This window comes from Pipistrellus hanaki, assembly GCF_964339955.1.
Source record: "Pipistrellus hanaki genome assembly, chromosome: 6".
In the NCBI taxonomy this organism is placed as follows: Eukaryota; Metazoa; Chordata; class Mammalia; order Chiroptera; family Vespertilionidae; genus Pipistrellus; species Pipistrellus hanaki.
The window spans coordinates 31349572-31418788 of NC_140508.1; the positions used below are offsets into that span (position 1 = coordinate 31349572).

The 69217-nt window shown below is 49.9% G+C and overlaps 4 protein-coding genes across 7 annotated transcripts in view; 3 read left to right on the top strand and 1 right to left on the bottom strand.

The window, feature by feature from the left end:
- Positions 1-8081: 8081 nt before the first annotated feature.
- Positions 8082-17663, top strand: SLC4A11 (solute carrier family 4 member 11). 4 transcript variants are annotated; one of them, XM_084886868.1, is made up of 19 exons: positions 8082-8239; positions 9864-9902; positions 12292-12444; positions 12582-12628; positions 12862-13093; positions 13176-13257; positions 13476-13599; positions 13954-14166; positions 14237-14330; positions 14423-14548; positions 14627-14740; positions 14828-14960; positions 15183-15256; positions 15621-15968; positions 16063-16231; positions 16327-16500; positions 16678-16873; positions 16964-17133; positions 17259-17663. In XM_084886868.1, the coding sequence occupies exons 2-19, from the start codon at positions 9878-9880 to the stop codon at positions 17320-17322; spliced, it is 2538 nt and encodes an 845-aa protein (XP_084742994.1). In that variant the 5' UTR covers positions 8082-8239; positions 9864-9877; the 3' UTR covers positions 17323-17663. The 4 variants fall into 4 exon arrangements, with proteins under 4 accessions (XP_084742994.1, XP_084742992.1, XP_084742993.1 ...); XM_084886866.1 differs by lacking the exon at positions 8082-8239 and adding an exon at positions 8732-9602; XM_084886867.1 differs by lacking the exons at positions 8082-8239; positions 14627-14740 and adding an exon at positions 8732-9602.
- Positions 17664-19800: 2137 nt separating this feature from the next.
- ITPA (inosine triphosphatase) lies at positions 19801-33817 on the bottom strand. Its single transcript, XM_084886912.1, has 8 exons — positions 32147-33817; positions 30889-30946; positions 30735-30799; positions 29816-29889; positions 28781-28812; positions 27811-27926; positions 21720-21796; positions 19801-20239 (listed from the first exon to the last, which is right to left on the bottom strand). Exons 1-8 carry the CDS (start codon positions 32219-32221, stop codon positions 20101-20103), a joined length of 636 nt encoding a protein of 211 aa, XP_084743038.1. The 5' UTR covers positions 32222-33817; the 3' UTR covers positions 19801-20100.
- Positions 33818-37425: 3608 nt separating this feature from the next.
- On the top strand, positions 37426-49873 carry DDRGK1 (DDRGK domain containing 1). Its single transcript, XM_084886905.1, has 9 exons — positions 37426-37601; positions 38957-39148; positions 40352-40464; positions 40709-40810; positions 44198-44320; positions 44683-44721; positions 48439-48495; positions 49162-49210; positions 49573-49873. The coding sequence occupies exons 1-9, from the start codon at positions 37511-37513 to the stop codon at positions 49737-49739; spliced, it is 933 nt and encodes a 310-aa protein (XP_084743031.1). The 5' UTR covers positions 37426-37510; the 3' UTR covers positions 49740-49873.
- A 15973-nt stretch (positions 49874-65846) lies between these two features.
- LZTS3 (leucine zipper tumor suppressor family member 3) overlaps positions 65847-69217 on the top strand; it is an 8674-nt gene continuing 5303 nt past the window's right edge. Inside the window, exon 1 of the mRNA XM_084886885.1 lies at positions 65847-65870. The gene's annotated coding sequence lies outside the window, so the exon portion shown is untranslated. The remainder of the gene's footprint in view (positions 65871-69217) is intronic.

Consider the following 69217-nt stretch of genomic DNA (forward strand, 5'->3'; position numbering starts at 1 on the left):
CTCTCCCTTCCTCTCTGTACAAAATCAATAAAATATATTTTTTAAAAAATAAAATTAAATTAAAAATAAATAAAATTAAAAATAAAATTAAAAGTACAACGATTGAAATTTCTATTGAGAGCCACATTTTTTAAACTTAAACTTCTTCTAATGCCACTTCTTCAAAATAGATTCATCCAGGCCGTGGTATTTTGTGGAAGAGCCGCACTCAAGGGGCCAAAGAGCCGCATGTGGCTCGTGAGCTGCAGTTTGCTGACCGTGGGCTAGAGCATCATCCTGACAAGCCAAGGTTGCAGCTGTGATCGCTGGTCGGGGCACATACAAGAGTCAACCAATGCCACAGCCATTGTGGCTCAGTGGTTGAGATGACCTATGAACCAGGAGGTCACCCTTCAATTCCTGGGCACATGCCCGGGCTGTAGGGTTGATCCCCAGTGTGGGATGTGCAGGAGGCAGCTGATCAACGATTCTCTCTCATCATTGATGTTTCTCTCTCTCTTTCCCTCTTCCTTCCTCTCTGAAATCAATAAAAATATATATTTTTAAAAATTAACCAATGAATGCATGAATAAGGATAACAACAAATCTATGTTTCTCTTTCTCAAAATCAAATTTTTTTTAAAAATGACAACAGCCAGCACCATAGACTTCCAGTGTGAATGAGTCAAAATTATACCTTTTTGGGGGTCAGATTAGCAAAAAATATATTTTTTTGGTGTGCTGCAGAATTTTAGAAATTAGTTTATGTGTGTCATGAGATGAAAAAGGTTGAAAATCACTGCTCTACAGGAATGAAACCCAAATGCCCAACTTTCCCCTTGCAGGCCCGACCCCCATCTGCCCAGCGGTCTCCTGCCTGTGGCCAGGACAGGCGCTTCCCTCCACAGGTGACCGGCCACACCCCCACCGGGCGGGGAGGAGGGGCCTCTGCCTCTCCCAGAAAAAGCCAACCAGGGTGGGGCATTGCCCTGAGGCTGTGGTCCACAGAGACCCTGCTTCCTGTCCCGCCTTGCACTCTGGGGCCTCGGGACAAGGCAGGTGCCCCAGGGGGAAGGCTGGAAGCCGGCCCACGGGGAAGGGTGCAGCCTCCTCTGGAGGGGAGGGTGGTGGTTTGGGGTTTGGAGGTTCCATGCGATCCATTAGTCAGGTACAACCAAATACAAAACTGCCTGAGGGGAGCTAAGAGAACTGTGGGAGGAAGTTGGCCTCCACAACCCATTCCTCAGAGCCTCCAGCCTCCTACCTACTGGGCCAGGTTTGAACCTTGGAGCGGCTGTGCTTGTGCTTCTCAGAAACCACCAGGGGATGGGAATTGCCACCCCAAAAAATTGCCAGGGAGGTAAGGGGCGACAGTAAATGGGAAATGGCTCCTGGAAACCAGAAAGGGAGCCTGTCTCCACTCTGGAGCCCACGGGCGATTACTGGGCTTGTGGGCAGAGGGAGCCCCTGAGTCCAGGCCTCCAGGTGGGGTAGACATGTGGAAAGTGACATTTGGAGCAGAGAGCCTCAGGTGAAGCTGCTGAAAATCACAGGGCTCTCTGAGGAGCTTGGAGAAACTCCGATGTGTTCATTCCTATCGTACAATCTAGGGAAGGGTCATGCCCGAAGAAAACGGCCCTGCCCCACTTCTGATCCATGACGGAAAGAGAATGGATTGGTCCCTGTAAGAGGAGTCCAGGGTAGTACCAGCTTCAAGTTCAGCTGGGCCCAGGCACTCAGATCCCATCAGAACCCTCACCACCCATGTGCTCCCCTGCAGGAAGCTTCCTCTAACACCCCGAAGGGAAGACCCAACCTTCCTCTCCAGGGGCAGCCCCAAAGTCTGGAGTCGCATTCCCATCCCTGCACCAGTCACAGGGGCCAGAAGTATTCCGATGGCCTGGCATTGGCTCACTGTGCATTTCCAAGACTTTCCTCCCCCCACCTACCCCGACCCCCCCCCACACACACAATTCTCACGGGGAGCCAAGTCCCTCAAAGAAGAGCTTGCTCCCCAAACCAGCATTACACATCATCCTACAGCCTCTGTGCTTTTCTGTTGAAATCAGAATCCTACTTGACTTTTAAAATTTTGCTTTCTGCTAGTTTTTTTTAAGTACAAGTGATAGCAAGCACAAAGTTATTCCATTGTGGTGGTGGTGGTGGTGATCTTTAACCAAGGGGGAAAAACTTTTAATTGGAAACATTCTGTCCACTAAGATCATTTCCCCCTGCAGACCAAGAAACGGCCACCATTATTTGGCTCGGTAGTGCCCCAGCACACCCAGGGACACCAGTGTTCCACAGCAGCTAGTGTAAGAATCCTTTTATTCCTCAACAAGAGGAAAATGTGTGTGTGTTGGGGGGTGGATTGCTGCCCCACATTGGTGGGGGTCAGAAGTGGACCAACTAGAGAATGATTTTGAAGGAACAATTGACAAGACAAAATGACTAATAAGACAAAAGTGAAGAGGGCGACCTTAGGTAGAAGTGGAAAAAGCCAAAGTGGAAAAAACCCCAATACTGAAACAATTCCAGAAGCTTTTTGTCTCATCCTCCAAAAACTTGAAGAAAAATACATTTGTTTATTCACAAATTATTACTGTTTTTCCCAGGCCTCTGCATTGCTAAATTGACCAGCCAAAATAACTTGGGGGGGAGAAGGGGAATTGCATCAGGGTCAGTAAATTTTATGTCAAACTAATAAATGACTATAAATCTGTAAAAAAAAAAAACGCTAATCAAATAAAGTGTGAATTTATTTCCATTTCATCCTACAATTATTACTGCTTTTCCCATACCAATACAGAAGTTTAATTTTTTTTTCCTCTCATGGCTTCAAATACTTAAGAAATTTATATCTTACCCTGAAATTTCATGCCTGGATGAATGTACAAATAATAGCAAAATAAGGACAACAGGAAGAGGAAAGATGGTTAGATAACCAAAAATTCATGGAAATTTCTTGCTAAAACAACTCTACTTCAACCTCATTGTTTTATAGATAAAAATTATCACAGACTCAAAAAGACCTAAGGGTGTTACCCTGTGCCTTCCTGCTGACTTTCCCTACCCAGTGCAATCAGCTTCCTGCAAGGAAAACTTGGTCTGAAGTGGTGCTGAAAGCAGCGTCAGCCCTGAATGGTGGGCTTGGGCAGCCCCTTGACATAGGGGACCAGTGAGAATGAGAGCCAGGGATGTGGAGGACATGGGGTACACAGAATGGCCAAGGAGACCAGGGGGGTAATATTCTGCCCAAACTTTTTTTTTTTAAATATATTTTATTGATTTTGTACAGAGAGGAAGGGAGAGAGATAGTTAGAAACATCGATGGGAGAGAGTCATCGATCAGCTGCCTCTTGCACACCCCCTACTGGGGATATGCCCGCAACCAAGGTACATGCCCTTGACTGGAATCGAACCCTGGACCCTTTAGTCCCCAAGCCGACGCTCTATCCATTGAGCCAAACCGGTTTCGGCAGCCCAAACTCTTATAAGGCTTCAGTTATGGGTGATGGGATTCAAATAAAATAGGGCCTGGGGTCCGATGAGGGTGGGGAGTCAGCCCTGTGGCTTTTATCCTCGGGTTCTCTGCACCCCTCAGCGTGTCCTGAGGGGCTTGTTGTGATGCAGACTTCTTGTGTCTTCAGAGGAGCTATCAATGAAAATCCTGGGCCCACGCTGGGGATCTGAATTTCAGCAAGCTCTTGGTGGGCGGGACTCTGAGGTGACACACCTCTGCTTTGGAGGGTCTTGCTAGGAAAAGCCATGTGGCATCCACACCACAGTGGGGTGGTACGTGGCTATCTCCTGTGGCCGCTGGAGGAGGGCGGGCGAAAGTAGGTCAGTGTTGGGTGGTGTCTGTTCTCTAGGAGGTCCTCGGCTGAGCTGGACCCCAGGTCAGAAGACAGAAGGCAGAGACAGAGACAAGTGAGGACAGTGGAGCGGTCCTGGAACCTCCTGCCCCACAATCTGCTGGCCAAGAGAATCATTGAGCACAGAGCCATTAGACCTCTGTCCAGGGCTAGGTCTGACTGTGAGTATAGATGGGAGGAGGGCATGGGACTCAGAGGATGTTGTCCTGATGGGGCAGGTCCCTGGTGGCTTCTTGCCCTCCTAGCTGCCCTTATGGAGCCTGGTTCTTTCTCTCAAAAGGGGTAGATGGCAACTGGGAGAGGTCGGTACCAAAGGGTCTTTCTCCCACTCGCCAGTAGGGTCTGCAGATGTTCCTCAGGAGAGAGGGGAGGGGAGGGGAGGCCACGTTCCCTCTCCCAACCCCCGCCAGCACCACCAGAGGGACAATGTGGGAACAGCAGGGGCTGCCTGCTCTGGGCAGCAGGAGCCCCAAGAAGCTTGTAAAACTGAGTGGCTCCAGGGAACGCTGATGGCTGCAAGATGTGGGAAGCCACGTTTGACAAGGATCCAAGGAAGGCACAGACAGAGGGAAGGAGCAGGCAGGAAGTGGAAATAAGAGGACTTGAAATGGCTGTGGAGGCCAGGGTGCGAAGAAGGAGGCAGAGGGAATCGGGAGTGTCTGGCTGGAAAACCCAGGCGGGGACGGAGGATGAAGAGGTCATCGGAGGGCTTCACTGGCTCGAAAGCCTCCGAGACGCAGAGAGACGGCGATCTCGCGTCCAGTACGTCACAGGCTTATCGAGCACCTGCTGTCCTAGGAGCTTCTGTGAGAGACGAGCACACAGCCCCGCTCTCAGAGAGCTCCAGTCTGGCCACGGGATGGGCCCGGGCAGTAGAGCAAGAATGAATGAGGCAGTGCTTCAGTGAAGGGCCATGCGGGTCTGTGATAGAGAGCACAGGCACCTGCTTCAGGGGTGTGACCGGGGAGCCTCTCTGAGAGCAGCAGGAGGAAAGGAGCCCCGGTGAGAGCAGTGCGCACGCCTTTCAGGCACCTGACTACCAAGGCCTCCAGGCAAGTGGGCTGGTTGTGTTGAAGGGACACTCCCCTGGGAGCAGGAGGTATAGTGTGAGGTGAAAAATAGGCAAGGGCTTCACCCCACCCTCTACACCCCTAGGCCACAACAGGGAGTTTGGGGTTGTTTTTCTAAGTGCCATGAGAAGCCATTGAAAGTGGAGAATGAACCCTAACCGGTTTGGCTCAGTGGATAGAGTATCCGCCTGCGGATTGAAGGGTCCCAGGTTCGATTCTGGTCAAGGGCATGTACCTCAGTTGTAGGCACAACCCCAGTGGGGATTGGGCAGGAGGCAGCTGAGAGATGCTTCTAACTCTCTATCTCCCTCCCTTCCTCTCTGTTAAAAAAAAAGAAATTTAATAAAATATATATATTTTTTTAAAGTGGAAAATGAATTGTGGGTTGGGGACAAGTTAGAAGGCCAGATGATGGGCCAGGATGGAGGTGCAAGTGGGCAGAACTGTGCTTTATTTCGAAGGTAAACCCAACAAGACTGGCTCCCGGATCAGATGTGGATGAATTGTTGTGACTCCCAGGTCCAGAGCACCTGGGGGAATGGTGGACTAAGAGCTCTATTTTGCATGAATTTTTCTTCCTTCTTCCTTTTATTTTTAAATATATTTTTATTGATTTCAAAGAGGAAGGGAGAGGAAGAGATAGAAACATCAACCCGGAGAAAAAATCAGTGTGATCGGCTGCCTCCCGCACGCCCCCTCTTGGGGATCGAGCCCACAACCCAGACAGGTGCCTTTAACCGGAATTGAACCTGGGATCCTTCAGTCTCATGCCAATGCTCTGTTTGCCAAGCCAAACCAGTCAGGGCTATTTTGCATGAATTTCATTTGAATTGCCTATTAGCCATCCAGGTTGGGGGTGGGGAGTAAATAGACTGTAGCATGTTGAAGTCAGGAGCTCCCTGGTTGTCGGCTGTGGCTGGGTGAGAGCCATGGATTCAGGGAAAGATTGGCATACGCCAACCCCTAGGGCCAGGTCCGAGGAGGCGGGAGGGGCAGTCAGTGTTGCAAGAAAAAGGAGGTCCTGGTGGCGCTGGGTGCTGCTGGAGGGGGGAAGGGCTGGCAAGAAGGCTGAGGCAAGGTGACCTTGACAAGAATTTCAGTGGAGTGCTGAGGACAAAAGACGGGTGTGAGTGGGTCAAAGGGAAGTAGGGAGAGGGTGTGGAGACAGAGGAGTAGAGATAAGGAGAAAAATGCTCTGAAGAGCAGCTGAGGACCTGGGTGGTGTCTGGAGCAAGGAGTTCAAGGAAGTGTTTTGTTTTTTTGTTTTTTAATAAGATACTACAGAGTCACTTCTCACTTCAGACTAAAACCTGCTGCACCTGGGGAAAAGTGAGTGGATCGCCATTACGTGGCTTATGGAAGCCAGCACTCGTGGTTTCTTCCACAACCCACTGAGCTCTGAGAACCCGGGGGAGGGAATGAGAGGAGTGAGTGTGCTTGTGCCTGGGTCCCGGCAGTACCTCTCTGTGGAAGGACCCAGTGGGGCCCCGGAGGGGAGACCTCAGCCTCCGATCCACAGACTGAGGGCTGTGGTGGGGGAGGACTAAAGCAGGCGCAGAGTACCTGAGGCTGCGGTGGGTAAGGGGGTCCGTGCTAGTTCCTCTGAAATTCAGGTCCACAAGCCACTGGGAGAGGCCCTGGCTGTGGGCTCCCGTTTCCCCAGATGAGGGAGGAGGAGGCTACAGTAGGAATGAGGCTGCCCCTCTGACCCAGACTGGCTTCCTGGAACCACTGGGTCGGGAGGTCTAGGTGTTGGACCCCCAGAGAGCTGCTGTTGACACAGGGACACCGATGCAGAACGTAGGCATTGCCCCAGGGGGCAAAACAGGTGACTTTCCAAGGGCCCAGCCCCCGAACACACACATCCCCAATCCAGCCTTGTTCCCTAGGCAGTCAGCCTCTCTGTTCTTCAGTCCCCCTCAACCTCCATCTCTCACCCCTTGACTCCAAAGTCCGAGCCAAGAGCTGTGGGGTCTAGCTAGAGGATGAGGAGAAGGGTACCCAGGATGACTCCGTGTCTCCTCCCAAGTCCTGCTCACCCCAAAGAAAGAAGCAGGCAGCTATCTTCCTCAGCGTCCACTGCAGTAATCAATAGGGAGCAGGATGCTCACGGCCATTCCCACCCTGAAGCCATTCATCTGCCCAGAGGGGCCCCCTCATGTGCTTCCTGTCTTGCTGGGACGTGAACCCGGTCAGTCTCATGCACCTGGTCAGTCTTTGCATGGGGCTCCCCCAGCACTCCAGGAGCCGGGGGGCTGCAGGACAGCCCCTCGCAGAGGTGGCTCACCCTCTGCTGGTGGGGCCAGCCATCCCCCAGGCTGCAGGAGAGCTCAGGACTCCATCCCAGCAGGTGGTGAGGGCAGGAGTCGCTGCTAGTCTTTGGCTCGTGGCAAGGGTGGAGGGGACCTGGGTTAACACTTAGGAGATCCCGGGTCAACCCATGGCCCAACGGTTGTGGAATCATTTGCTGAGAAGGCCAGGTCAGGGTTCGTCCCATGGGCTGGATGGGCCGACGCTGTCGCACATTGTGCCCGCGGGCCCGTGCGCACCACCTCCCTACAGGGGCACGGGCGCACACACACTCACACACACTCACACACACACTCACACACACTCACACACACACACACACTCACTCACACACACACACACACACACACACACACACACACACTCACTCTCTCTCTCTCTCTCAAACTCACTGCCTCCCTCTGCTAATGAATGAGGAGCCCGAGAAGGTGCGTCCAGGGCCGGGGTCCCGCCAGTCCAATAAGGAAAACTGGGCGGGGGGCCATCTCGGGAAGGAAAGAAGCCGCGAGCCAAGAACTTGACCCAAGAGAAAGCCGAGGGCGCGTCGACGCCGGAGGCGAAGCTCCGGGCCGCCCCGCGAGCAGACCCGACGCTGGGAGGGCGGCGGCCCGCGGGCCGGGACGGAGCCGGGTGAAGTCCAGGCGCGCTTCCTGGAGGAGGAGGAGGAGGAGGAGGAGGAGGAGGAGGAGGAGGAGGAGGAGGAGGAGGAGGAAGGTGTACGGCCGAGCAGCTGGGCAGAATGGAGGGGCGGGGCCGGCGGGCCGGGCCCAGCGGAGGCCCCCCGCCGAGGAGAGGGGGCGGCGGCCGGCGGCGCGCTTAAAGCCGGTCGGAGGGAACCCTCCCTCGCCCCGCTGCAGTGGCTGGCCTCCGTGGTCCCTGGGCCCAGCCGGTTTCGTCGGAGAGAGGCCTGGGGGGACGCGCGGGCTCGAAGGAGCCGTGTCTACACGTCCGGCTGAGTCGCCAGGCGCTCCGCGGAGGAGCCGGTCTGGAGCCCCGAGGGCGCGGGTGAGGCCGCGGGGGGTGAGGCAGCGGGGCGGGCGGGGGGACCCCGGCCCGGGCGCGCACGGCCTACCGCGCCGGGGCGGGGCGTCTGAGCGGCATTAGGACCCAGCGCGACGCCCGGGACGCCAAGTTCGGGGTGCCGGAGCCCGGGGGGAAGGAGCCCGGACGGGCGAGCGGGCTTGTGTGCAGCCGCCCGGCAGCCGATCCCCAGCACCGGGCGTGCGCTCCGTTTCCAGCCTCCGGTGGGTGCTGGTGCCGGCGGGCACGACGGCGAGGCCGTCCGCCCTCCGCGGCGAAGGCGCGCTGGGCGGGCGCTCGGAGCCGTCGGGGCTCAGGGGCATCGCGGGCGCCACCCCTGCAAGGGCCCTGGGGCATCGCGGGCGTCAGGGTCGTGAGGGCTCTCCGGCCCGGGGGCGAGTCCGGGGGTGAGTCCGTTTTCGAGGGGGTGAGTGGCCTGGAGGATGGAGAGGTGGTGGAGAGAGGCCCAGGGTAGACGCTGAGCACTGAATTAACGCTCTGCATCGCCGCCTTGAGATTCTTAGCTTTTGGGGTAAATGCCGTGGCCCGCGGAGGGCCGGGGGGCTGGCGGGGCGGAGCCGGGGTCCCGGGCGCCGGGCTCTCCGCTCGCGGCTGCCTCCGAGGGCCCCGCTGGACGTCCTGCGCGGGGCTGCCTCCTGGCGCTGGTCCCGGGCCGCTGGCGGACGTGGCTCGCACACCTGGAGTTTGTACGTTTATTTGCACGTGGGTTCCTGGGGTGGGAGTCGGGTGTGCACCCCGCCACCTTCCAGACTTCTCCCTTCCGCAGCCTAGTTCGCGCCCCGCTTGCCCTGTCCGCATCCTGCCTCGCCCCCACCCCCACCCCGACCCTCAGGGTCTCCGAGCCTAGAGGCGCTTTCACTCGAGCTCGCGATCCTTTCCGTGGCTTCCTTCCTTCCTCGCCCATCCGGGGCCCGGCGTGGGGAGCGCGCACCGCTCCCCCTTCCATCCCCCTGGAGGACCAACGGCTCCGCCCCCCGGAGGCCCGGGGCGTGGGTGGCGGCGCCCGGGGAGAAGGCCGTTGCCCCTTCGGTTTCTGGCGGCCCGGGCGCGTGAAGTTGGGGGCTGCGCGTGTGATGGGTGTTGATGGCCGGGAGGGGGGTGGGGGGCTTCCCAGCCCAGGAGAAACAGCACAAGAAGAGCAGTATGCCCGCATCAGAGCTCGATTCCAAGTATTGGGCTTGGCAGCGAAGGAAAAGCCAAAGAAGTAGGTCGGATAATGCACCGAGGATGGAGGATTCCTCCTCCCACCACCGCAATTCCTCCCAGCCCAGCAGCTGGCTGAGGCGTTCTGTAACCAATGAATCCTTAACTGTCACACAGGCTTCTGGTAATTACTCTTGGAGAAAACGTGCTGAGAACACCTCTGCCTTCTCACCTGGGCAGTCCCTAGCAGATGGGCTACTGGCGTGACTTCCTCGGGCCCCTCCCTCCTCCTGTCCTCTGCCCCTTTTTCTCTGAGGTTGGCCTGGGTTGGGTCCCGGGAAGGTAAGAAATTAGCAGGGTTGGGGTGGGGTGGAGAGCAGATGGGCACTGAGACTGTCCACAGCCGGCTGTTGGAGCTGGTAACAGTTCTTTGCTTTCCTTGCAGAAATCTCTTCCATCATGTCGCAGAACCTTGAGGATGCAGGTGAGGACACTAAGGAATGGGTGTGTGCCTAGAGAGAACTCCTTGATCCAAAGAACCTGGGAGTGCTAGTCCAGCTACCTGGGTGCCATGGCTTTGGCCACCTGTCTGTGGTCCTTTACTGGTGCTGGGATGCCTTTGGATTCTGCCCTGGAGTTTGTGGTGTTTAGAGAAGCAGCTGAAACGGCCTGGACAGGGACAGGTCTCTGGTGGTGCTGTGGTCCTGGGAGGGCAGGCTGCTCTCTCTCTCTCCTTGGCTAGGTTCACTTTTGCAATGATCAGGTTACCTAACCAGCCTTAGGCCAAGGATTTAGATGCTTACATTCCTCAGCCCCCACCCAGCCGGGAAGCCTCTCTAAAGAAATGTGACTCTGCTTCTGTGTTCCCTGCCAGCTCCCGTCTAACTTTCCCGCCCCCGTGTCTCTGGGATGGCTCTGTGCTGCCTCTCCTGTGCCCAGACCATCAGAGCGGTGTCTAGAGGGACAGTGCTTGGACAGACAGTGCTCTTAGGGAGGATCCATAGGGAATGACAGCCTCATGTGCCAGGCAGTTAGGCATGTGGCTGGGCTGAGGACGGAGGAGGGAGCTTTGCAGGACCTGTCCTGTCAGCTGGGGAGGTCCTGGGGAGAAGGGGGCAGTGTGAGGGACAGCACGGGAATAATGGACGCTTTGGGCGACAGGAGAAGCTGGGGGAGGTTGGGGCTGAGAACCAGGTTGTCAAATCAAAGGAAGCTTGGAATTGGGGAGGAATGAGTTTTTCGTGGACATGAGCTCCATAATAAAAACCAGGACACTTTTTTAAAAATATATATTTTATTGATTTATTTACAGAGAGGAAGGGAGAGGGAGCGTTAGAAACATCAATGAGAGAGAAACATCCATCAGCTGCCTCCTGCTCACCCCCCACTGGGGATGTGCCGGCAACCAAGGTACATGCCCTTGACTGGAATCAAATCAGTCTGCAGGCCGACGCTCTAGCCACTGAGCCACACCAGTTTGGGCTTTAGGATACCTTTTGACCTAAGAGCTCTGCTCTGGGATCTAGGTGCAGAGCAGACCTCGGGCTCCGGTTCACCATTCCATGGGGGTCTTGAGAGGGAAGCCTAGCACCTCCTGTGGAGGCTCAGCACAGGACAACTGGGGACAGGGCCTGCGTTGTGCAGAGGAAACCAGCACTGCCTGGCCGGTGTAGGCGTGTTGCTGACCCTGCCCTTTCCCTGCGCAGGTGGTAGGCATTGGCAGGGTCTGAGCCACAGGGTCCTTTTCCTGGGATCACCCACAAGTGGTGAGCCAAAAGGGACCCATAGTCAGAGGTGCCAGCTGGGCCAAGAGTGAGGCAGCGCCCTAGGACTTGCCAGAGGAGGGTTCTGTGAGCCTTGAAGAAGGCTCTCTGGGCCTTCTACTCAGAGGGCAAGAGCTGGCATGGCTGGGGTGCTGGCCAACTGGCCTGAGGCATGAGAGATCGAGGTGGGAAATGGGATTGGATCTGAAGGGCCAGGGGTCAGGACATGGGTATCAGGTCTGTATCAGACGGTGATCCCAGAGGCTGTGGGGCGCCCCAGCAGGGCCTGGGGAAGATGAGGACATTTGCACCTCATCAGGAAACCTTCCCATAGGAGGGAGCCCACGCTATGGGGCCGACCAAGGGTTCTGTGCTCTGGGAGTCCCCAGGTGCCACAGCATGCCCCTCCCCCACCATGGGATGCGGCTGAGATGAGGCCTTTTCTGCAAGTCCCATGCCCTGTCAGTCCGCTGCTCTATTTCTCCGGCTCTCCTGCTTCTGGGTCTTGTATGATGGCTGGACTGTATCTCAGCCTTGATGCTTTGACCCCAGACCCTACCTGGAGGAGGGGCCTTAAGACCCTGTACCAATGACATGGGGAAGGAGGGGTCTGGATACTGCAGTGGCTCTGGCTTCCCCTGGATCCCAACTGGGTAGCCAGCCAGGCAGGTCTGGGTCCGGTAACCTGGAGGTCCTAGGAGGACAGGGGTTAGGGAGTCATAACTGTGTCATTGCACCATGTTCCTGGCTCAAAGTTTGTAGAATGAACACACTTTTTTTTTTTTTCCTGGTTGAAGGATATGGGTCAGAACAGTGCAAGGCCCCAGTTCCTGTAACTGAGAAATGTTGGTTGAAGGTTGTTGGGTGGGGCTGTCAGCCATCTGCCATACTCTGAGGGGGGTGGGGCCAAGACTAGAATATATTCTATCCACTTAGGCCTGAGGCTGCTGTCCTGGCCTACGCGAGGCCTCGCCGACCACTCACTGAGAGTGCACCAAGTGGGGCAGCCCAGGACAACGGCTCCTTGGTCGTGAAGTCCCTTTTGGGGTGTAACGCTGACGGCCAGGCCCTCTTGGGGTGTCTTTTTCTCGGTGGTGGTTGGGTCTCCAGGCTACCTCAAGTGTGACACAGATGATGCCTCTGAAACCCATGAGGAGAGCCTGGCAGAAGAGGCCTTCAACACCGTCAACTCCTCCATTGTGTCTGGCGAGAGCATCCGTTTCTTTGTCAACGTCAACCTGGAGGTGCAGCCCACCCAGGCTGGTATGGTGGTTGTAGCAGGGATAGACCGCGGGGAGGGCAGGGGCCTGGAGACGGGCAGGTAGGCTCCAGTCCGCCAAGAGAGACCCGAAGAGGAGGGTTGGTGCCATGAGCCATTTCCCTTTTTGTTTTTTTTGTAGAGTCTGAGATGCCTGGTGGCTGTGGGCTTCTCCACACCTCTCGCAAGGTGAGTGGCCCATCTGCAGGACAGGAGACATTGGGTCCTGGGCTGGAGGTGGCTGCCCCCCTCTCGCACTACACAGGGAACTCACACTAGCCCAGGGCTCATCTGGGAGGGCCTTCCCTTCTGGAAGGGGATGCTGGTCCTGGTGGGAAGGGGCAGCCGGAAGGGGCCACCATGGAGGAGAGGCCGGGTGGTGCGGCAGGTCTCACTCACGGGCCTGTGTGGGGTCCCCACAGTACCTGAAGCTAAAGGACTTCAAGGAAGAGATCCGAGCACACCGAGACCTAGATGGCTTCCTGGCACGGGCCAGCATCATCCTGAACGAGACAGCCACCTCGCTGGATGAGGTGCTGCGGGCCATGGTGGTCCGCATAGTCTACGACCCCCACACCCGGGAGTCCGACTGCAACTTGGACATGCTCATGGCCTTGCTCTTCACGGATGCTGGGGCCCCCATGGAGGGTAAAGGTAAGGCCCATCTCCCATCCTGGACAGGGAGGTCAGGGAGGTGGGCCAGCTGACCTCCTGTCCCCCTACACCCTGTCCTCAGTTCACCTGCTGTCAGATATCATCCAAGGAGTCACTGCCACAGTCACAGGGGTACAATACCAGCAGTCATGGCTCTGCATCATGTGAGTTGCCAGGCCACCACACAGGGCCTCCCTACATGTCCGTGGAGCCAGGTATCCCATGTCCCTGTAGAGGCCGGGGGAGAGGGTGTGAGCATCCCCATCCCATTTGGCCATCTTTCTTATCCCTGACAGGAGTCACTGGGGGCCCAAGTTAGGTACTCTGGGCGGGATCCCCCGACCAGCAGTGGCAACTGTGTGCCCTCCCCTGTCCCTGCCAGCTGCACCTCCAAGTCCCTACTTAGGCGGCACGTGTGCATCAGCCGCCTGGTTCGCCCGCAGAACTGGGGGGAAAGTTCCTGTGAGGTGCGGTTCGTCATTCTGGTGCTGGCCCCACCCAAGATGGTGAGGAGGGGTCCTGGGTGGATTCCTTCTTTGGGGAGGAAGGTTCCAGGCTACCTGGCTGTCTTCTTGGGGGCATCTCTTCCATGTGCTGGAGTACACCACAGTCCTGGCATCTGAAGGTCTCTTTCCACCCTGCCCCTTCACCACGGCCCTCCTGGGTTTCTCTGTAGCATCTTGCTAGGTCCTCAAGCCCTGACTTCCTCCAGAGGTTTCCCAAAAGGTTGTATTTCCTTCCTGACTGAAAAGAGATATTGTTAAAAATTATTCAAATAGGGGCTGCCCCCACCTTACCCTTCTGGTTGACTGACAATGACTTGCAGATGTGATTCCCCCATTCCCCCCCCTTCCCCCCAGAAAAGCACCAAGACTGCAACGGAGGTGGGGCGCACCTTTGCCACCATGTTCTTGGACATCACTTTCCGCCAGAAGCTCCTGAAGACGCACACAGAGGAAGAATTCAAGGACGCCCTAGTCCATCAGAGACAGCTGCTCACCATGATGGGCCAGGATCCAAGTATCTGCACACTGAGCTACAGCAGACACTCCAGCTTCCAGAAATGCCACCTTGTACGGGGTCCAGGTGGGTGTGGGTGGGGTTGCAGAGCACGGACGCAGAGCTAACCGGCTCCTGCTGTAGCCCCTGCAGCGCAGCGATTTCCTCCGCGTGGGGAAGGGCATCCGGGAGGACCTCGCCCGCAGGTTCGCCGTGTACGCACTGGACTTCACTGACGGTATGTGCTCTGCGGTCCCCTGCGGCTCGGCCTGTGTGGCTCAGACCATCGGACAACACACAGCATCCCCATCACTCTCTGTCCTGTCCTAGGCATTATCGGGAAGAACAGGACTGTGGGCAAGTACATCACCACCACCCTGTTCCTCTACTTCGCCTGCCTCCTGCCCACGATTGCTTTTGGGACCCTCAACGATGAGAACACCAAAGGGGCCATCGGTAAGGGACCGAGGTCAGTGGGGAGCGCGGGGAGGGGGTCCAGGGCGTGGTGCCCGCCTGACAGCTCCACTCCCTCAGGTGTGCAGAAGAGCATAGCTGGGCAGGGCATCGGAGGCCTCCTGTACGCGCTCTTCTCTGGGCAGCCGTTGGTGGTGCTGCTGACAACCGCGCCTCTGGCCCTCTACACGCACGGTGCAGTGAGAGCTGTGGTAGGGAGATGGTGCCCGTGGTCCCTGGCCATGGCCAAGTTCTGACCCCCCACCCTGTCCTGCCCTGCAGTGATCCGTGGCATCTGTGATGACTACAGTCTGGACTTCAACACCTTCTATGCATGGATAGGCCTGTGGAACAGCTTCTTCCTTGCAGTTTATGCCATCTTCAACCTCAGCCTGATCATGAGTCTTTTCAAGAGGTGACAGGGCCTTCCCTGAACTGTTGGGGCCTCTGGACTGGAGGGAGACCAAGGCCAGGGATCTGGTCAGCCAATGCCAGCCTCTGAGGTCCTATAACCCTAGAGGGGATGGAAAAGCCTGGAACTGGTCCTCTTCATGGCAGGGGGGGGGGGCATATTGAGGCTCAGAGAAGCTTTCCCCCACAACTTACCCCCATCTTATGAGGCATATCATCCCGACAGGTCGACAGAAGATATCATTGCCTTGTTTATTTCCATCACATTTGTGCTGGATGCTGTCAAGGGCATGATCAAAAGTGAGTATTTACCTAAAGGCCACTTGCTGCAGAGGGATCTGAGTGAAGTGGGGGATTATGGGCTGTGGCCAGGACAGTCAGCATACACGCTAAGGCTGTTCTCGCTCCAGGGTGCTCGGGAAGCAGCAACCTCATGTGCTAGAGGGTGACCCTGCTCCAGGCAGGGGCAGAGGCACGGGGCAGAGGGACAGCGGCAAAGGGTGGGAGGAGTGAGTGGATGGGCAAGTCCATGGGGCCAGCTGCCCCTCATTCCTCCCAGATGCCCCTTCTCCCTTCAGGGCCCCTCCATCCCACATCTAGGAGGAAGCTGGGCCCCCATCGCCCAGAACCCAGAAGGCTGAGGCCTTTTGGCCTATATCCATAGTTTTCCAGAAGAACTACTCTGGCGGAAGTGGGAATCACAGCGTAGGACACAATTCCCTGCTTAGCCTCCTGGACGTAGGCACCAGCCTCAACACCAGCTTCCACACTGCCCTCAACACCAGCCTCATCCCAGAGGGCAGCCCCTTCCCTGAGCCGGCGCACCGGGACACTGCCGTGCTCAGCCTCCTTATCATGCTGGGCACGCTCTGGCTGGGCTACACCCTCTACCAGCTCAAGAAGAGCCCCTACCTGCACCCCTGCATGCGAGAGATCCTATCAGACTGTGCCCTGCCCATCGCTGTGCTCACCTTCTCCCTCATTGGCTCCTATGTCTTCAAGGAAATTAAGAGTGAGTTGGGACTGACCGGCATGGGGTGGGGTGGGGTGGGGTAGGGTGCCTCCGTGGAGTTGTAGTCTGGAGCAGGGTCTGTATCTTGCTGCAGTGAGCAAGTTCCGCTACAACCCCCACGAGAGCCTGTTTCAGATGGCTGAGATGCACATGCAGTCCCTCGGAACCATCTGCAGTGCCATGGGCCTCGGCTTCCTGCTCTCTATGCTCTTCTTCATCGAGCAGAACCTGGTGGCTGCCTTAGCGAACGCACCAGAGAACAGGTTCAAAGGGCTGGGAAGGGAGGGCTGAGCGGGGTGCCCCCCTCCCAGGAGCCAACGGGGGCTCTATCCCGCACGTTCCTGCCTTTCTGCTGCAGGCTAGTGAAGGGCACCGCTTACCACTGGGACCTCCTGCTCATCGCCATCATCAACACGGGGCTGTCTCTGTTCGGGATGCCCTGGATCCACGCCGCCTACCCCCACTCCCCACTGCACGTGCGGGCACTGGCGCTGGTGGAGCAGCGCGTGGAGGGCGGCCATGTCTATGAGACGTGAGTGTGGCCGTGGCCTCTGGAGGCCTGAGGCGAGAGTCACGTGGGCCCTGAGGGGGACAGGCGTGGGAGGGGTGTGGCCCTGAAGTGCCCTAGCCTGAGAGCCACAGTGACCCAGGGTGGAAACGGCCCCCTTGGACTGGGGCTGGAGGTGATGCGGTGCTTGGGACCACACAGGATCATGAACGTTAAGGAGACGCGGCTGACCAGCCTGGGCGCCAGCATCCTGGTGGGCCTCTCCCTCCTGCTGCTGCCCGTCCCGCTGCAGTGGATCCCCAAGCCCGTGCTCTACGGCCTCTTCCTCTACATCGCCCTCACCTCCATCGACGCCAACCAGCTCTTTGAGCGTTTGGTCCTACTGCTCAAGGACCAGGTGAGCATCTGGCTGCGAGCGAGCGAGGGATGAGGGTGGGAGATACAGCAACATCAGACCTCTCCACACCTGGTTCCCTCCCACCCACAGGCCTCGTACCCACCCACCCATTATATCAGGAAGGTGCCTCAGAGGAAGATACACTACTTCACGGGCCTGCAGGTCCTGCAGCTGCTGCTGCTCTGTGCCTTTGGCATGAGCCCCCTGCCCTACATGAAGATGATCTTCCCCCTCATCATGATTACTATGATCCCCATCCGGTACGGGGGGGTGGGCAGAGGGCAATGGGGTCAGCTGGGTGGAAGAGTGGGGCTGCTAAGATGGGGCCCTCTGCCTTCTCCCTGATTCAATCTTCATCTTTCTACCTACTCCCTCCTCTCCTCAGCTACAAACTGCTGCCCCTAATCATTGAAGCCAAATACTTGGACACCATGGATGCTGAATACTGAGCTGCTGACTGGCAGGCCCTGGCCACACCCTGTTGGTTGGTCCCTCCTGGCCCTCCTGGCCCGGCTGGGACTTTTTGTGGGGAGGTGTGGGTCCCCCTCGCAGCTGTCCTAAAGGCCTCGGGCGTGTGTGCGTTGTGGGGGTTCCACGGAGCGTGCCTGCACTTCCCATTGCCTTTTGCTTTGGGTCAAAACACTGCTCAGGGCAGCTTCTGCCCAGGGTAGGACTAAGTAAGATGGATTTTCTTTTGATAAAAGAGTCAGATGCCTGAAAGAGAAACCATTTCCTTGATTGTATAAGGAATTTGCTGTATGCACATTAGAGAATAAAGCTCCTGTTTCTATGCTGCTATGTGCTGTCTCACCCCTGTAGGCTTGCCCAGCCTCTGAGGGCCTCCTGAGTGCCATAGGGAAGGGGCATAAAAGGGGTCCATATGTGTAGAGTGGCATTTGTGTGCTGTCAGTGAATGTTGGCCCACCAGGGAGATGTGGGAGATCCAGGCGGCCTTTGTGCTGCCAGGAACCTACAGGGGAAGTGAAGTGTCTGGGAAGAGAATGTGTGAGGATCCTGAGGAGAGGGCTTGGGGCCAGTAGAGAGTATGGCTGGCGTGGGGAGATTAGCGGGGCTGACAGCAAAGGGCTCTAACTCTCAGAGACAGTTGCAGAGCAGAGCAGCCTGATTGGAGACTGAAAACAGGTGAGTAGGTCAGATTGGCAGTTTTGAACTACCTGGTCTGCTGGGTAGAGTCTAGAATTTATAAGTAGGGGAGGGAGGGGGAGCATCCTGTACCAGGGCATTGCTGGTGGGGATGAAGGGAAGCAGAAGAAACCATATGGTGTGGATTGGTCTGATGGGGGGAGAAGGTACCATGTTTCTGGCTTAGTCATTTGGTGGTTGGCCAGGACCCATGACAGGGGCAGCAGGCAGGGGAAACGGGGACCACAGGTCTAAGGCTCGGGAGCGCCCCTGTACGTACCTGGGAGCCCCAGCTGTGGTAGGCAGAGCAGTGTCTCACAGACACCCCATCACATCATCTTTCAGGACTGACTTGATAAATATACCATAGACCAAAGGAGCAGATGAGAAGACATTTGCTACATCTAAAACTAAAAAGGAACTAAGGTCTAGATATACAGAGAATTATTGCAAACCAACATAAGATGGTGACTCTGACAAAAGAGGCAAAGGCTGTGGACAGCGAAAGGGCGGCCCAGAATGTTACAGGAGTGAATGGCCATAGATGCTCAAACATCTCGGCAATGTGAGGGGTGCAACCCAGCGGTGAGACGGCACCTTCCGCTTAGGAGGAATCAGATGTCTGGATGATTGAGTGGGAGATGGGACGGGGGCTTGTGCTGAAAGGGGGAATGGAGACTGAGGCACACCATGACACCTCACCCTCTAACCGAGCAATGCTGTTGGCGGGGAATGAGTAGCTCAAGTTAAAAGAAGGGGACAGCCGGGACCGGTTTGGCTCAGTGGATAGAGCGTCGGCCTGGGGACTGAAAGGTCCCGGGTTCGATTCCGGTCAAGGGCATGTACCTTGGTTGTGGGCGCATCCCCAGTAGGGGGTGTGCAAGAGGCAGTTGATCGATGATTCTCTCTCATTGATGTTTCTGGCTCTCTATCCCTCTCTCTTCCTCTCTGTGAAAAATCAATAAAATATTAAAAAAAAATAATAATAATAATAAAATAAATAAATAAATAAAGGGGGACAGAAAGTGTACTGTGCGCTAGGACAGAGCTCTGGGGAAGAGCTGAGTAACAAACAGGGATGCCTTTCCCCAAGCAAGTTGCATACACCTGCCCCGCACAGGAGGTACATAAGCCTTTTGTAGCCCCCTCCCCAGTAGCCTGGGTATCCCCTGAGCTGCGGGGGAGAGGGGAGAGTCATGTCCAGAATCACCAAGTGAGGAGCAGGCAGGCCCCCAGCATCCCACGTCACAAATGTGTGTGTGTGTGTGTGTGTGTGTGTGTGTGTGTGTATTTTTAAAAAATTTTATTCAGAGAGTGAAAGAGATAGAAACATCAATGATCCCCACTGGGGATCGAGCCCACAACCCCAGGCAAGTGCCCTTGACCGGAATCAAACCCAGGACCTTTCAGTCCACAGGCACTCTATCCACTGGGCCAAACCAGCTAGGGCTATATGTATATTTTTTAAATGAGTTTGGAATTATAATCGTAATTTGAGCTGTTCTGATGTATAACCCCACAAAGCAAAAGCACTAGACTCAGCCCACTCCAACCCAGCAAACACCATGGAGATGAGCTGGGCATTGGCTCACTCATGGGTGGGTGAACAGCATGGATCTGGCATGGAAAAGGTCAGCCCTTGATCTGAGACTTAAGAACGAAAGGAAAGATGTAACACTCCAGCTGGCTGCCCTTGTCCCACCAACACCCCTTCCCCCTCCACTTAAGAGGCTTCCTGCTCCTGCCAGAAGGGATTCAGGAGACAGATACCTGCCTGGGGCAGGTTCCAAAGCAGATAAATCCAGTTTATTTTGGGGTGCCTTCCAGAAATTTTACTTGCCGCATTTAAAACACTAAGAATTTCTTCCCCAAACCCTCAATTTTGTCAAGGCCCATTTAATACCTGCGGTCCTTTCGGGTCCTGGAGGCTGTAGGAGAGACCAATGGTGTTCCTTGCCCAAAGCTCCTCCAAACAGAGCCATCTGCTCCTCTAGACTGGTGGGGCTGTCAAATCTCAACACCCCCAGGAAGTGGTAACCCTGAAGGCCTTGCCTGGGGGGTGCCTGCCTGATGGAGGTTTCAGGCTAGCCCTCCCCAGATTCCCGGTGAGCATGCTCATCATCATTCTTAGAAGTCAGGCCGCCAAAGTATTCCTGCAGCTCGCGCAGGGCCCGGTAGCGATGGGAGATGGCATTCTTCTCAGCTTTGGGCATCTCTGCGTACCTAAGGGGCAACAGCAGCAGCTCAGAGAATAGGGAGCCCAGATCAGGGAGGGTATAGATCCAGCCCCCATCCCAGTCAGTTCCAGAGCCCAAAGCTCAAAGATTTCGCAGGAAAGGGTAGCAGCTGCTTTCTTAAAAATTGAAACGTTTGCCGAAACCGGTTTGGCTCAATGGATAGAGCATCAGCCTGCGGACTGAAGGGTCTTGGGTTCGATTCTGGTCAAGGGCATGTACCTTGGTTGCAGGCACGTCCCCAGTGGGGGGTGTGCAAGAGGCAGCTGATCGATGATTCTCTCTCATCGATGTTTCTAACTCTATCCCTCTCTCTTCCTCTCTGTAAAAAATCAATAAAATATATATTTTTTTAAAAATTTGAAACGTTTTATGGGAGTGGGGTAGGGGGGCAATGGGAAGATATGTACACATGTAATACTTTAATAAAAAAAATTTTTTTTTAATCAAAACGTTTTAAATTCCCCTATAGGTAGAAACCCATATTGATGGTTGTGGAAGGATATTAAACTTACTCCAGTGTGTCCAAAAGTCATTAAGGGAAGCTGGGGACAAGGGGATGAGCTGCATGTTTGATCAGCTTTGTCATCTACTGACAGGAAGCAGTGGGGCCTGACAGCAAACACAGCAGCCTCCCCTAGCACACTGAGGGGAGGGCAGGCGAGCCGGCCACTGGCTTGTCCTCCATGCCAGGACTCCAATGAGGTGGTCATCCCACACCCCAATGGTGGGCTTCAGATGTATGCTGTCATAAGTGGCCATTTAAATTTGAACTAATTACAACTAGCCATAAGTGGCCATTTAAATTTGAACTAATTACAACTGAATAAAAAGGATTTCAGTTCCTCAGGCACCCTAGCCACCTTTTAAATGCTCCACGGCCACTTATGACTAACTGCTTCTGGATTGGGCCATGCAGATGTACACTTCTGTCACCAAAGAGCATTCTCAGACAGTGCTCTTACATGTCCTCAGCTCTGTCTGGCCACTGTGAGATCTTGGGCCACTCTCCCTACGAGCCCCTCCAGCCTGGAAAACCTGACTCCAATAATGGCCAATGTGTCCCATGTATATAAAGGAGGAAATTGGTATGAAATATTAAGAACACTCAGCACCAAGGGGGTTTAATGTGATGCCCTATAATAGTGTTAACATTTTCCCAAACTAGATAGAGGGAGTCTGAAGATCACCCCCAAAAGTCATGTATATACATGACAAGCCAAGGTCAGAGAGAGGAAGCCACTGAAGTCACACAGCTGCTCTGCTACGAGCTGGAGCCCGAGCCCAGGTCTCCCCGCTATGCCTGGCTGTCTCCCCCACCGCGGACTGGGCCACCCGGATTCCTTGCATCCACCCCTGCAGAGCTGCCTTCAGCTGGAACGGCAGTCTCAGAGCCTGACTCTGTCCATATCCGCATGCCTGCACACTTGGGTGGAGCACTGACCCCGAGAAAAAACTGGGCTCCTTACGTTTGCTCGTATCCATCAGGTTGAAAGCAGGGGTCCCAGCCAAAGTCCCGGCAGCCTCGAGGTACCACAATCCGGCCCTGCCAGAGGAAAGGGGGACAGGCATGTCAGTGGGTTTGGAGGAGATACAATAGGAGGAAAGCAGTAACAGTCTGAGTTTAGTTAGGAATTTGGTTACTAAAAATATATGGTTTCCATGGGCACACAATGCCTGCAAATGTTTGCTACACACATAAATAAAATGCAGTTCTCCCCTCACATACAGGGAGGAACCATGTTCTTGATATCTCTGGAAACACCCTCACTCTCTACAGCTTTGCCAAATGGTGACCTACTGAAGAGAGTCAACTGTGAAAACCTGACAGAAAACACTTTCTCCTAATAGGAGATTAAGGTCCCTAGAATTTGCAGATAAGCCCTATGCCTGCTACTATTACTGCATTTCTCAAAATGCAAGTCAGGCTCTAACAATTAAGTGAAATAACATGATAGAAATCACTTAGCATGATGTTCAACATAAAAAGAGGTCAATAGCCAAAACCAGTTTGCCTCAGTGGATAGAGCGTCAGCCTGTGGACTGAAAGGTCCCAGGTTTGATTCTGGTCAAGGGCATGTACCTTGGTTGCAGGCACATCCCCAGTAGGGGGTGTGCAGGAGGCAGCTGATCGATGTTTCTAACTCACTCTCTCCCTTCCTCTCAGTAAAAAATAAATAAAATTAAAAAATATATTTTTTAAATGAGGTCAATAGCCTGGCTGGTGTGGCTCAGTGGTTGAGCGTCAAACTATGAACCAGGCCTGACCTGTTTGGCTCAGTGGATAGAGTGCAGGCCTGAGGACCGAAGGGTCCCAGGTTTGATTCTGGTCAAGGGCATGTACCTTGGTTGCAGGCACATCCCTGGGGTGGAGTGTGTGTGTGTGTGTGTGTGTGTGTGCAGGAGGCAGCTGATCGATATTTCTCTCTTACTGATGTTTCTCTTTATCCCTCTTCCTTCCACTCTGTAAAAAAATCAACAAAATATATTAAAAACAAAAAAACTATGAACCAGATCATGGTTCGATTCCCAGTCTGGGCACATGCCTGGTTGTGGGCTCAATCCCCAGTAGGAGGCTTGCAGGAGACAGCCATTCTACAATTCTCTCTCATCATTGATGTTTCTATCTCTCCCTCTCTGAAATCAATAAAAATATATTTAAAAAATCTTAAATGGGAAGAACTAAGATGGCGACATAGGTGAATACTGGTACTTGCTAACTCCTACAACCACATCAAAAATTACAACTAAAATACAGAACAACCATCATTCAGAAGTACCTAAAATCGGGCTGAATGGAAGTCCTACAACTAGAGAAGTAAAGAAAGCGCATTGAGACTGGCAGGAGGTCAGAGACATTGAGTAGGCTGGTCCAATGCCCACATGTGGTGTTTCTTTAATCAGGAGGGATATTTCCAAGGCCTCCCTGAGAAGCAAGGGGTCCCAGCCCCACACCAGACCCCCAGCCCAAGGTTCCAGGGCTGGGAAGAGAAGAAGAGAAGTCCGCATAACTTTAGGCTATAAAAACTAGTGGGTCCCTAGCTGGTTTGACTTAATGGATAGAGCATTGGCCTGTGGACTGAAGGGTCCCAGTTCCATTCCGATCAAGGGCACATGCCGGGATGTGAGCTCAGTCTCCAGGAGAGGTAGTGCAGGAGGCTGCCAATCAATGATTCTCTCTCATCATTGATGTTTCTATTTCTCTCTCTCCCTCTTCCTTCCTCTCGGATATCAATAAAAATATATTTTAAAAAAACACAAGAAAGTACCGGGGATTGTGGTTGAATGATACAGAGACTGCTGGAGTCCCAGGTGTTACTCTTAAAGGGCCTGCACAAGAACTTATATGGTCCTGACCTCCAGTGCTGGATGGCAGCTTTGGGGGAGTTCAGGGACATAAAGGGAGGAACTGGACTGTCTGGCATTGGTACAAGAACTTGAGGGTGAGTTCTCCTCGAGAGGGATGTTCACAGGGGTCATTGTTCCTGTGCTGAGACCTCCCCCATTGCAAAGCTGCTTGGAAGTCATATATTATCTGAGTTTCCATCAGGATGGTCCACACTGCTCATTCACCCTGGTGGATCTCTGAGAACCTGCCCTATTCCATTTTCAGCTCCACCTGTTTGCAGCTGCTTTTCCACCATATGAATGGCCTGTACTGGCTCTGTTTCAGACATTGCTAAAACTCTCCTAAACAAGCAGCAGCTGGAGTTAAAATGCCCCAAATCTATCAAGAAAAGGTCCAAGACCCAGCACTAGCACCAACCTGCCTTGTCTCACAGCTTGTCCTCACCTGGGCACTTCCTAGCCCAATACAAATAGCAGCCATCTATAGATCTCTCTGCAGCTCCTGCCAGGTGGCCCCAGGCAGTGGCTGACTTTGCAACAATCAGGAGGCCTCAGAGCCAGTGACTCAGTGGACAGCTTCCGATCATACCAGATTACAACTCTACATATCCACAAGTGACACACTCAAGGGGCAGACTCAATAAGCACCAAGTCCCACTGAAGCAAGTCCTGGTCCATAGGGGTGTCTCCTGCTTAGCAGCTCTTCTATTATAGATGCAGCTGGTCCTCACAGCCAATTGGCCTGGAGGCAAATTCCTCCCAGTGATGCCAATTCCTTCTCATGATGCCTATCAAGGCTCAACTACAACAAGACTGTGCACACAGCCCATACAGGAGCGCACCTAAAGTGTCCAGCTCGGGTGACTGGGGAGGCTGAGTCACTGGGCCCTACAGGACACCTACTATACAAGGTCACTCTACCAATTCCAGGAGTCATAACAGCTCTACCTAATACATAGAAACAAACACAGTGAAGCAGTCAAAATGTGGAGACATGCCGAAACCGGTTTGGCTCAGTGGTAGAGCGTCGGTCTGCAGACTGAAGGGTCAAGGTCATGTACCTTGGTTGCGGGCACATACCCAGTAGGCAGTGTGCAAGAGGCAGCTGATCGATGATTCTCTCTCATCGATGTTTCTAACTCTCTATCTCTCTCCCTTCCTCTCTGTAAAAAATCAATAAAATATATATATTTTTAAAAAGAAATATTCATAAAGTGATGGATAGTAAGGACCTACAACAAGATTACTCTACCCAGCAAAGCTATCATTTAGAACAGAAGATCAGACAGCTTCACAGATAAGAAAAAGCTAAAGGAGTTCATCACCACCAAACTAGTACTACATGAAATGTTGAAGGATATTCTTTAAGAAGAGGAAGAAAAAGATTAAAAATCTGAACAATAAAATGGCAATAAATACATATCAACAACCGAATTAAAAAAAAAAATTAAAAAGGCACGGAAAGACTAACAGTCTCAAAGGGAAAAGGAGGAAGGGTGGAAAAAGATTAAATAAAGATCTTTTTTAAAAAATATATACATTTTATTGATTTTTCACAGAGGAAGAGAGAGGGATAGAGAGCTAGAAACATCGATCAGCTGCCTCTTGCACACCCCCACTGGGGATGTGCCCGCAACCAAGGTACATGCCCTTGACCGGAATCGAACTTGGGACCTTTCAGTCCGCAGGCCATCGCCCTATCCACTGAGCCAAACCGGTTTCAGCAAAACAAAGATCTTATGTGCATGTACTAGTATGCATTACTGACTTTCACAGATAATAGGGTGGCGAAGACCGAGGTGGGGTGGGAACCAAGTGGAGGGAGGCAATTGGGGGGAGGGGGAGAAAGAGGGACATCTGTAATACTCTCAAAAATAAAGATGTAAAAATAGATAAAAAGAAAAAAATTAAAAACGAGTTCAATACTGGCTGTAATAAGCGAATTTCAACAGAGAAATGTTACAAAAGAACAAATTATAGGCCAGTGTCATAAAATGTCATGTTGCTGTGGATGCAATAAAAGAAAAAAGTAATTTAAAAACTGTAAGAGAGGTAGTAGAAGATGGGGATTAGCCACATAAATGACAAGCTATTTAGACCAAAGGCAAGTTGTGCTCCTGCTAGCAGGAAGACTGAGGCAGTGACTAAACTACTCTGAACCATACCCAAGGAACACGTTTATGAACATCTGCAGCAAGGCAGGCAGTGCTGTCAGCACTGGCCTTGCCTTGCCCTTACAGAATGGATCTTAAGCAAAACAGGCATCAAACTTGTAAACAAATTACCAAATGCCAAGTGGCTTAAAGGGAACAAACAGAGAGCTGGACTCAAGAACAGGATAGAATGACTCGGGAAGGCCTCAGGGAAAGAGCAAGAACATTCCAGGCAGCCCTGGCCCGTGTGGCTCACTTGGTTGGAGTGTTGTCTCATAGACTGAAAGGTTGAGGGCTCAGTTTCTGGTCAGGGCACACACCAGGTTATGGGTTCTATCCCTGGTTGGGGTGAGTACAGGAGGCAGCCAATAGATGTTCCCGTCACATTACTGTTTCTCTTTCTTCCTCTTCCCCTCTCCCTGAAATTAATTTTAAAAAGAACATTCCAGGCTGATGCCAAGGCCCTGAGATAGGGAAGGGCTTGGCGTATGCATTGCTGAAAGGACAGTGTGATTGGGTGCAGAGCCAGGTAAGAACATGAAGAAACACGGCCACGCTGTGTAAAGTGGGGGTTGGGAAGCAAAAAAGCACACGAAGCAGCCAAAGCTGGGGAGACAACAGGGAATGGTGGGGACAGCAGTGACCTGGCCTTGTCAGCAGGGCCTGTGGTTGTTCAAAGTTCTGATTTTTGAGAGAGAACATTCCCATGTTCATAGCAGCATTATTCACAGTAGCCAAAATGTGGAAGTAATAAATGCTCATCAACTGATAAATGGATAAAGAAAATATGGCATATACACACAATGGAGTATTATTCAGCCTTAAAAACAAATTCATGCTACAACATGGCTGATCCTTAAAGACATTATCATAAATAAGCCAGTCACAAAAACATAAATACTATAGCATTCACTTATAGAAGGTGTCTAAAGTTGTCCAACTCTTAGAAACTGATGCCAGGGGCTAAGGAGGGGGGAAAGGGAAAGTTGCTAGAGATCTGTTGCACAAGTGTGCATATAGTTAACACTACTGTACACCTAAAACAGTGAAGATTTTTTACAGAGAGGAAGGGAGAGGGATAGAGAGTTAGAAACATCGATAAGAGAAACATTGCCAGCTGCCTCCTGCACACCCGCCATTGGGGATGTGCCCACAACCAATGTACATGCCCTTGACCAGAATCGAACCTGGGACCTTTCAGTCCGCAGACTGACGCTCTATCCACTGAGCCAAACCGGTTTCAACGAAGATGGTAATTTTTATGTGTTTTTTACCATACACACAATATAACCAAGTAGGGACAACACACCTGTGGTCAACCCCTGGTGGAGATTCTGGTGGGGCTGAACCTGAGATTCCTGATTACTAGTGGGGCCCTCCCACAGACCACCTCGGGATTCTCAATTCCCAACAGATTTAAAGAAGAAAGTGCTTTGGGGGCTACAGTGGACTCTTGGATTTTATCCTGAGCAGAAGAGAGAAAGCAGGAGTGAATCCCCACAATGTGGGAATATATGGGGAGGGCGGGGGTAGGGGAGAGAGAGATGTAGGCAGCCAGCTCAGAGGGCAGTGTGGGCCCTGTGAGAAGTTGTTGAACCCCACAGGTAGGCATGAGATGCTGAAGGACAGCTGGGGAAGGAGTAAGTTGGAGAAAGATCTATATGAACATAAAAAGTTAGAAAGCCTTTGTGATATTCAAGTAATTGGATAAGGAGATTGGAACTTGGAGAAGTCGAGAATGTAGATGTAGCTTTGGAGTTGTCTTCAGGTTCCACATTTGCTTCTGGGGAGGGCATATAGTGCTGAGCTCTGGGTACACAGGGCCTCAAGATCGGTGAGCCATTATGCGTTCCCCTCAAACACCAGCCTCGGGGGTCACGCAGATTTCGGAATTGACAGCATTTCTCTTGGTGGTGCCTGAGGCAGATCTGGGCAAAGGCCTGGGAACCAACTCTGCCCTGGATGCCCTCCCACTACCTTCCAGCAGAAGACACTGGGCCAAGAGCTAGAGGCTCAGTGCCCTCTGGTGGCATATTGAGGAACCAGCATGGGTACTCACCGAGGTCCGGCCCCGGAAGAGGCGAACGGGCTCACTTGCATTGCCAGTGCTGAATGCGAATGTACAGAGTGCATAGGCAGACTTGTCCTCGAACCCCGCCAGGAGCTGGTGGAGACCTGTGGACAGGTGCAGTGAGGGCTCAGCGCAGTCTGTGCCGGCCAAGGCCCACTCCCCACCCTAAGGTCCCAGATTGGGGGACATATGCCAAATGGGGGTTTTATACATGTCTTTAGATGGGCTTTGTGGTGATAAACCTTGAAGTTGAGATGGGGTTTATAATTCTGTTCTACTATTATATATGCTTAAGTGCTCATTAATATAAAGTGTTTTTAGCAGCACCTAAAGAGAGAACATTTTGACCTGCAACTGTAGGTGGCAGGGTATGCATTGCTGGGGCCCAGGAGGGGACCCGAACCCCAAGGCCAGGCCCTGGCAAAGGCAAGGACAGGAAAACAGTCAGTAGGGCCAGTCTGCTTACCCCCAAATCAACTGCAGTACCTTTGTCCCTGAAATTCACAGCTCCCACCACCCCTTTCCCATCCACTCCTTCCATATCTCAGCAATCCCTAGAGCAGTGGTGGGCAAACCGCGGCTCGAGAGCCACATGCGGCTTCTTTGGCCCCTTGAGTGTGGCTCTTCCACAAAATACCACGGCCTGGGCGAGTCTATTTTGAAAAAGGAGAGTTAGAAGAAGTTTAAATTTAAAAAATGTGCCTCTCAAAAGAAATTTCAATCATTGTTCTGTTGATATTTGGCTGTGGACTAATGAGTTTGCCAACCAATGCCCTAGGGTCAGGTGTGCAGGGAAAGTACGAGCTGCAGGTTTTAGATGGGGAAACTGAGGTGAACAGAAGGGATCCATGGTGGGGCTGAACCTGAGATTCCTGATTACTAGTGGGGCCCTCCCATAGACCACCTCAGGATTCTCAATTCCCAACAGATCTAAAGGAAGAAATAAAGGACATGATACCTTCAGGCTTTAATTTCTCCAGAAACCACTTTCTGCAAGACAAACAAAGGTGAGTCAGACACCAGCAGATGGATCTCTGGACCACCTTCTTCTCTGGATTAGAGCCCTCGGACAGCCAAGCAATTCACATGATAAAGAATGTCTCGCCCTGGGCAGCGTGGCTCGGTTGGTTGGGCATCGTCCAGTGTACCTAAAGGTTGCAGGTTCAATTCTCAGTCAGAGCACACACCCAGGTTGAGGGCTCAATCCCCAGTAGGGGGCATGCTGAAGGCAGCCAGTCCATGTTTTGCTCTCACACTGATGTTTCTCTCTCCCTCTTGCTTCTTCTCTAAGAAGCAATTTAAAAACAATTTAAAACAAACAAAAAGGATGTCTCAACTCAAAATGAAGACAAATCATAGAAAAAAGAAAATGGATGCAAACAGGCAAGGCATAGAAGAATCAATAATTCAATGAAGGCTCAAGCTGAGTGATAATTAGGCAAATGTAAATTAAAACTGCATGTGATAACACTTCATACTCCCCACATTGCAAAATATGGAGCAATGCATACTATAAGTGTATATAGGTGCTATTGCCTTGACAAACAAATTGGCAATCTAAATGTTAAATATATACATATCCAAGACCCAGTAGCAGTACTGGTAGGCATTTGCCCCCTAACCACAGAGAGGGGTATTTAAATTGGGGTATTTGTACCCTAGAGCTACAACAAGACTTTCTAAGAGGGTCCAGGGCATTAGATAGGAAATCCATTTTCAGATCTTGACTTTCTTGTTTTCTTTTTCCTGAAATCCATCTATCCAAGAATGTATCTCTTCAACGGGTGGGTTCCCCTTGCCCATCTCCACTCACACAATCACATTCTCACACTTGACAAAAGGCATGCTTTTCCCCATCCCTAATTCTTCCTCAGGACAATCTGAAATAATGGTGTTGATGCCAAGATAGTAAATGATCTGCGATAACAGGTAACCAATCATTTCCAAGTTCAGATGGTCTTCGGAGCAGGGCCCTATGAAGGGGAGCACTCACATGTAGGGGCCAGGGAGGCCCCCAAGGGCATTGAAGCACAGACAGGTATCCTCCACCAGGACAGGCCCTTGCACCTGCAGCACAAAGAAATACAGCCCTGAGACCTGTGACCAGCAACAGTCCCGCTGCAGCCCTGAATTCCCAGGCCATCCATGCTGGAGCCAGGCCCACAGCTGGTTGGAATCTGCAGCAACAGGATATAGAGGTCCGTCCACCTGCTACCAGGATTAGCCCTTGGCTAATCTCTTATATTCATTTTATTCTTTTTTATTTATTTATTATTGATTTTTTACAGAGAGGAAGAGAGAGAGATAGAGAGCCAGAAACATCGATGAGAGAGAAACATCTATCAGCTGCCTCCTGCACACCCTCTACTGGGGATGTGCCCGCAACCAAGGTACATGCCCTTGACCGGAATCGAACCTGGGACCTTTCAGTCCACAGGCTGATGCTCTATCCGCTGAGCCAAACCGGTTTCGGCAGTCTCTTATATTCATTTTAGAGACAGGGACACCAAAAGCCCTGGCAGACTATAAAGCTCGCTCCAGGCACAGTAAGAGAAAAGGTGGGATTCAGAGTCAGGCAGCCTGACCCTTCAGGAAGTGCTCTTTCTCAGTTCCACAGAGACAAGTGAGTCCAGGGATGGATGGATGTGGAGAGATTTTGGGGCTGGAATGTATGTATCTGAAAGTTAGAGAGAATTATGTGTGTAAGTGGTGGTCTGGTGAGAAACTATACAGTCAAGGTTGAGAAAGACACTATTCCAGGGCCAACATGAACTACCCCAGAACAGGTAGGCCTGGGCAGATCCTTGAGTCATACCAAATTGTGCCCACACTATTGTTCTCCCCAGCAGGCACAGGCCCCAGGAGCCACCAGGACAAGAGAAGTGAGTAGAGCACACATGTGGAGCAAGCACCTGGCGAGCTGCCTCCTGACACTTCTGTATGGAAATCTCGTCAGGCTCTCCCTGGTACTCCGGCACTTACGAGGAGAAAGACAAACAGAGTCAGGTCACCAGCAGACAAAGACATCAAACTATCTTTCAAAAATAAAACAAAACAGAGACATACGGTCAATTTTCTTTGCCACCAAAGTATATGGAAATTTGTCTCCTAGAATCTGAATGACCTGTTGCAAAATGAAAAAACATTTATCACCATTTGTTAACGATTCCCCATAATATTCAAGTTCTTATCTACCATTCTAATCAGGTAACTCTCCCGTCAACATCCTAAAGCTTAGTAATCAGGCCCATGATCCTCACCCCAGCCTTCAGGGTCTGCCCCAGCAGGTCAGCTCCCTCATCTCCACAATCTCCTACTTGAGGTCTCCCATGCTAACTGCCCATCCAGAACACCTTCTTAATGCTCCCAGAAACCCTATTTTAAAAAAATATATATTTTATTGATTTTTTACAGAGAGGAAGAGAGATAGTTAGAAACATCAATGAGAGAATCATCAATCAGCTGCCTCCTGCACACCCCCCACTGGGAATGTGCCCGCAACCAAGGTACATGCCCTTGACCGGAATCGAACCCGGGACCTTTCAGTCCACAGGCCGACGCTCTATCCACTGAGCCAAACCGGTTTCGGCAGAAACCCTATTTTTCATTTCACTTATTTTTTTATTAAATGTATTGGGGTGACATTGGTTAAAAAAACAAAAAAACAAAAAAACACTTTATTTTTAATAACCCCTAGTTGAAATTTAGCATCTCTTTTAATTTTGAATATAGAAAACCAAAATAGTATTAACAGTTTCTGTGACCTTCCCTCCCCTCTCCGTTGATTTTTAGAGAGAATGGAAAGAAGGTAGGGAGGGTGGGGGAAGGCCAAAGATGTGAGAGAAACACATTGAATGGTTGCCTCCTGAGCCCTGACCTGAGGCAGGAGTCAAACCTGAAACCCAGGTATTTTCCCCTGATCGGGAATAGAACCCATGATCTTTCAGTGTGTAGGTCGACGCTCCAACCACTGAACCACGCCGGCCAGGGCACCTTTAAATCCCAACTGTCACCCAGGCAGGTGTGACTCAGTTGGCTGGGCGTCCTCGCAGGCACCGAAAGGTATCCGAGGTTGCATGTTTGATCCCCGGTGGGGGCCGTGCCAAGGACCCCGCCACTCCTCTGAGCTCACAAGCCCTGTGTCCCCGGCCGCCCCCACTCCGCGCGGTCCAACCCGTTCCACCCGCTCCGTTCGACCCATCCCGGCGGGTCCGGCGCTCCACTCCCCCCGCGTGCCTCTCCCGCGCGCTTCCTCCTCCCGGATCCCAGCTCTCCGCCCCCTCCCCAGCCGCCTCCGGGCCGGCCTCCCACACCCTCCTAGCACCTCCTCCAACTTCTTGGCGTTCCCCGTGACAAACACGAGCTGCTTCCCGGCCAAGGAGGCCGCCATAGTGAGCATCAGCTACCCCGCGGTCCCACCGGAAGTCCCTCCACCGCGGGGGGCGGGTACTTCCGGCCGGCGGTGAAAGGGGCGGCCAGGCGGCCAGCCCTGCGATCCCGGGCAAGGCGGTCTCGGGGCTCCGTTGTGCGCCTCCGGCAGCGGCGACAGCCTAACCGGCTTGCAGAGGGAAGGTCTCGCTCGGACCCGGGGAGAAGAGAGCCGTTTTTCCAGATGAGCAGCCTCGGGCGCCGCGCGCTGGAAGGAGGGACGTGGCGCGGTCACCCTGCTCCGCCGGGCAACGGTCTTCCCGAGCGGAGGTTGGGTGCCCCGAGGTCTGTCTCTCCCAACCAGCGGCGCTATCAGCAGGGACCGGAAAAGATATCATTCCAGCCATCGGCCCTCCGCAGCTGTCGCCCTTCTCTGGAACTTGAGCACCAAACGAAGCAAAGAACTCCATTCTTCCTACCCCGAGTTCATCACCCCTTCTCCATACTCACGTCTCAGCCAGATCTTTGCATCCTGAACGCAGCAAAGAGCAGATCCACCTTGGCGACAGACCCACTGCTGACTCCCGCATTGGGCTAGTCACCTGCCTCCCTCCTCTGGAGACTCAGCAAGGGCAGGTGTAGGGCCAGCCCTACTCACGGTGAGGCAACTTCTGTCACGGGAGTGTCAGTACCCTGGAGGTCGATCCGTGCCTGGATGAGTTATTTTGCTTAATGTTTATGACCTCTGACGATCTAGATTTTTTTTTTTTTTTTTTTTTTTTAGGTCCCAAAGAATTTGTCCTTAGGAAATATTAAACTTCCATGCTCTCTGAAAACTTTGCTCAATGATCATAACGTTAGTATTGCACTAAAATACATTACTGTGTTCTGGGGCAGGCCCTAAAGTTTCTGAGTCAGTACTATGTCCACAATGTGATTTGTGAAGCTCCATGGAATTAAATCTGGAAAGGAGTGGGTTATATTCAGGAAGTGGGTAGCCCTCCTTCTATGTCATGTATCTTCCTTCTTCATGAAGTCATCCAGGTTTCCCTGATCAAAGCTGACCTCCTGGCTGTTGAAAACTTAGGCTAAGAGGAGCTTGCCAGGGCCTGGGCACAGACACCTTGTGTACTACAGACAAGAACCATGTGCTGTGTCAGCTGAGAGAACCACCTTGTTTGGGGAGGCTGATCAGTCACAGCAAGCTGTAGGAGCTCCCAAAGGGTTAAGAGCAGGGAATATTGTGAGTGGATATTCACTGTAGATAGACCTCACTCTAAATCTGAAGGCTTTGGAGCTCAAGAGCTTGGGGAGAGGGAGAAGGTGAATACAAAAAAATTGTACACTAAAGTTTGTATATGTGTGATCTCTAGTCAGATTCTTGGTTGCAAGGGTCAGAAAACCAGCTTAGGCAAAACAAAACAAGAAAGAAATATATTGATTGGTTCACTTAATGGATGAGTCTACCTATAAAGAGACAGTCAAAGTGCTTAGTTGCTCTGAACAGAAAGGAAGGAGAGCCCTGGCCAGGTAGCTCAGTTCGTAAGAGTGTTGTCCTGATAAGCCAAGGTTGTGGGTCCAATCCCTGGTCAGGGCACATAAAAGAAGCAACCAATAAATCAATAAATTTTAAAAAGAAAAAGGATGGAAAGATAATCTGTCAATTATTCATTCATTCATTAGATTATGCTAGAATTACAATGTGTGAATTTTTACCCCCTTTAACAAGGAATATGACTGGAAATATCATTAGAATTTGCACTCTCCTCGATTGGGGAAATCCAGTTAAGAAGGATGATTCTTGCCCTCAAAAAAGCTCGTCAGGTCCTATCAATTCTACCTCTGAAATAGTTCTGGAATCAGTCCCCTCCTTTTCACCCCCAATGCTACTGTCATGAGTCCAGTGCTGTTGTGAACCAGGAAGATAACTCTCCCTGCCATTTTCCACCCCTCCTGTCTGCCCACAAATCTTAAGAGACATGATTGGGGTCCAGGACTCTGAGAACCTTGAGAACTGCAAATGAAGGCTATAAACATACCTAATTGAGGCATCAAGGAAGGGTTATCTCTGACAGTTTGTTGTTTTGCCCTTCCAAGCAACTTCTGAGCACATGCAAATTATGACAATTTTTAGTCTTAATTTTTACTTTTTAATAAAACTTTTTATTGTGGAAAATTTCACACTTATACAAAATGTCAAACTTACGAAACAGAAGGAAAAAGCAGAATAATGAGCCCCTATATACCCATCACCCAACTTTAACAATTGTTGACATTAGCTTTTTAAAATATATATATTTTTTATTGATTTCAGAGAGGAAGGGAGAGATAGAAATAGCAATGATGAATCATTGATCAGCTGCCTCCTTCATGCCCCCTACTGGGGATCGAGCTTGGAAATCGAATCCACCTTGACCTCCTGATTCATTCATTGGTCAACACTCAACCACTGAGCCATGCCAGCTGGGCAACATTAGCTATTTTTATTAAATCTCTCCTGCCCGTTTTGGCTTGTTTAAATTTTAATTTTAAAATGTAAATTATGAAATATTCCAAACTTACAGAAGATAATAAAATTGATGCTCAAGATTCCACTATTCCAATTTAATAATGTGGTATTGTTTAGTACTTTTTAAAAAATATATATTTTATTGATTTTATACAGAGAGGAAGGGAGAGAGATAGAGAGTTAGAAACATCTATGAGAGAGAGTCATCGATCAGCTGCCTCTTGCACACACCCCCCTACCGGGGATATGCCCGCAACCAAGGTGCATGCCCTTGACCGGAATCGAACCCGGGACCCTTCAGTCCCCAAGCCGACGCTCTATCCATTGAGCCAAACCGGTCCCGGCTGTTTAGTACTTTTAAAACATACATAGCCCTGGCTGGCATTGTTCAGTGGTTAGGGCCTGAGCTCTCAATTCCTGGCCAAAGGCATATATATACCTGTGTTGCAGGTCGGGTTACCTGCTCTCCCCGCTTCCCGGCAGGGGCATGTGGGAGGCAACCAACAGATGTGTCTCTGTCACAGTGGTGTTTCTCTCTCTCTGTTTTTTCCCTCCCCCCCTCCGTCTTCCACTCTCTCTAAAAAAAGAAAAAGAAAAATCAATGGGAAAAATATCCTCACTCCTCAGGTGAAGATTAAAAAAAAATACATAAATGTTACACTGCACATAACCATTTGCAGTAATTTCCACTTATTAGAAGTTAACATGTCATATTTTTTCAAATCTACCACCAACAACAATGCATATACACCATTGGTCCTGGGATCTTTATGCTATCACACACACAAAAGGCTTCATATTCTAATATCAAATTCCCAGTAGTTATTTGGTTTTTAAAAAATCTCCAGATTACATCCTGTCCCTAGTTTTTTGGAATAAGCACTTTAAAAAAAAAAAAAAAAAAAAAAAAAAAAATATATATATATATATATATATATATATATATATATATATATATATATATATATATTGCCGAAACCGGTTTGGCTCAGCAGTAGAGCGTCGGTCTGTGGACTGAAAGGTCCCAGGTTCGATTCCGGTCAAGGGCATGTATTGTACATTGGTTGCGGGCACATCCCCGGTGGGGGGTGTGCAAGAGGCAGCTGGTCGATGTTTCTATCTCATCGACGTTTCTAGCTCTCTATCTCTCTCCCTTCCTCTCTGTAAGAAAAATCAATAAAATATATTTAAAAATAAAAAATATATATATTTTATTGACTTTTTACAGAGAGGAAGGGAGAGGGATAGAGAGTCAGAAACATCGATCAGTTGCCTCCTGCACACTCCCCACTGGGGATGTGCCCGCAACCAAGGTACATGCCCTTGACCGGAATTGAACTTGGGACCTTTCAGTCTCCAGGCTGATGCTCCATCCGCGGAGCCAAAACTGTCCTGGCTGGAATAAGCACCTATAATACAGGAGCTAAGATAGGAGAGAAGAGGATTTATTTGCCTTCTTAGGCCTTGATTTTCTTTCTTTTTTTTAAAAAAAAAATGTTATTGATTTCTTACAGAGAGGAAGGGAGAGGGATAGAGAGTTAGAAACATCGATAAGAGAGAAACATTGACCAGCTGCCTCCTGCACACCTCCTACTGGGGATATGCCCGAAACCAAGGTACATGCCTTTGATCAGAATCCTTTCAGTCCGCAGGCAGACGCTGTAGCCACTGAGCCAAACTGGTCAAGGCAGGCCTTGATTTTCTTCAGCTAGAACTCCAGCTCCTTACCCTGAGCACATAACCCTCTGCTCAGCCTCACTGGTCTGGTCTTGAGGAGATGCATGCAAGAAACTTGCCCTGTCTGGCCAAAACCAGTTTGGCTCAGTGGATAGAGCATCGGCCTGCAGACAGAAAGGTCCCGGGTTTGATTCTGGTCAAGGGCATGTACCGTGTTTCCCCGAAAATAAGACATCCTCCGAAAATAAGACCTAGCGCAACTTTGGGAGAAAAAATTAATATAAGACTCTGTCTTATTTTCGGGGAAACAGGGTACCTTGGTTGCAGGCACATCCCCAGTAGGGGGTGTGCATGAGGCAGCTGATTGATGATTCTCTCTCATCGATGTTTCTAGCTCTCTGACCCTTTCCTTCCTCTCTGTAAAAAAAAAAATTAAAATAAAAAAATAAAATAAAATATATTTTAAAAAAAGAAACTTGCCCTGTCTGGCTGGGTGTGGCTTGTTGACCATCAGCCTATGTACCAGGTTAATTCCCAGTCAGGGCACATGCTTGAGTTGCAGGCTCAATCCCTGGTAGGGGGCACAGGAGACAGCTGATCAATTATTCTCTCTCATCATTAATGTTTCTATCTCTCCCTCTCCGAAATCAATACATATGTGTGTGTGTGTGTATGTGTGTGTGTGTATATATATGCACACACTGTATTTTCCGGCATATAAGACGACTTTTGAAACGGAAAAAAAGTCAACGGAAAATCGGGGGCAAAAGACCAAAATTGCACAAAAATTACCTGAAAAGGGATTTACTATCGGGGAAAGGGAGGAAGAGACTGAACATAAACTGTGCACCTATGGATGAGGACAATGGGGGATGGGGAGGGGGCGGAGGGTAGGGTGGGAACCTGGTGGAGGGGGGAAGAAATGAGGAACCTTTGTAATGATATGAACAATAAAGATTGATTTAAAAAAAAAAAAAAAAGTATGGTTTCTTGGTGAAACCTGCAGCCTGGGCGGGAGCAGATTGGTGGGCGGAGCCTAGGATGGGAAGGGGCGGGGCATGTGAGCGTTGGGCGGGGCCTGGGAGATCCCGGCCTCCGGGTGGACGCGCTAGCCCCGAACAGGAAGCCGCTGACATGGTGGCCCCCGTGGTGTACCTGGTGGCGGCGGCTCTGCTGGTCGGCCTTATCTTCTTCCTGACTCGCAGACAAGGCGGAGCGGCAGCAGGTAGGAGATGTCGCCGCGCCAGGGCCGCTGCGGCCGCGTTTCCGGCCTCCTGAGCCTCGGTAAGCCGGGGCGCCGCGGCTCCTGCGCATGCGCCTGCACGCCGGCGGGGCGGCCGCAGCGCCAGCCTGTCGTCCGGCTGCTCCTGCGCCGACGGAGACGTACGCGACTTGCTGGGAACCCAGTACTGGGTCGGGATTGCAGCGTCCTACCCAGTTCTCCCGGCCCCAGGCACTTCAGATTTACTGACCCAGAGGGGTGGGGCCCTGGCGGACAGCACTGCCATCCCTCATTGGGGCGACCCCCTCTGCGCCCGTAGTTGAGGCCGCAGGCTCCGGAGCGGATGCCAAGAAGTGGGCACCTGAGTGTTTTCTGCCTACCCACCAGCTGGAGAGAACACGAGGCAACTCAGAGACCTGCCTGAAGCGCTCTCTTTTTCCTCTCAAAAAGACACCCACATGCACTCCTCCCTGTTCTGCACTCCAATCCGAAGATCATGTCCAGGACATAGAACAGACACATCCTTCATTCCTCACCCCACCCCTTGTCCGCATATGGCTTTGTGTATAATGTCTCTCCCCTTCTCTGGCCCACAAGCTACTCGGAGCACCTGCGTGCTCCAATGGCAGGGGAGAGAAGCTGAGGTAAGGCAGATAGCCAACAAATCTTCCTGGACGGAAAGACAGCCCCCAAGTGGGCTCTCTGGTTGAGATGCCAGATAAAACCATGGCGTTTAGGTGGTGTTATGCAAGAAATAAATGCAGCCGAAACCGGTTTGACTCGGTGGATAGAGTGTCGGCCTGTGGACTGAAGGGTCCCGGCTTCGATTCCTGTCGGGGGCATGTACCTTGGTTGCTGGCACTTCCCCAGATGGGGGTGTGCAGGAGGCGGCTGATTGATGTCTCTCTCAACGATGTTTCTAGCTCTCTATCCCTCTCCCTTCCTCTCTGTAAAAAATCAGTAAAATATATTTTTTTTAAAAAAGAAATAAATGCAGTCCTGCAAGGGACTTTCGGGTGAGGTCTGGATGGGTCAAGATGGGCTTCCTGGAGGAGGTAGAGCCTCAGCTCCATCTTGCTCCATCAGGGTGGTAATCTGATGGGCCAGCTGGAAAGGTGGGACCTTGAGGGGAAAGGTATTAACACAGGCAAGAGGCAAAGGGTGACCTTGCTCATAGACGAGGGTGTGAGTCTGAGTTGTAAATATCTCAATGGTTTGAAAAGTTGGGATTTGTGCTCTGGATATTAGGAGTCTGGAGGAAGTTGGGTTGAGGGGGCATGAGACATTTGGGACGTTGCTCCCCAGCCATCAGGTGGGTTGGGGTGCCGACAGCATTTATGGTTCCTCTCTTCCTACAGCCGGCCAAGAGCCACTGCACCATGGAGAAGAGGCAGTAACAGCAGGCCGAGTGGCCCAGCCCGAGGAGCAGAGGGCTGGGGCTAGACCCCGGCGCCGCAGGGACCTGGGCAGCCGCCTGCAGGCCCAGCGTCAAGCCCAGCGGGTGGCCAGGTCGGAGGTGGATGAGAATGAGGATGAGGCTGTCATCCCAGGTGAGTGGGGCCCCAGCCTGTAGCGGAAGGGGACTGGTTGAGGGGAAGAGGGGACTCCAAAAGCGGGTCGAAGGATAGGGTGTGGAGCCAGTGTGGGATGGAGTGTGGCCAGACTTGGACTTGGTCTTCAGTCCTAGGGACCAAACGTTCTGGATCCTGACCCTTATTTCATCGGGCCAACCCCCTCTTCCTTCACCTTGGTTCTCAGTGTCCAAGCGGGAGGGCAGGGATCTTTAGATTGACCACAAGAGTTTCTCAGTCCATTCCTTATTTTCCAGCAGCCTTCCTGGTGTGGGCATACTCATTCCCTGAGGGCCTCACCCCAGAGCCAGAGTTCCTGGCTAAGAGCTTCTGCAGTTCCTGGAGTAGAGTTGCCCATAACCGGAGAAGAGTTTGAGGACAGAGACATTCTTTTGACAGGAGCCTCTTTATCCCTTGTGCTGGGAGATCAGCACAGCCCTTAGGATTGTGTAAAAGACTATCCCTTCCCAGTGCTCCATAGCTGGCTTGAGACTAAGGAGGAATCATTTGGGGCTTTTGCTCTTGTACCTTTGGAAATTAACCCCCTGAGTGCAAAAAAGAGGCCCTCTGTTGTACCATTCCTCCTGCCTCAGACTCAGAGTCAAACATCCTTGCTACTCAGGAATCAGCAAGTCTTTAACTTTCAGGGCCTTGGGCCCTGGGGTAATCCTGGGGTTTGGGTTGTCTTTTTGCATTGGATCTGGTGGGTCAAAGGGATAAATAACCCTGGCCAGGGGCGGAGCCCAGATCTCTCAGCAGTTCCTGACTACAGTGAAGATGATTTGAAATTTGAGATGGGAGGGAGAGGAGGACGGGGATAAATTTCCCCTGGGACATCCTTCCCTGGAGCTTTGGCTCAGAGACAGAAAACAGAACTACAAGCCCAGCCAGTCCTGCCTGTGATCTGCAGGCATTCAGATATTAGAACCTGGTGCCTCCCTCTATGGCTATTGCAGCGTCTAAAGTTATCTCTTCTCTTGCCCTCTGGTCCCCACACCCTACCACCACCCCTAATACACGTACTAGTACACCCGGAGTTTAAATTTCTGCATTCATGGCAGATGCCTCTGGAGGGCAGAGCTGGGCTAGTGACTTGCAGGTGGTTGAAAGGGACAAGGGGTGGGGTGGGTCCATCATCAGTCCTCTCTAGCCAGGACCTGAAGTGTCTCTAACCATGCTTAGCCCACGAGGAAGAAGATGGTGAGAAGCCAGTGGAAACTCACCCGTCAGGGAAAATTGGAGCCAAGAAACTACGGAAACTGGAGGAGAAACAAGCACGAAAAGCCCAGCGAGAGGCAAGCAGGAGGGGTGGGGTGCAGCTCCGGGAAGTGGGGAAGGGCCCTGCCTTCCCTGTTCCCTGTGGTGGACCCTTCCTTTGAGGATCTTTGCATGCTGGGCTGGTGCTTGCTGCTTGCCTGGTTTTGTCTCCTGCAGCCTTGGTCTGTGGCCTGGCCCAGGCATTGCCTGCCCTGGCCTGTTTGGGAGGTGGGCAGCCTGTGCCAGGGGTGGGGATGTGGCCCTGTGAAGACCTCTCTCCAGGCAGAGGAAGCTGAGCGTGAGGAGCGGAGACGCCTTGAGTCCCAGCGTGAGGCCGAGTGGAAGAAGGAGGAGGAGCGGCTTCGGCTGGAAGAGAAACAGAAGGTGAGGCCGACCCCAGATCCTGACTCTGACACCTGACTAAACAGCCTTATTTCCTATGCAGCTCCCCAACTCCTCCAACCCAGAAGATAGGCCACAGACCAGGTGCAGGGGCAGGCCGGGTTTACTTGGCCCTGGGTTCCAGATGCGATCTGTGTGAAGGTACTGCTGAAAAGCAGAGCCTGCGATGGGAATTTCTATGCCTGTGTTATATCAATCATATCTGGAATACTTGGAGAACATTCAGGTGGTGAGAGTGGCTAGAGCAGGGTAAGCAAGGGAGGGGTCCAAGAGGTAAAGGTGGGAGGGTCTAGTTCCTGAGGGCCTTGAGGCTGTTACAGGTCACTGAGAGATGGTGGACCCTACCTGAGCCAGGTCCTGCTAGGGCCTGGCATAGAAGAGATGCTCAGGGATGGGGGCCACAGCAATAAAGGTTGTTAATGACCATTTGTTTGCCAGATGCTTTCCTCCTCCTGAGAGCCAGGTACCCAAGAAAGAGAGTATCACAAAGATGGTTTGACATAGGGTAAGAGCCAGGGCTGCCCCAGCTGGGAAGACCCCATAGCTTTGTGCCCTCAGGTTCTGACTGGCCTCGTTGTTCAGGATGGCAGAAAGCCTGGCTGTGGGTGCTGTAGTGCAGGGACCAGAACCCAGCAGAGGGAGGCAGTAGCAGAGAGGGTTTTTCACCTTTGTAAGTATTGACTCTGGCTAATGCACCTTCAATATCCTGGGGCTCTTCTCTCCCTCACTCAGTTTTCCCTGTTATTGACATCTTACCTATTGTGGCCTATTTCTCACAACTAATATGGATGTATTATTATTAACTAAACCTCCCATATTATTCAGATTTTACTCGTTTCCCCCCAGTGTCTCTTTTCGTTTCCAGGATCACATCCAAAATACCACATTACACTTAGTTGTCATGTCTTCTTAGGCTCTTCTGGGTTGTGACAATTTCTTAGACTTTTCGTGCACATATATATATATATATATATATACACACATATATATATATATATATATATATATATATATATATATATATTTTTTTTTTTTTTAATTTCGGAGAGGAAGAGAGGAGAGAGAGATAGAAACATCAATGATGAGAGAGAATCATTGATCGGCTGCCTCCTGCACACCCCCTACTGGGGATCAAGCCCGAAACCCAGGCATGTGCCCTTGGCCGGAATCGAACCTGGGACCCTTCAGTACGCAGGCTGATGCTGTATCCACTGAGCCAAGCTGGCTAGAGCAGACTTTCCTTGCTTTTGATTAACTTGGTTGTTTGAAAAGTGCTGGGAAAGTATTTTGTACAATGTTCTTCAATTTGCATTGGCTGATGTTTTTCTCATGGTTTGACTGAGGTCGTGGGTTTCTGGCAGGAAGACCACAAGCGAAGTGCCATCTTCAACACAACATATCAGTGGTACTTGTTATCAACTTGACGGGCCACTAGTGATGTTAACCTAGATCACCTGGCAGGGTTTTGTCATATTTCTCCACTATAGCCAAGCCAGTGTCTCAGTAGATGAGCATTGACCCATGAACCAAAAGGTCACTGGTTCAATTCCTGGTCACGATCCCCAGTAGGGAGTGTGCAGGAGGCAGCCAATCAATGATGTTTCTCTCTTATTGATGTTTCTATCCCTCCCTCACTCTCCCTTGCACTCTCTCTAAAAATGAATAAAAACATTTTTCTAAAAAGAAAGCTCTTAGGAAGAGTTAGAATTTAAGAAACAAAATTTCTACACTTTCCTTCCCATACTTCTTCATAAACAAGTCACTATGCACAGGCCACCCTTAAGGGGTGGGGATTTATGCCCAGTCTCATTTAGAGAGCATCTACAAAAAGGGTTAGGAGTGCTTGCTTTGGCAGCACATGTACTACTAGTAAAATTGGAATGATACAGAGAAGATTAGCAAGGATGATATGCAAATTCATGAAGCATTCCATATATATTTTTTTAATATTTGGAATTCTTTTGTAAGGGAGATTTATCTTCTTTGTCTATATACTCAACTGTTTATTTTTACCTACATGGACTTATGACAATTTATTTTGTACTTTGTCTTGTAATCCAATACTATTTTATCTATTTCATTGCTGCAATTGTTCCAATGTTTGTCATTCTTTCAGTTGGCTGCTGTATACCTTTGGCATACTCTCTGTTGTTTTCTTACTTTTGGCCTTGCAAGGTGCTCCAGGCTCATCAGGATATTTCCTGTCCCGCCTGAGCTTCCTATTTTGAAAAGATCTTTCTGAGAGCTCTAGGAAATGAATGGGGTTGTTGGGAGGTTTTTGTACTAGGTGGTGGTGGTGGTGGTGATGGTGATGATGGATGGACTGAAATGCTTCCTGGAAGTTAAGTGGAAATGGGACCCCATTTCTGACTGGGGCCACGGCCAGAGAGCTGTGTGACTCCCTGAGCCAGGGACTCAGGAAGAGGATCAGACGTGTGGGGAATAGATCACAGGGTCCTTCTAGAACATAATTCAATTTGAGGTGCTTGTGTGACAGCCCATTGAGGGTGTCATGTGGGCAGTCATGTGCTTGGGAGTAGAGATTTGGGCAGGGATACAACTGTGGCAGCCACTAGCATGAAAATGCTTATTGGGCATGGAGAAAGAATGGAAAAGGGAGGAGGCAGAAAGAATGGCCTGAGGAGCAGGAGGAAGCACAGGAGAGGTGGGGTCTAGAACCCAAGGGGAGAGGGAGTGTTCAATCTGCCCAGTTCCACTGAGAAGACAAGACTGGGAGGCTGATGGTTGTCCTTCGGGTTTGGTGGTATTAAGAGCATAGGCGAGCCAAAACCAGTTTGGCTCAGTGGATGGAGCGTCAGTCTGCGGACTGAAAGGTCCCAGGTTCAATTCTGGTTAAGGGCACGTGCCTTGGTTATGGGCAGATCCCCAGTGGGCAGCTGATTGATGTTTCTCTCTCATCGATGTTTCTAACTCTATCTCTCTCCCTTCCTCTCTGTAAAACATCAATAAGATATTTAAAAAAAAAAAAAAAAAAAAAAAAAACATGGGCGAGATGGTAGCAGGAATTGTTTCAAAGGAGCTGGGTACACAGAAGCCAGATAGAGTGGGCCAGAGTGTGAATGAATGGTGAGGATATGATGCCTTAGGAGTCTGTTTGAACATGACAGGAAAGAGAGGGAGAGGGTGTTGGGAGAACATTGTGGGAGGGGTCATGGGACTATGAGAAGAGGGGCCTCTGCCTTCTGTTCAACATGGGGGCCAGAAGGATCGGGGTCTTGAAGGAGCTCTGTCCCTAAGAAAGGGCTGAGCTGCATGACTGGTGCCCTGTGGGGGCAGCAAGGAGCAGAACAGGGATGGGGTGGGCAGCTGTGCCCAAATACCTGACTCTTGCCCACTCTGTGTCCACAGGAGGAGGAGGAGAGGAAAGCCCGGGAGGAGCAGGCCCAGCGGGAGCATGAGGAGTACCTGAAACTGAAGGAGGCCTTCGTGGTGGAGGAGGAGGGCGTGGGCGAGACCATGACTGAGGAACAGGTGGGCCTGCCACTCCTTCGAAACCCTCCCTCCACCCACCAGGGCAGGCTGGTGGCAGAGCCAAGGCTGGCCACCGCATCCCAGACACCCTGCTCTCCCCGCCTGCCTCCCCAGTTGGGCAGTGAGGTGGGTGGGCACGATGACCAGCAGGCTCTGGCAGCGAGAGGCCTTGTCCTCCTGAGAGGTGGGGCTTCCAGACCCTCCCTGTGGGAGGCTGTGCTGCTGGGAAGGTGGCTGGCACATGCAGGTGGTTGGCGGGCACACAAGCAAGCACACAGGCAGGTGCACTCAGGTGGGCAGGTGGGTAAGCCCCTGTAGCGTCTGCAAGGGCGACACTCACTCTGGTTTCTTTGCTCCTTTAGTCACACAGCTTCCTGACGGAGTTCATCAACTACATTAAGGTAAGAAGCCAAAGAGCAGAGCATGGCGTCAGCTTCCTGCCTGCTCACGTGTGTGTGTGTGTGTGTGTGTGTGTGTGTGTGTGTGAGAGAGAGAGAGAGAGAGAGAGAGAGAGAGAGAGAGAGGTGTGTTCTCAAGGCCTACACGGAACAGATCCAAGTGGGGGCTGTAGGATTTTCAAGCTCATGCAAGTGTGGTCAGTAGGACCGAGAGGGGCTGAGCTGCCAGGGTCATGGCCAGGAGTGTCTCTTCTCTGACCCGAAGGTGGAGAAGGACCTGGGTCTGTGTGGGAGGCATGAGCCTTTGATCGCATCCTCACACTCAGGGCTTGACAGTTTCCCTGCTCTTCAGACCCCGTGCTCAGTGAGTCACTGTATTTTCTAGTTTCTTTATACGTGTTTTCTGTCAGTTCTGTCACCCAGAGTCTCCACTGACTCCAAACAAGCATCCCTGCCATGTGTTTCTGACCTGGAACTTGGGTCTTGGGGGGGGGGGGGGGGGGGAATGCTGCTTCCTTTGGGATCTGGGGCAGGGTGGCAGGGATGTCCCCTTCTATGCACAGGCCACCCAGGTGCCGCTCTGGGTTGCATAAGCACAGGCACTGTCCTGCTCAGCTTTGCTGCTAAGCAACTTCTCTCCCACGAAGGATGTGAGAGGTTTTCAAGAGCAGCTCGGAGAAGCAGAGGCGGCTGAGGGATAGAGTACAGAGGGAGCGGGGGTGGGGGTGGGACTTGGGGGTGCCAAGGAGCCAGGGCTTGCATAATCCTCCCCCACCTCCGGAAAGGGAGCAGGGTTTAGATGCCTCCCAGCAGCTGGGGGCTGGGGTTTCCCAAGAGGAAGAAAGCTCCCTCGGGCTGTGCCCATTCCCCTCCGACGGAGCCATGCTTCACCCTGGCACACGTGAGTGAGGGCTGCATCTCTCACACGTCCCTGCTGCCGCTGGGAGCTTTCTGTCCCCATCTACCCAGCAGGCAGCACCGTGGCGCTGTGTCCTTCCTCCAGGAAGCCCTCCGTCAGCTTTAGCTCGCCCTGTCCTCTCCAGAGACGGAGAAAAGGCCCAGGCAGTTCCAGCCTCACTTTCCATGCTCCGGAGGAACCACCTTCTGGTGGATCTCCAGACTCTTCTGGACCTTAGAGGTCTTTCCTGCCTGTGCTGATTGTCCCAGAGATGCTGTCTGCAGGGAAATAATCCAGCCCTCCCATCCCACCCTGGGCTCCCAGGGGGTGAGCCCTGTTCTCTCAGTGTGTCAGAACTGGCGGCACATTATTGCGCCAGCATAGTTATGTGAGGCATAGTTCTGACTGGTTTTTGTCAATCAGTCCACTCTCCTTTCTGATCAGGGCTAGGTTTTTTGTTGGTTTATTTTTCCAAGCTGATTTTTGGCCTCAGCACCTCAAGGACCACTTGGGGTGACTTTGTGTTCCCACTCTGAGCTGTCTCTGAGAACCCAGCACCCTCCCCCACTTTGTAGGTAGAGGCCAGCTGGCCGGGTCACACTGTGCTTGCCCATTCCCTGTCCAGCTGCCGCTCGCTTGCCTTCCTGCGTGCACATTCAATTTGGCACTTAGAACAGTCACATGCCATCTCAGCCCGGGAGGTGTCACTGTGTCACTCCTCCCCCAGCTCATTTGCTATGAAAGAGTCACAGGAACATGTGAGGCTGCCTTCTATAGCATCATGTGCTGTCTGTCTGTGGGGGAGGCAGGGACAGATGCATGGCTAGGACCCAGCCGTGGACTCTCAGCTGCTCCCCCACCCCACCCAGGCTCTGCTGAGGGTTTGAGGGAAGCATGTGGAACATGGCTGTGTGTGGAAAGTACTGAGAATGTTACCAAGAGTTATTTTAAGGGTGGGCTCAGTGCCTCAGACGGTGTGAAAAGGATGGTGAGAAGTGTGGGGGTCTCTGGGCATAGCAGGGGTAAGCAAAGGCAAGGTGGGAATGAGCCATACTGCCTCTACTGAGACCCTGCTTATTGTTCCTTTAAAAAAATTTTTTTTTTTTTTTTTATTGATTTCAGAGAGGAAGGGTGAGGGAGAGAGAGAATCATTTTTTAAAAATATATATTTTATTGATTTTTTTACAATCAGGAAGGGAGAGAGATAGAAACATCGATGAGAGAGAAACATCAATCAGCTGCCTCCTGCACACTCCCTACTGGGGATGTGCCCGCAATCAAGGTACATGCCCTTGACCGGAATGGCACCCAGGACCTTTCAGTCTGCAGGCTGAGGCTCTATCACTGAACCAAACAGGCTTCGGCAAGAGAGAATCATTGATCGGCTACCTCTTGCACACTTCCTAGTGGGGATCAAACCCACAACCCAGGCATGTGCTCTTGATCGGAATCGAACCTTGGACCCTTCAGTCCATAGGCTAATGTTCTATCCACTGAGCCAAACCAGCCAGGGCTTGTTGTGCCCTTTTATCTGCTCTTACCTTGTCCAGATTCTGTGTGTGTGTGTGTGTGTGTGTGTGTGTGTGTGTGTCCAGATTCTTGCCTGTCTTCCCTGTCCGTCTATTCAATGTTTTGGTCACCATTGTATTTCCCACACCTTCTCAGTGTGTTTTCCTGGCAGGTCCTCAGCAAATAGTTCTGGAGATAGTTTGTTTTTAAAAAAGCTTTTGGTTGAGTCTGGCCTGGGTGGCTCAGTTGGTTGAACATCGTCCGTGCACTGATCCATTGCAGTCAGGGCACATACCTGAGTTGCAGGCTCGATTCCCAGTAAGGGGCTTGCAAAAGGCAGCCAATCGATGTTTCTATCTCTCTCTCCCTCTCCTTTCCTCTCTCTCTAAAATCAATAAAAACATATATTTTAAAAAATATATTTTATTGATTTTTTACAGAGAGGAAGAGAGAGGGATAGAGAGTTAGAAACATCGATGAGAGAGAATCATCATCGATCAGCTGCCTCTTGCACACCTCCTACTGGGGATGTGCCCGCAACCACGGCACATGCCCTTGACCGGAATCGAACCTGGGACCTTTCAGTCTTCAGGCCGACGCTCTATCCACTGAGCCAAACCGGTTTTGGCTAAAAACATATTTTTTAAAAATTAAAATTGTTTAGCCGAAACCAGTTTGGCTCAGTAGATAGAGCGTCAGCCTGTGGACCAAAAAGTTCCCAGATTCAATTCCGGTCAAGGGCATGTACCTGGGTTGTGGGCACATCCCCAGTAGGGGGTGTGCAGGAGGCAGCTGATCGATGATGATTCTCTCTCATCGATGTTTCTAACTCTCTATCCCTCTCTCTTCCTCTCTGTAAAAAATCAATAAATATATTAAAAAAATTAAAATAGTTTTTGGTAACTGTCACCCCATCCCTTCATTTTATGGTGCTTCCCCTTCCAACATGTCTGTGATAAAAAAGATACTGCTGGCTACCAGAGAAGGTGGCAGCTCTGCTTGACTCCCCACAGGTGTGTGTGTCTCAGTTTGGTGCCCAGCCCAGGATGGAGCCTGTGGGCCAGGTGGTAGTTTAGGCAGATACCTCTGCACAAGCAGGGGAAGGGAGAGTTTATGAGTGTGTGTGTCTCGGTGTATGCGTGGTTGGGAGAGTGTGTGAGTGAGTGTGTGAGGTGATGAAGGCTTTTCCACAGGAATCTACTAGTATACAGTTACCCAGACACCCAAAGCAGATCAGATCAGATGCAAACCTCAGTTTGTATTGAGGGGATTTGCCCACTTAGCCTCCCTCCTTTTACTCGTTCTCTTTGCAGCAGTCTAAGGTTGTGCTCTTGGAAGACCTGGCTTCCCAGGTGGGCCTGCGGACTCAGGTAAGCTTGGAAGATGGTCTGCTGTGTGGAGTGTGGCTGTCAGAGGGGGCCTGCCTTAAACGTGGAGAGTCTGTTGTCCCCTCTGCCCTGCCCCAACCAAGAGGGAGCAGAGGGAGGACTCTCTTGGCACCCCAAGAATCCTGCAGGGGTTTTGGGGTGTGTGTGTGTGTGTCTGTGTGTGTGTGTGTGTGTGTGTGTGTGTTTGTTTTGTTTTGCATTTTCAGATATATTTTTATCTTATGAATGAGGAGTCACATTCTCTTTAAATATCCAAGGGGTATTTTTCCAAGCTAGAACCCTGCCTTTCTGGTAGATGGAAGAACAGGCAGAGGAGAAAAGAATCAAGTCCTAACACTCCAGCAGCCCCTGTAACTGAAGCAGCCCAAGTCTAGTTACCTTGACAACTCTTGCAAACAGGCTGAACCAGCCTTCATGGCCAGATGTCACCACTGCTCCTCTCCTGGTTGGAAAAGTGCCTCTCTTGGGGTCTTGCAGGGCCCCAGCCTCTTCCCTGATGCCCTCCAGAGGAGAAGCAGAGTCACATTGGATGGTGGAGCAGCCATGAGAGTGGGGAGGAGGAGATTTGACTGGTGGCAGGGAGGTTGCAGGTGCCTTTTCTGGGGACGGCAGCACTCGTCTCTACTCTGAGAATTGTTTTCCTCACAGGACACCATAAACCGCATTCAGGACCTGCTGGCTGATGGAACTCTGACAGGTGAGAGGATGAGAATCAGTCACTACAGGCCTTGGCTTTGAGGAGTGTCTAACCACAGAGGGCTCCAGATATTTGTTGTAGAGGCAGAATCATTACCGAGGGTGGGGGGAACGGTGTGCAATGATGGATGCTGAGCAGGGGACACTGTTAGAAGGAGGACGTGCCACCCAGGGATGACTCGGTACCAGGACGGGCAAGGAAGCCTGATTTGACACCCAGCCAGGATTGGATGCAGCCAGGAAAGGCTGAGCAGGCAGGCAGGCCTGGAGGGCTCGGAGCCAGTTGTGAAGGGGTGGGAGGGCATCTCAGGCCAGACAGGAGGGCCCAGAAGGCTCAGCCCCACAACCTGTGTCCCCCCACAGGTGTGATTGACGACCGGGGCAAGTTCATCTACATAACCCCAGAGGAACTGGCTGCTGTGGCTAACTTCATCCGACAGCGGGGCCGGGTGTCCATCACTGAGCTTGCTCAGGCCAGCAACTCCCTCATTGCCTGGGGCCAGGAGCCCCCTGCCCAGGCCCCAGCCTGACCTAGGCCTTCCCTCTTGGACTCAGAACTGGCACGGCCTACCTGACCATACATCTTTATCCCTCTCCACCACCCTGGGGCAGCGATGGAGTGTGGCTAGGCAGTTCTAGATTAAAGGCATGTGAGCACTGCTGAGCTTGGTGTGGCTTCATGTGGCAGAAGGCCTGGTCTGGGATCTCAAATGAGCAGGTGAAATCTAAGCCTCAGAAAGTACCTGAGGATTGAGGGTGGGAGAGAGGGTGGAGTGTCCTATGGAAGCAAATGGAAATTCTCTTTTTATCAAGCATGCATTCATTCAAAAAACAAACAAAAAACTGAGAATTTATTGTGTTTCTTCGTATCCTGCAAGCCAAGCTCCCAAGGTCTGGAGGAGACTTTTCTGTTTTTCTTTCATCCTTCCAAGAGCAAAAGTGAAAAACTCTTGGGCCACGTCTCCCCTAAAGGGGAGGGCGGGGGGAATCTCACCATTCTCCTGTATAATAAAAGCCTAATATGCAGATCTACCTAATGGTGGAACAACCGGTCGCTATGATGCACACTGACCACCAGGGGGCAGACACTCAACACAAGAGCTGCCCCCTGGTGGTCAGTGAGCTCCCGCAGGGGGAGTGCCACTCAGCCAGTGGTGGTGGTGGGAGCCTCTCCTGCCTCTGCAGCAGCGCTAAGGGTGTCCAACACTGACAGCTGGGAGTGGGCCTCAGCCATCAGTCCGACATCCCCAAGAGCTCCCAGACGGCAGGAGGGCACAGGCAGGACTGAGGGATGCCCCCCACACACACACTTTTTTATATGGATTCAGGAGCCCTAAGGAAGGCTGAGCCCGGCTGGTGTGGCTCAGTGGTGGAGCATGGACCCAGGGCACATGCCCAGGTTGCCAGCTTGGTCCCCAGTGAGGGCAACTGATTAATGATTCTCTCCCATCATTGATGTTTCTTTCCCCCTCTCCCTCTCTCTGAAATCAATTAAAAAAAAAAAAAGGAAGGAAGCCTGAGAACCCTTAGGAAGAGAAGTAATAAGCTGTGCCAAGGCAAGAGTCCTAGGGAACATTAGTCTTCAAGAGGGAGATCAGAGAGGGTAAGAGGCAGGGCCAGTTGCTTGTGGGGCAGGTGGAGGGAAGAGGAGGACCAGCTTGAGCTGGATAGAATTGTGCCATGGAGGGGCATTGCCTCATACAGCACTTCACATGAATTCAGCTCCACATACTTGACAAGTCTAAATGGTGTGGTGATTCCACCCACTAGTGGATATGAGGACCATATGCTCGGGAGTGGGTGTAAGATGGGAGATGTGTGTCTTCTGTAGGGTCAGTCACTCTAGTTCCTGTGGACTATTCATAGCATGAGTATCCTGCTGTGCTGAGGGTGAGGCATGTGTTTAAATGTGTATTCCTTATGCAAGGTGGCCCTGAACATAACCCACCTACTTCTTCTGAAGCCTGGTGGAGGAGGCAGCTTTGTGTTGCAGTCTAGGAGGAAGTTATATGTGGATGGTGATGGGGAGACAGAACATCAGGTTCCAGGGTGGAGCGTTCCTGAGGGCTTGTCAGGGGTGATGTAGACTCATTTGGTATCATAAGCGTTAGCTGTAGAACCTAAATTCCAAGTCAAGTGTGACTTTGCTACTTCTGTTAGCAAATAGCACTTGGAGTCACCGGAGCTAGGCGTCACATGCATCTGGGAGCCCACAGTCTAGTAGGATGGGGAAAGGAACAGATGATGCCACAACCAACTGAGCTACCTGGCCAGTGTGGCCCCTCTTTCATAGTGAGATTATTTTCCTTATATCAGGAAATCTTTAAAAAAAAAAAAAAAAAAAAAAAAATATATATATATATATATATATATATATATATATATATATATTTTTTTTTTTTTTTTTTTTTTTTTTTTTTTTTTAACAGAGAGGAAGAGAGAGGGATAGAGAGTTAGAAACATCGATGAGAGAGAGCATCTTGCAAACCCCCCACCGGGGATATGCCCTCAACCAAGGTACATGCTCTTGACTGGAATCAAACCTGGGACCCCTCAGTCCGCAGGCCGACGCTCTATCCACTGAGCCAAACTAATTTCGGCCCAACAGGTATCTTTGATGCCACTTGCTCCCAGTAGAGTCTAGTCCAGTTCATTTTGGTTCTATCACAACTTCTCTTTTTGATGCACCTTCAAGGCCTGTTATTGACAAGCCTGTGATTGGAGAGCCATATAATGCAACTTGTCTTTTCAAAAAATGGTTATTTATAAGATTGGCCATGAGTTGAAAAATTATTAAAGCTGAGTAATGGGTACATAGAGATTTTTCTCATCTATTTTTATACATGTTTAAAATTTCCCCATAACAAAAACCTTAAAATTAAAAACAATGAGCCCTGGATGGCTTCATATATCCTGAATCAAGCTGAGCCTCAGAAAAGGGGCACATGAGACCACCAGTATTCACTCCATTCGCCCAACAATTTTTTTAAATTGATTTTAGAGAAGAAGGGAGAAAGAGAGAAACATCAGTTTGTTGTTCCAGTTATTTATGCATTCATTGGTTGCTGCTTGTATGTGCCCTGAGCAGGGATTGAACCCACAACCTTGGTGTATCTGGACGGTGCTCTAACCAACTGAGCTACCTGGCCAGGGCCCACCCAACAATTAAGTGACTCTCCCAGTTGCCACTGTGGCTCCAGTGCAGGATCCATGTTGGACCTTTGTAATAAAAAATTATTTAAACATTCAAAATGTGTTTAAAAAACAACAACACTAGCAATCTATGCAGAGCCTAATGAATGCAAGGCAGGATGCTAAACACTCCAGGGAACTACAGTGAGCAAAATATGGCCCCATCCATAAGTGGGGATGGAGACAGTGGTATTAATCTAACAGGGAGAGCACCATCACCCAGCCAGCAGGTGCATTGCCAAATGCTGTAGTATTCACAAGGTGAGGTCCTCAGGTTGAGGAGAGGATAGGTTCAGAGAATGTAAAAGTGATTGACTCACTGAGAGGCATCGAGTGTTGGGTGGAGGAAAGGAAAAGACGGGGCAGGGGGAGAGAGGATGGAAAGGGAGTTTGCCATCTGGCTGGGAAGAATGTTGAATGCTGAACCCAGAGACTTGGGCTATATTTGGGGGATTATTTATTGCTTTGAATCAGTACTTATTTTTTGAACATATTTTTTACTGATTTCAGAGAGGAAAGGAGAGGGAGAGAGTGATAGAAACATCAATGATGAAAGAGAATCATTGATCGGCTACCTCTCCCCCAAACCCCCACTGGAATTGAGCCTAAAACCCAGGCATGTACCCTGATCTCCTGGTTCATAGGTTGATGCTCAACCACTGAGCAACACCAGCAGACAGTAACTCATTTCTTAAACCTTATTTGCAATCATTGTATCCCACAAATCATCATTACTTCATCACTTCCTCCCCGCACACCTTGTACTGTCTGTCAGTACCACCCCCAGCTGTCACAAGTGCACGTCCCAGACACCTCCAGTTCCAAGACCCAAAATTGGAGATTACAAAGCTGCGTTTTTCAGACTTTTTTGACAATATCTCTTATTAAGAAATCCATTGTACATTAAGGACTCAATATATATGTGTGCCTACATTCAGGTAACTGAAGCAGAGCTTTGCGGCTGTCCACTTACCGTAATTGGATACATGATGATATTTGCTTCTCTGTTCTGTCTTATTGCTGATGGTGGCTGGATTGATTTTATAACCCACTAACAGATCTTAGCCTACAGTTTGAAACTCAGGGTTCTAAGGAGTCTTTTCCTTTCATATTGAGGACAAGGCCAAGCATCGGTATCTGGGTGAGGAGTTGTGCATCATATATAACTTAATCACAGAGTTGTACCAAAAGCAATTTGGATTATAGTAGTGATGCTTAAAAATTGTTTTACTTGGCTTATTCTGATACCATACATAATTTTTAGCTGGTTAACACATTATTTAATTACTTATGACAGCAAAATGTATAAAGGGAATCTTATAAGAGGACCTACAGAATACCAATTCTGTCATGTTAAACTTTCTTAAATATAACCTTTTGCCTATAATCTGGCTTTAGTCATTTTAACTTTCATATGTATTTTTACAATTTGACTTAGATTTCTAACATGAAACAAAAGACATTCATCATTATAATAATACCAAAACTAAAACTAATAATGTTCCAACTGTATCCTGAGTAACTGAGATTTTTATTTATTTTTAGAGAGAGAGAAAGAGGAGAGGGGAGAGAGAGAGAAAGAAACATCGATTTATTGTTCCATTTATTCATACATTCATTGGTTGATTCTTGCATATGCCCTGACTGAGGATTGAACCCACAACCTTGGTGTATTGGACGATGCTCTAACCAACTGAGCTACTCAGCCAGGGCTTTACTTTAACTATTTCTAATCAACAAGGTAAGTCAAGTCGTCCTGTTGTTGAGCTAAAGCCCACGGTTCACTTAGCAGGTAGTGTGGGAACACATGCTTGCTGTCTAGTTGGGCAGTTGTCTTAATGCCTTTTTCATTTGTGCATATTGCCTCCTACCAAAATGGACCACAGTGACAAATAAGAACAGGGGAGAAATTATTGAACATATAATCTATTGTTGGGAAATTCTCATTTTTTCACATCACAGCTACTGTTGCTGCTGGTGATAGCAACTCAGAAGAGGAAAAGTGGGTACATAGTAAGTGAAGGACATGAGAAGTTCAGACCCCCAAAGGCAGGAAATAAAAGTGTCATTTAGCCATCACTGTATCTACCTGCAATGATAATGTAAAAAGTTTACAAACAAGGCTTGCTGCTGGGCAAATTTACTGCAGGTTTCACAGAAATTAAATTTGGTAACCTTTTTGGAGCTTACACATTCCCATAAAATTGGTTAAAGATTTGGGCATGACCATAATTTTCATGATGCAATAATCATTATTATTCTGCTTGGGGTTTTAAGAAGGACCAACATGCTTGACAAATAGATGTAGATACATAAAACTCACTTAGGATGGTGGGTGGAGTGATGGCTTGTATTCCTTTTTACTTAGTTTCTTAATATCTTGCAGTGAGGTTTACCCTGTATAAGTACAGATAAGTCTCTTTGTTAGTATTTATATGAAGCATCAACTCTGTAAAAACAGAAAAGAAAAATGTTACAGAAGGACCCTGGGGAACATAAAAACATAAACCATCTATCTTAGGTAAAATGTGCAATTTAGTAAAGAACAGTGGTAAAAAAAAAAAAAAGGATAATACAATCTAATACATTTTTTAATTTTTTCTTTTTAACTTTTTTCATGGTGTGTGTGTATGTGTGTGTGTGTGTGTGTGTGTGTATAATCAGCTTGTAAAAGATACTAGCATACGTGGATTGTAAAAGTGTGTGTGTGTGTGTGTGTGTGTGTGTAAACAGCTAATCAGCTTGTAAAAGATATTAGCATACGTGGATCATAAATGTGTCCGTTAGTTTTATATTGGTTTAGATAACCTTCAAAACCTTTACTGGTTATTCCCAGGAACGTTTGCCCAATTCCAGAGGTTTTTATTTCCTCACTATAAGCCCAATGCACAAAATCCATGCATGGGGCTCGGCTCTCACAGCCCTGGCTTCATCCAGAAGGTCTGAGAGGTTGTTCAGCTATCCGGTCTAATTAGCATATTATGCTTTTATTATAAATAGATAAAGTAAGCACAGCTGTAAAAAGCTTTAGCATGGATTCAAGTACCTTGTCTGGCCCTAGCTGGTTTGGCTCAGTGGATACAGCCTCAGTCTGGGGACTGAGGGGTCCCGGGTTCCATTCTGATCAAAGGCACATGCCTGGGTTGCGGGCTTGATCCCCAGTATGGGGCACGCAGGAGGCAGCCAATCAATGATTCTCTCTCTTTGTTGTTTCTATCTCTCTCTCTCCCTCTCCTTTCCTCTCTGAAATCAATAAAATATATTTAAAATAAAGTACCTTGTCTGCCCTCCAATTTGGTGTTCAGAGATCACTGGCATTGCCTAGTCATCCCAGAGAAGAAGCCCCAATCCCCCTTCTGGAAAACTTGGGTTGATTCTAAAGGAACACAGCAGTCTGCTAATTTGATTTTGATTTGCATTTCTTCAGTGTTGGCAGGGCTGATGATGTTTTTAACAGCTTATTGGCCATTTGTATTCTGTGAATGATCTATTTCTTCCTTTAACCCAATACTTATAGACAGAGATTGTGCAGTTTCATTCATCATTCAGCAAATAAATGTTGAGTTTCTATTTTATGCTTGCATTAATTTTCTATTGTTGCTGTAACAAATTCCCACAGACTAAATGGTATAAAACAACACAAATTTATTACCTTATAGTTCTGTAGGTTAGAAGTCCAACATGGGTCTTACTGGTCTAAAATCAAGGTGGGCCTATGTTTTTTTTAGGTGTTATTTCCTTTAAAAAAAAATATTTCAGAGAGAAAGAGGGAGAGAGAGATAGAAACATCAGAGATGAGAAAGAATCATTGATTGGCTGCCTCCTGCATGCCCCTACTGGGAATCAAGCCCGAAACTCAGGCATGTGCCTTTGACTGGAATGGAACTCGGGACCCTTCAGTCCACAGGCCGATGCTCTATCCACTGAGTCAAACTGGCTAGGGCAGGATTCTTTGGCTAATGGCCCCCTTCCTTCATCTGTAAAGCCAGCTATGATGCATCTCTAACAAATCTTCCATAACCAGATCTCCCTCACTTCTGCCTCTCTCCTCCACTTCTTTTTTTTTTTAATTGAAAACATTTGTATTATATATATATATATATATATATATATATATATATATATATATATATATATATATATTATTGATTTTTTTACAGAGGAAGGGAGAGAGATAGAGAGCTAGAAACGTTGATGAGAGAAACATCGACCAGCTGCCTCTTGCACACCCCCTACCGGGGATGTGCCCGCAACCAAGGTACGAATCGAACCTGGGACCCTTCAGTCTGCAGACCGACACTTCACTACTGAGCCAAACCGGTTTCGGCTCTTCTCCACTTCTAAGGATCCTGTGATTACATTGGCTCTCCTAGATAATCCAGGATAATCTCCCTGTTTTAAGGTTTTCTGATTAGAAGCTTTATTCTATCTACAACCTCAATTCTTCTTTGCCTGTAACCTAACATAGTCACAGGTTCTGGGGATTAGGAGTTGGATATCTTTGGGACCTTTATTCTGCTTACCAGATGGGGATATGAAATTTTTTTAAAAAATATATTTTATTGATTTTGTACAGAGAGGAAGGGAGAAAGAGAGAGTTAGAAACATCTATGAGAGAGAGTCATCGATCAGTTGCCTCTTGCACACCCCCTACTGGGGATATGCCCACAACCAAGGTACATGCCCTTGACCGGAATCGAACCCGGGTCCCTTCAGTCCCCAAGCTGACGCTCCATCCATTGAGCTAAACCGGTCCCGGCGGGATATGAAATTTTTAAAAAGAATCCTGCCTACGTGATGCTGCAAGGTAGTGAGGAAGACAAATGATTAGATTAATAATCATAATTTTCTTTTCTATCATTTGTCACATTTTGGCATTCAGATTATTCTAGCTTGGCTACGGGTTTAGCTCAGTAGATAGAGCATCAGTCCTCGGACTAAAGTGCCACAGGTTCAGTTAGGTAAAGGGCAGACTTAATCCCCAGCCCTGTTGGAGTGAATGCAGGAGACAACCAGTTGATGTGTCTCTCTCACATCCGATGTTTATCTATCTGTGTCTGTCCCCCTCCCTTTCACTCTAAAAATCAATGGAAAAAATACCCTTAGGTGAGGATTAACAAAACAAAAAATTATTCTACCTTTATAAAGTTAATTCGGGAGCTTTTCATCTTTGGAATGATCTTTATAGATTGGGTAGAACTCAGCCTTGGAACAATCTAGGGCTAGTGTCATTTAAAAAGGTAGATCTTCAATTCCTTCTGTAGTAATTGGGCTTATTAAATATTGTAATTAAAATAAGTTTTAAGCCAAGACCGGTTTGGCTCAATGGATAGAGCGTCGGCTTGGGGACTGAAGGGTCTCAGGTTCGATTCCGAGGGCATGTACCTTGGTTGCGGGCATATCCTCAGTAGGGGGTGTGCAAGAGGCAGCTGATCGATGACTCTCTCTCATCGATGTTTCTAACTCTCTGTCTCTCTCCCTTCCTCTCTGTACAAAATCAATAAAATATATTTTAAATAAATAAATAAATAAATAAATAAATAAAATTTTAAGTAGATTTTTTCCATTTGGGAGCTTTAGTGCAACAAAACAAAGAAATATTGAAAAAGAAAAGCTCGTTTTTGTTTTTTTTAAATAGATAAAAGGATTGCAACCTAGAAACCTCCAGATTTATACTTGGCTTGTTCCTTCCACTCCACGTCTGCAGCTTGAATGTCACCTTTTCAGCGAGGCCTTCCACCGTATCCAGAATTGGGTTTCCCCAGTAATCTCAACTTCTTTATACTTAGTACCTCCTAATCATTATATATTTTACTTATTCTCTCCTCCCATTAAAACACGAATTCCATTGGGGCAGGGGTTTTGAGCAAATATTTAATATCTTGATAATCTGCTGTTATTAAATTTTAAAAGCTTACCTGTTTATTCTTTTGAACAAACTTCTTTGCTTTAAAAAAAAAAAAAATATTGCTTCTCGGCCTTTTGGCTAAGATCAAGTGTAAAAAAAAAGAAAGAAAAAAAAGTGATACATGCTCAGTGGATGATGTGTCAGCCTGCAGACTAAAGGGTCCCGGGTTTGACAGGCCACATGCCTGGGTTTCAGGCTTGATCCCAGTAGGGGGACTGCAGGAGGCAGCCAGTCGGCAATTCTCTTTCATCGTTAATGTTTCTATCTTTCTCTCCCTCTCCCTTCCTCTCTGAAATCAGTAAAATATATATATTAAAAAGTAATACATGTTTTGAAAGTGCAAACATTATAGAATTGATAGAGCCCTGCCTTCTGCCATACCCCCTGCAATCCCACCACCTCAAGATAGCCACTGTTAATAATTTTGTGTATCTTTCCAGACTTTTTATGCATGTATATATTGGCTTTAAAATAATAGACAAACTAGAGTATAATACATATATGTGATTCTGTTGCTTGCTTTTTTTCACTTAATATAGTCACTTTTCTATTTCAGTACATGGACATCTATATCTTTTTTTTTTTTTTTGCTAATCCTCACCTAAGGATATTTTTGTCCATTGCTTTTTCAGAGAGACAGGGAGGGAGGAAGGGAGGGAGAGGGAGAGAGAGAGACTGATTGCCTCCCACAATGCCCCAACCAGGGGCAGGGAGTGAACCCGAAACCCAGGTATGTGCCCTTGACCAGGAACCCAGTACTCTTCAGTGCTGGGGCTGACACTCAGCCAGGGCATCCATGTCATTCTTTTAAATAGCTCTATTGTTACATTGCATTGAATGTATTGTGATTCATTTAATCAGTCTTCTATTAATAGATTGATGTATTTAATTTTTTCCTCAAACTATAAGAGAACATTTATTTAGAGAATCATAGAATAGAAGTAATTTGTAGACAGAATGGGCTTAGCAAAGAGGTTGCAGAGGCCAATGAAGAGCCCCTGCAGCTTAGAAGTGAAGAAGGTAAAGGTGATGGGCCTGAGGGGAAGGGGAGGGAGAAGGTGCTGGCATGGAGCGAGGGTGGGAGGGAAAGCTCAGGCTGGGTCCTCCTTCTAAGAGTTTTAAGGGTGGAGATTTTAGGGGAGGGCCTAGAGGTAGATCCCAGTAGAATATTCAGTAGCTTTCTAGTTGTGTCCTTTCAGGGTTGGGGTCCCCACTGATGGATTGGTGAGGGTCATTATTCAATGCAGCTGGTCCTGAGGTCAGCCATTGTGTAGTTTGTTTGGTTTTGCTGTTTTTCTGGGCCTAGAGCTGAAATACAACTGAGGCCTAGATTGTCCCTAGCGTAATTTTTGTTGATATTGCTATTACAATCAGTACATCAGTGACTTCATATATTTGTTTTATTATGAATTGCGATAGCATTTCTCTTCAGAAACGAATTGCTGGTTCCAAGAACATGCACATTTCACATTTTTATGTTACCCATTGTTCTTCCAAAAGTTTGTACCAATTTATACTCAAAAACACTGAGTTCCTGTTTCACTACCCCATCACCAACATGGGATAGCATCAGTCTTTTAATATATATATAGCTAGTTTTGCTCAGTGGATAGAGCCTCGGCCTGCAGACTAAAGGGTCCCGGGTTTGATTCCGATCAAGGGCATATGCCTGAGTTGCGGACTCGATCCCCCATAGGGGGCATACTAGAGGGAGCTGATCCAATTATTCTCAGCATTGATGTTTCTATCTCTCCTCTCCCTTCCTCTCTGAAATCAATAAAAATATATTTAAGTATATATTTAATTGGTTCTCAGAAAGAGGAAGGGAGAGGGAGAAACATTGATGAAACAACATTGATCAGCTACCTCCTGCACGGCTCCCCGCTGGGGATGTAGCCAGAAACCCAAGCATGTACCCTGGCCAGGAATCAAACTAGAGACCTGTTGGTGCATGGATTGACACTCAACCACTGAACCACACCGGCCGGGCTGTCATCAGTCTTTAATTTTTGTCAATCTAATAGACTCTTGTTTCTTATTTTTTGTTTTCCCAGCTTTATTGAGAGGACAGATTTTTTTATTTTTTTATATTATTATTGATTTTGTATGGAGAGGAAGGGAGAGAGATAGAGAGTTAGAAACATCGATGAGAGAGAGTCGTCGATCAGCCGCCTCTTGCACACCCCCCATTGGGGATATGCCCACAACCAAGGTACATGCCCTTGACCGGAATCTAACCCGGGACCCTTCAGTCCCCAAGCCGACGCTCCATCCATTGAGCCAAACCGGTTTCTGCAAGAGGACAGATTTTTTTAAATTGCCTCTCCCTTTATTCCACTGGTGAGGGAGGGATTCCTGATTCCCACCCTAGGTTTATGGGGATGACAACACACAGTATCTGACACTGGACAAGTGAGTTTGACAGCAGTTTATTAGTTATATATCCTCACAGCTCAGGGAGGAGGCCATTACAAGCCATACATGGCCACACAGGTGGATCTCTTGGGACTGTAGTGAATAACCAGAGGATGTGGGGGGCAGGCCCAGTGCATGAAATTCATGCATGTGGGGGGAAGGGGGCCACTCAGCCCAGCCTGCACCCTCTCCAATCCAGGACCCCTGCAGGGGTCCTCAAACTTTTTAAAGTGGGGGCCAGATCACGGTCCCTCAGAGAGCTGGAGGGCCGGACAATATGAACTACTAATTCCTACTGTAACACCTTGGCTGCGCTCACTGCCCAAAAAACCTGGCGGGCCGGATCAGACTCCTCTGCGGGCTGCATGTGGCCCGGGGGCCGTAGTTTGAAGACCCCTGCCTCAGAGGATGTTCAACCACTTCTCGCAATCCAAGACAGCTGGCTCCTAACCATTCTCCTGCCTGCCTGGCTAATCACCCCTAATCCCTCTGCCTGCCTGCCTCATCGCTCCTAACAACCTCTGCCTGCCTGCCTGATCGCCCCTAACTGCTCCCCTACCAGTCTGATAGCCCCTAAACTGCTCCCTTGCTGGCCTTATCGCCCCTAACCGCCTCTGCCTCACCCCTCACCCGGGACCCAGGATTCCCTCCTCTCGCAGGTTGCAGGCACCCGGGACCCGGCTTCCCTCCCTCTGGTCTGCTGCAGGCACCCAGGATCCAGCTTTGCCGGGCTGGCCGCAGCTGCAGGGGACCGTGGGCAGGTGGCTTTGCCTGGGCCGCAGGCACTGGTGCCCGGGACCATGGGGCAGGCAGCTTATCTCTCTCCCAGTCGTAGCCTGGCTAGTCTCCATTCCTCTCTTGAGAGCCCATTTGTACCTGGCTGGTTGCCATTCCCCTCTCCCCAGTGTTGAGTGAGTATTTATGGCATGGCATCATGAGGACGTAATGACCATTTGCTTATTAGCTCTTTATGATATAGGATTATATAGGATAGACTGTATATATAGACTTTATTTAATTTTATTACCCTGACTTGTATTTAGGAATTCCGTCTCCCCCCCAAAAAAATGCTCTCTCTGTTGTTTTTTGGTTGTGTGTGTGTGTGTGTGTGTGTGTGTGTGTGTGTGTTTTAATCCTCACTTGAGGGTATGTTTTTATTGATTTTAGAGAGAGAGAGAGAGAGGGGGGGGGAGGGAGGGAGGGAGAGAGAGAGAGAGAGAGAGAGAGAGAGAGAAATATTGATGGGTTGCTTCCTAAACATGCCTCGACTGGAAATTGAACCCACAACCTTTTGGTATACTAGACGCTGCTACAACTAACTGAGCCACCTGGCCAGGGCTGAACTATGCCATCTTTTTTGGGGGAATTGGTGTAAAGGGGAATTGTGGCATCAGAAAATGAAATAGCATTCTAACTTTTCTGGCACTTTTAGACTTACATCAGATCTATTTATAGCAAATTTAAGAGAATTCTTTCATTAAACCAAGTCCCAAGTCTACTTTTGGACATATTTCTTGGATAATATTTTCAACCTCTTTTTAAAAAAATATATTTTTTATTGATTTTAGAGAGGAAGAGAGAGTTAGAAACATCAGTGATGAGAGAGAATCAATGATTGGCTGCCTCCTGCACGCCCCACACTGAGGATCAAGCCCACCAACCTGGGTATGTTCCCTAAAGGGGAATCGAATCATCACCTGAACCAGCCGGGCTCAACCTCTTTCTTATTTTTGTAGTTTTATTTCCCAGAAGATGGTCTACTTTATCAAAATTTTCATATATATTAAAACAGAGTCAGTTATAGTATTTTCTTATTTTCCTGATGTTCTTAAGATGCAAAACCACATTCTCTAAAACTAGGAACAGAATACTATAAAGAGAGATTTAGTTCAAGATAGATGGGGTGGGAACTGACTAAAATGAAAGGAAAATAAGCAGAATTAAATGCAAAGAGTACTGTTGATGACTGAAGAATATTAACCTTTTGCACTCAGCTGTCCCCTCTCAGGGGACATCGGAATTCTAGCATATCACTCCACTGTCCCCTCTCAGGGGACATCGGAATTCTAGCATATCACTCGGATGTCCCCTCTCAGGGGGCATTGCAGTTTATTAGTGATTACGGGGAATTGAGTTATTTCAACGCAACTTTTTGAGACATGCATGTTTCCCTGAAGTTTTATCTTGAAATGGCACAAGAAATTAAATCAAAATATCGTAAAATTACTAAGATATATACAAGAAATGTCAGCGGGTTTTGTGTCAGACGAGAACGTGAGATGCGTGCTCACGACGGTCCGAGCACTTCGCGACGCCACTTGAAAAGAGCGATAAGGGGAGTTTGTAGAAGAAAGGTCGGTTTTTGAACATAGCGCGCACTGTATAATGAGATATATAATTACAAATAAACAAGTCTACATCTGGAGGAAAAGATTTTCAAAGCTGAGCTCATTTTGGTTTGAAGCTTCGAGCAGTGCACATAGATCTAACGAGTGAGAAAATCAGAAAAGTGATTCTTTTCTTAGTGAATAAATTGTTTGGTGAAAGCTATTTTGGTAAATATCATCTTGTCAGTTAGTAATAACAATTAGAAACTTAAACTGTACAAAATTATAAACAATAAAATATTGGTTTTTTTTGCAAATATACATTCCTCGATGTCACCCAATTCATATAAGTCCAATATCATTATAATACGTTACTTGGTTCCAAAATTATACTAAATAATACGAGGGTCTGTAAATGCACGTTTCCGCCGCAAAGTAGCATCGAAAGTAGCTGGTAGCCAATGTCCAGAATGGTTCGGAGTGCAAAGGGTTAAATTCGTAAAGATGAAGAAAAACTTGAGATACTCTCCCATGATGCAGAGAAAAAGGACAAAGATTTAATTGACAGCGGTGACCCAATGTGATAATTTTAGTGGAGGAAAACAACAACAATCTGTTCACAGATAAGACAGGAACATATTAGAAGAAAACTTTTCTAAGCTGAAAATACCTTTTATTTCTGGAAAACTGATAGAAAAAGGCCTGAGACATACTGGCAAAATGTTTGACTTTTGAGGGTAATAAAAAGTCCCAACAAGCACCAGGCAAACTGCTCACCTAAAACACCCCAGCCCAGATTGCTATAATTTGTTTTGATGTATAATTGACATGTAAAATTACAGTTAAGCCCTGGTCGGTTGCTCAATGGTGAGAGCATCAGCCTGAGCATCAAAAGGTCTCAGGTTTGATTCCTAGTCAAGGGCACATACTTCGGTTGCAGGTTTGATCCTCCGGCCCCAGTTGGGCCATGTGTGGGAGGCACCCATTCAATATGTGTGCGTCTCTCTCCCCCTCCTCTTCTTCCACTCTAAAAATCTATGGAAAAAATATCCTCAAGTTAGAATTTTAAAAAAACAAGATTACAGGTAACCCTTGAGCAATGTGGGGAGAGAGGGATAGGGACACCAATCCCTGCCCAGTTGAAAGTCCTTATATAACTTTTGACCCCCAAAACTTAATTACTAGTAGCCTACAGTTGACCATAAGTCTTACCAATAATATAAACAGTTGATGAGTATATATTTTGTGTTATATAAATACCACTGAGCCAAACCAGCTAGGGTCAGAATATAAACTTTTTATTTAGTAACCTTATAGGCAACCACCAAGACAATTTAAAAACTGGCTCTCTGCCTTGCAAAACACTAGAAGATAAAAGCAAATATGGAAAAATTCAGAAAACAGGAAATAGCAAAAGTAAAAACTATAAAATAGGATGACAGGTAACCAAAAAATTTGCTACAACAGCAGAAAAACAATGGGTTATATATCTCAGCCAGAGTGGAGGCACTGCAGGCTCTTAGGATGGACCCCTGTACCTCCAGGCTGTTGCTAATGCTCAACCTTAGGCCTGGCTTGCTTTTCTGCCCTATTTAAAGCTAAGGCCCCAGTTCCAGGCAGACCTCTTCTTCCAGGCAGTCCTCCACGATTACTCCAGGTAGGGTGAGTACTCCCCCTCATAGAATGCTGTGCATTCTCAGAAGCAGATGCTTTGGCTAGGAGAGGAAGTCCCCACCTCACTCTCTCATCCAGGATGCGGGACAGGGCCAGGCCTCTTCCCAGGTGCAGGCCACAAAGTGAAAATGCTGAAAGCCTGCTCAAATGTTTATATATATATATATATATATATATATATATATATATATATATATATATATATATATATATATACACACACACTACATATATTTAAAATAAATATATTTCAGGGAGGAAGGAAGGAGGTAGAGAGATGGAAACATCAGTAATGAGAACCATTGATTTGCTGCCTCCTTCACACCCCCTACCTCGAGCTACAACCTGGGCATGTGCCCTTGACGAGAATTGAACCTGGGACCCTTCAGTCCGCAGGCCTAGGCTCTATCCCTGAGCCAAACCATCTAGGGCTGTCACATATATTTTAACTTGTCTCCCGCCAGTGAGCTTTTCCGAGCAGCAAGTTTCAAACCGGCTCGGTTTGCTGACGAATGTAAGACATGGTCCTTGGAAGCCTACCACACACCCGCCTGTGGTCCCCGCGCGAGGGCGTGTCTTCCCACCGCCGTGTCACATCCACCCATGACTTCTGGCACCGCCCACCTTGCAGACTTCCCGGGTTTCGGGCGGCCGCTGCCGAAGAGCTCGAGCAGGAGAGAAATGGGACTCGGGGCTCGGCATCGCGAGCCCCTTCCCCAAACCTGTGGGCTCCCTCCCTGTCGCCAAAGATGCGGGGTTCAGAGAGGGCGTGGCCGCACGGGGTTTGCTGGAGAGACCGAGGACTGGGCCCAGGGGTCTCGGGAGGTCACAGGCTAGGAGTAGAGGAGCTCTAGGCAGAGTCTAGTGGGCGCGGGTCCCAGGCGTGGGCAGGGGTTCAGCAGCCAAAGGGTTAAAGCCCCGAGTCCCGCCCCGGCCCGGGGATTGGCGGCCCCGGGGGGCGTGGCCAGGGGCGGGCCCGCATTTGCCGCAGCTGCAGGTGGGCGGGGCCGGGCGGGGAGCGGGAGGGGCGCCGAGCGGAGCCGGGCCCGCGCCGCGCGCCCTGCCGGGCGGGCTTTGGGCTGCGCCAGCGAGCCGGGCCGGTGGCTTCTGCCGCGAAGATCCCGCGCCGGTCCCTGGAGCCACGAGTAAGTGAAGCAGGCCCGCCGCGGCGCCCCTCTCCGCTTCACCCATCCCCGTGCCCTCTGCGCCGCGAGGCTCCTCCGGCGGGACCGGAGCTGGGGAGGGGGCGCGTCCCGCTGCTGGGGTGTGGGAGGGAGGGGAGTGGAGATGAGTCCGATGATGTCATGGATGCTTCGTCGGGCCTGGGGAGCAGTGGAGGCCGGAGGGGGTGCGGCCCGGATTATGTCACCTCTCCCTCTGCGCCCCGCCCCCCCGGGCCACCCGCGTTGGTGGGGAGCGCGGGGAGCTAGGCCGGGATTCCCCCCACCGCAGAGACCCCCTGGACACCTTCTCGGGACGGCCTGGGGCCGGGGTCTCTGTGGCGCTGCAGGGCTGTGGGCTGTAGGTGAATGGCGAACACCCCCACCCCTCCGCACGGAGACTCGTGTGTGTGCGCGTGTGTGTGATGGAGGGGGGAGGGAGGGTTTGCTGTCAGCCCCCACAGTCCTGAAACCATGGACTTCATCAGATCCAGGATCTAGGGGATGGACCACCTTCACCCGTTGTCGCCAAGGGAAGATGGATCTCCCCTCACACATCCCAACCAAGAAGTTCTGGAGACCTCCGCACCCCCAAAAGATTTCCAGTGCCCCCGATCTCTTTCCTCCCTTAGTCCTTCCCAGAAGACCTTCCTGATTTTCCTGTCTGGATTCATTGCCTCTTTGCATTGCTCATCACTAGCAATCCCACACATATTCTCTCTTCATCTCCTCAGTGCCAGAGCCCAGGGACCCCCCAGGACTTTGCAATCTGTGCCCCGTGGGCACCCACAGGCCAGCACTGGGGAAGCCTCAGAATGGCATCTCCATGAAGTAGCCTGAGCCAAGAGCTCTAACCCTTCCTGCCATGGCAGTCAGGATGCCGTCCTGGGAGGCAGCATTTGGATCGGGCCTTGAAGGATGCAGGATGGGTTCGGAGACCTGGGAAGAGACTGTGTGTGGAGTGGAGAGGGGCTCAGACCAGGGGAAATAGGATGTGCGGTGGGAGAGGCCTTGGGGGCCCTGCTGCAGGCTCTGCTCCGGTTCTGGGGGCTGAGAGGAATGCCAGGCATTTTACCTACCATACCTACACTTCTGAAGGTTCCTGTAAGGTAGGTGTTTGGATCTGAGGTGAAATAAGCTGCACACAGTTCCACCCCTAATTTATATTTGGAGCCGATGCCTCCAGAACTCTGTTTAGCCTACTGTGCTTGGTGCTGCTCACGGAAGAATTTGGGCAGAGCAGGGACAAGATCAGCTTTGCTCTTTAGAGAGATTCCCCCTGGCAGCTGCGCAGGAGAGGGAGTGCAGGGGAAGAGAGGCCGGCGAGGAGCCCCCAAGGATGGCTGCTGAGATCTTTAGGAGGTGAATAGGCCGAGCTTGGGACCTCTGAGACCCCAAGAGAAGGTGGAATGTTCCTAGTTTTGGGAGGGACACGGGTAGGGAGGGGTAGGGAGGGGCAGTGATAACTGCGGGTTGGAGGTATCAGCCCATGTAACCTGCATGTAGAATCCACTTGGGCTCTTTGTGACTGCTAATACTGTAAGGAATTTCCCAGGCACTGAGGTTGGTGGAAAGAGACAGAGGTAGAGTCAAGCAACAGGCTGTCATCCAGGGTGCTGAGCCTTAAGGTTGCCATTGCATACTCGGCTATTGGGGCCAGTGCAGGTCTCTGATCCATAGCAAAGCTCAACTCAGTTTCTGCCGATCAGGGAAGCATATGCCCCTCCTTATCTTGCCAGCTCCCTGCTGTGGTTCTGAGGAAACAAGCTTGGAATAGGCAAGAGACAGGGAATGCCTGCATGGGGTTACCCATGGCAGGTTAGAGTTATGCCAAGAAGCTCTGTAGGGAATGAGGCTTGAGGGAGAACCGCTTTGGGTTGGCAGGAAAGGATTCCCAGGTAAAGACCAGTATAAGAGGCTTAGGAGCCCTAGCTGTTTTGGCTCAGTGGATAGAGCCTCGGCCTGTGGACTGAAGGGTCCTGGGTTCAATTCTGATCAAGGGCATATGCCTGGATTGTGGGCTAGACCCTCCCCTCCCCCAGTAGGGGGCATGCAGGAGGCAGCCAATCAATGATTCTCTCTCATCATTGATGATTCTATCTCTCCCTCTCCCTTCCTCTCTGAAATCAATTAAAAATATATATTTTTAAAAAGGCTTAGGAGAGAGTCCTGAGACCCCATTTCCATCCAGAACTCTGGGTACCTGAGTCTGGCTGGGAACCACACACTCTAGGCCAGGGAAATGGTGGGGCAGAGTGGCATATGACCAGCCCCAACCTGTGGTCAGCATCTTGTTTCCTGGTTCTCAGAGAAGGTAGTAGAACTGCATGCTTGTATTGTACCTTAGAGTTTACAAAGCACCTTTCCAAACATCACTATCCCCTGTCACTCTCATGATCAACATGATTACTGATGAGGTTTGCTCACGCTCACACACAGGCCTCTGGCGCAGCCCCCTTGCCTAGATCTCCAGTCTCACTTCCTTCAGCATATCAACACTCTCAAGTTTCTACCATGTTTAATTTTAAAAACAGAAATAAGCCCTTGGGTCCCAAATCACCTAAATGACTGCCTTTTCTGACATTCTTTTAGTAGAGAACCCCCTATCCTTCCCTCCAGACCCCTCTACTCCTGGCTTTGCCTTGCACTACCTTTCTGAAACCATTCTCTCAGGCATCCTCTCCAATCCCAATTCTACCTGGCCCGTCTTTAACACCAGAATTGCACCCACATTCTTCTTTTTTTTTCTTTTTTAAATATATTTTATTGATTTTTTTTTACAGAGAGGAAGGGATAGGGATAGAGAGTTAGAAACATCGATCAGCTGCCTACTGCACACTCTCTACTGGGGATGTGCCCACAACCAAGGTACATGCCCTTGACCGGAATCGAACCCGGGACCTTTCAGTCTCAGTCTGCAGACCGACGCTCTACCACTGAGCCAAACCGGTTAGGGCTGCACCCACATTCTTGAAAGCCCCCATTTTGTTCTGCGGGGCTTGCCTTCTGGCCTTCCTCCCGCTCCTACACTGTCTCCCAGGCTCCTGAGGCTCTGTTATCCTCGCTAGTGGCTGGGCCCCACCCACACTATCCTTGATTGCTGATGATGCTCAGTCTCTCTCTCTCTCTCTCTCTCTCTCTCTCTCTCTCTCTCTTTCTCTCTCTTTCTTCTTCTTCTTCTTCTTCTTCTTCTTCTTCTTCTTCTTCTTCTTCTTCTTCTTCTTCTTCCCCCTCCCTCCTTTCCTCTCCAATATGTGAGAGCCATCTTTCTCTGGTCTCCTCCAGAGTTTACAGTTTACAGCCTATTTTCCCCAACCATTCTCCCCCTATCA

Bases quoted from the DNA above. Each gene is read 5' to 3' on its own strand.
- SLC4A11 (XM_084886865.1), top strand. From the start codon at position 9,359: ATGGCCGGGAGGGGGGTGGGGGGCTTCCCAGCCCAGGAGAAACAGCAC. The intron at 16,874-16,963 runs GTGAGCATCTGG...TCCCACCCACAG, and splicing joins TCCTACTGCTCAAGGACCAG to GCCTCGTACCCACCCACCCA. The intron at 17,134-17,258 runs GTACGGGGGGGT...TCCTCTCCTCAG, and splicing joins ATTACTATGATCCCCATCCG to CTACAAACTGCTGCCCCTAA.
- ITPA (XM_084886912.1), bottom strand. From the start codon at position 32,221: ATGCTCACTATGGCGGCCTCCTTGGCCGGGAAGCAGCTCGTGTTTGTC. The intron at 30,800-30,888 runs GTATGTCTCTGT...TCTCCTCGTAAG, and splicing joins GGTGGCAAAGAAAATTGACC to TGCCGGAGTACCAGGGAGAG. The intron at 29,890-30,734 runs GTGCTTGCTCCA...TTTGTGCTGCAG, and splicing joins GTCAGGAGGCAGCTCGCCAG to GTGCAAGGGCCTGTCCTGGT.
- DDRGK1 (XM_084886905.1), top strand. From the start codon at position 37,511: ATGGTGGCCCCCGTGGTGTACCTGGTGGCGGCGGCTCTGCTGGTCGGC. The intron at 40,811-44,197 runs GTGAGGCCGACC...CTGTGTCCACAG, and splicing joins GGCTGGAAGAGAAACAGAAG to GAGGAGGAGGAGAGGAAAGC. The intron at 49,211-49,572 runs GTGAGAGGATGA...GTCCCCCCACAG, and splicing joins GGCTGATGGAACTCTGACAG to GTGTGATTGACGACCGGGGC.